The following is a 59,851-nucleotide window of genomic DNA, read 5'->3' as shown; positions in this document are numbered from 1 at the left end:
ACAATACACTTGCTGCACATCTTCTTAAGTTCATTTGCTGACGAAAGCTTTAATACAACATACAGTATAACACTGAACAGCAGCAACAATGATATTTATCAATATGTGCATATATATCGTCTGGACATCGTGTCCGGAACATTACGTATTTCGGAACGGCGTATCATAGAACTATTGATCCAGCTGCTTTTGATTTAAACATATTTTATTGCATATAAATATACATAAAGGATTGGGCACAAGTTTTCCAACTTATACTAACACCGTTCCAAGTAATTAGTATTTAATATAAATGCGTGACCTCGCACCCGGATAATTTTGGTTTCTGTATCATGTCACGTTTCCAGAGAGAATAAAAAAAACATTGATTAAAACCATTCAATTAAAGATATTCTGTATTAATATTTCATGTCAAATTGGTGTATTAACACATCTTACATGTCGAACATCATCCCCAAGATGAAATAACCTTCTAATCCATCCTCGGATGCCAGTGTTTCGTTGTCGTCTGTCAAGTGAATACAAATCGTCCATGATTAATAGGCCTCAACTTCTTGCATTTGTTTGGTTACGAAAGTCAAAGCATGCACGTGTTATATTGGAAAAGTGGTGATTTTTAAATTTTCACATTTGATGACTCATTTCTGATTTTTGTCAACAACCGAATGGTAGACCGATCGATGAAAACCTAACTTTATTTAAATAGTTTGTGTTTACAAAAAAAGTTGTCAAGAAATATGGTTCATTTCAGAAAAAAAAAACTTTACCCTTCAGAAAAAGTGCATGTATCAACACAGATATTCATCATTTTCGGACTATACATATATATATACTTTTTCTGTTTCGCTGTTATGGTAAGCACTAGTTTCCCGATGGCTTTTATCATTTCCTTTTCGTTAAGGTTCTGATTTTTTTTCTTGTATGAAGCTTAAGAATTAGTTTTGCCACTGATTTCCACCAACAAGGTGTCTAAAAACAGCTGATTACCAGTTACAAACTGAATTAAACTACCATGAATAAAGGAGAGAGAATGGCGGTTGTACACAGGAAGGCACTATTGCAATTTAAACATTTCACTAAACTCTTGTTCGTACAATGGAGAATTATCAAATTTCCAAAGACTTTTATCTTTCTAAAAATCATTATGGTTACACCAGAGACTGAATGGTCAGTTATATAGCAAGGTTCAATACTTGATTTTGATGGAAGAAATTAACTTTTCTGAAATAAGAAAACCTGGCTTGTTATCGGGGTTCTTTCTCCGCAAAGTAAATCTTCTATTGTTTGGATGGCGATCTCCAAATTTCGACATGTCTCGCAGTTAGCTCCAAAACTTTGTCTATAACCGCACAACTATTGATGTAATGGGTTGCTTCTTTATAAAATGTTGGAGTGACTCGGTTATCAAATTAAAGTTCGTCTGATAATTTTTTATATGTTTGAAATATATCTAAAGACTGAACAGAAAATAAATAACTACCAAGAATTCATTGACACAGTGACAGACGAAACAGACGGGTGGACTCTATAGACAAACATTATATATCCACTGCAAATGCATACATTTCCTTTTTTCACCTCCTCAATAGGTGTGAGTTCTTAAACGTGATTGTAGGCTGTTTTATCCTTGTCGAGACGACATATAAATATTTTGATTGTATAACTGAATTTTGCTTTTAAGCTTCAATCGGCAGTCATCCATCGACAAACAAACTGGAATCAATAGGTTCTAATATTTAGAAATGGAGTAAATTTTATTGGTATGATTTGTGATATTTACTATTAAAAAAAGAGTTACCTCCCGTGAGACTACTCTTCATCACTGAGGGACAAATGGTACTCGATCAAAACAACCAATTTTGATAAGACAGCTCACCTTGTAGTTAGCATCTTGAAAATCAGTAAGTGTGGAGTTTCAGCTTCAGGTATAGTATTACCGAGTCCCGTAGAAGCGTGCTTTCTTTTTTATGAGTAGTTTGTTTATGTATGTGACTATGCGATTAACTATAACACATTGTGGATAAGAAAGTGGGCGTACTTTAGCAGCGTCTGCCCAGTTTTTCTCGACATAAAGTCCCTCCAGCGTCAGACTTACGATATTTGGACAAGAATATGGCAAACCTGACATCTGCAGCAAAAGTAAAAGCATCATCAATGAAAACGATGGTCTGGCATCTATGATCGCAATTTCATATCTTGGAAAACATATTAGTGGTATCAGAATTAAGATTCCTTTTTAAGATAATATAAGTATATTTCCGGTTCAGGACGTAAAAATTCTTCAATATCGGACTCAATAATGCATGTTAAGTTTCAAGATTCTATAATGAATAAATAAATTATGTTTGTCTCTCATAAAACAATGTTTCTTATACATTTAATTCAATAGTTAAGTTATTTCAGCTCTTTAATTGAAGAAAAGTTCTTGGTTCTTCCAGTAATGGTCTAACTCATTTTTAAACATATTGACAGTTTTTGTGGTAACAGTATGCTTTATCTGGTATGGTGCCGAAACAGAGCTCACATAGGACTGATAAACAAAAATATTTCACATGAAATATTCTGCACGTGATGCGGCTCATATGATATAAACTGATAAGTCATGTACAAACATGAAAACATGGAAAAACGTATTGTCTCGGGTTTCACTGACATTTACTATATGATTCACCAGACTGGATATCCACTTTGACTGACCAATTAGTGACAGTTTTGTAGGTTTCACATCATTGCTGTTGGTTGGAATTACCCCTAACGGGTCTACGGAAGTGGGAAACTGCAGTTTATTACTAGGAAAATATCCAGAGTTGTTAATAAAGAGACAGAGAACCCCAAACTTTAATTTAAATTTCCATAGCATTTGCCAATTAGATATAAACAATATATGGTTGAACTTCGTTAATTCAAACTTGGAAAACTCAAATACCCTGCTTAACTAGAAGTACTTTGTTGGTCCCTGCAAACGTTTCTCTTTACCTTAGTAATTGAGACTTGGAAAACTTTGAATCATCGAAATAAAATTTTGATCCCGGGAATCAAAATCCAAAGTTGAAATTTAAAAGTTCCTCTTTACTCAAAGTGCTAAATTTTTGCCATAAATACCACATTGAACTTCTGATGAAGAGTTGCCACAGACTGGGTCTCAGGACGTTGTTATTATGAGACACCCTATGCCTTAGTATCACTTTAATGTGTGCAGAAAAAACCTGTCTGGCTATTGTTACCATGAAAATTTGTTCATGATTTCAATAATTTTGATTAACATTAAAATTATTCTTATTGAAAGCCATTTATTAATGCTCTAAGATCACGACAATATGACAAAGAAATATGGGTCACAATATGTACAGTCATACAGAACATATATGTACAGCTGAAATCACAGTCTTGGTTGTGTCAAGTGTCTCACTTCTAAGTGTCATATTTAACCAATAATGTTTATTGCTTTGGTATAAGTTTTCTCATGATCTTGATGACTTCAAGTTAACAAAGTTTGACTGTATTTCTAATGAATTTCAAGTATCTCGATAGCTTTTATCATTTCCATTTAAAAATTGTTTAAGTGTTTATCTTGGTTAAAGAAATTCTCCATATCAAAGTCAAGTGAAAAGACAATTTTTTTTCTAAATATACATATATATATGACTGTTTTTGTGAGTCAGCTTACATGTATTTATCAATCAAAATGTTACACGATTTATGACAAAAGAGTTAAATTTTCAAATTATCAGAACATTGTTTGTATAGAATTACATGACAGAATAATAACTATGTGATATCGGTACATTGTTGATGATCAATCACAGCATCTAGGAGGAAAAGTAACCAGAGTTATTCCAATGTTCTGTTAACTTTCTTATCGTTCTGGAATCAAATCTACATTGTTTAAAAAAAATAAGATAAATAGAAATACATGTAGCATAAGTTTCTAAGAGTTCAAACTCACTGATAAAAACAGCTTGAGCCAGGACTAGTCCTTGTACTTATATGTAGCTGAGTGTAATGATGATATTTTAGTTGTGATCAGAAAATCACATATTTATGTATGTAGAAACTAAAGATTTATTTTTCACAAGTCGTCTTGATTTGAAAAAGTTTGTATTTGGTATAGGTAAATCATTTTCAGACTTAGTTCTTTAGCAATAATAGTCATTATTTTTATGCTCCCAATAAAAAAATCGGGAGCATATTGATTTTGTGCTGTCTGTTTGTCTATTGTCAACTCTAACCTTGCCCATAACTATTGCACTATAAGAGGTAGGGCATTATTGGCTTGTGTGTTCCTTGTGGCAAGACCCTTTGGGTGGTACCAGAATTTTTACCATTTGATATTGACATTGACCTTTGACCAATATTTGAAATTAGAAGAAATAAACATTATTTATCACAATGAAGACAAGTGTTTAACAAAGTGTTCATGCAATTAGAAAATGCCTTACTCAATACAGTTTTAATGTTCCACTTCCGAATTTTGTTGTAACATCTTGTTTCATATTGAAACTTCAATTTAATTAATAGAAAATAAAAATTAATAATTATTAGTAATTTTCATTACATTATTTTATGCTAAGTCCAGAGCATCATTTCCAATATTTTGATGAGTCTAGTTTCCAAGAGATTTAGTGGATTATCAAAATTTGAGTGTGTAAAGCAGAAGTTCAGGACTCAAATACTTGAGCCCCTAAAACTCACTGTTGACATGAAGTGTTCTGTTTTATAAGCTTTTAAACAGTATGACAAAATTTCTAACTTACCAATGGAGAGAAAAAAAGAGATGTGACCATCATAAAGTGTACTTTATGATTACACTTGCTCACTATATAATTTTTTTTATTTGCAGATCTGTTTGGTCTGATGTTGACTAAAATGGGATGATTTTCAATGCATTAGTCAGTACAGCTGATAGATCTAAGTGAAAATGACTAGTGCAGTACCTTTTTTAAAGAAGGGACATGGTAGTTCTCAGTCATCACTTGGAGGGGCCACTGCATCCTCACCGGGAAACTCCCCACATACCATCAATGCATTCCAGCCAAACAGCCGTAAAACTGTGGAGGACATCTTAGGTATTATGATTTTCATATATCTCAATTATAACAAAATATTGTTTAGATGATGTGTAGTTTTCCAAAATTGAATGTTTTGGCCAAGGACAGAATTTGCTTTCCTTGTGACTCTATGATGGTGTGGCCTATAATATGTCTTTTTATTACTTTAAGTAAAGCTATGATTTGAGTCTTCAACAAGGTCTCCCCTTATGATATTATTGAAGAATGATTTACATAAGTATATTATTAATCTCTGATGTATATTGATAAGTATCTCCCCAATCTGAGGTCTACTCTCTAGATATATACTAACAAGCCATGATTAAGTTTCTCAAGACCTAGTGCTTGACTATTTAATTTGTTCAAGTCAAAATTTACCATACTCAAAGTTATTGTTAACTATGTGCTGTTATGTGACTCTTTTTTTATTAATCATTGAAATCACAGGTATGCATACTTCAGTATCAGATCCCAGACTAGTCAGTTTATAACCTCTGCTAGTCAGAATGTAGTGATTTTGTCATGATATATGCACCTGGGGAGCAGAACCCTTGGACTTTGAAGATGATCATGGGTAGTCAAAATGTTCAACATACCCACACTGATACTACCCTTAGATATATTTTCATTATACAGTTATACTGATATAATTCATGTAAGTATGTGACTTATTTTATTAACAGAAGTTGGAAAAGAGTGTATCTCTGTATGACTACAAATTGTCTCTCCTAATTTCTGGCAAGGTAAAAACAGTGCACCCTTTAACTTGAAAGTAGAAAATTAATACAGAAAGGATGATATTGTATATATCAGACTTATTGTATATTCAAATTGTATTAAAATTCATCTACATTTACAAATTCTTAGGTCTCATTGATACATTGTACAATATAACAATACGATAGGGTGATATGAGATTTCTTGATTCAGAAGTTTGTTTGTGAGTTTATTGCCAAGTAAAACACATCTGGAGTCATTTTAAGGCAGAGTCTTCTTGTAGTACCTAGTGACTATGTCACTGAACAACATATGGGAGGTCTGACGTATGTCATCCAGAGCAGTTAGGGTAAAGTGTCTTTCCCATATAAAGTCACAACAACATCAGCACAGACCAGACTGTCTTCTCAGCTTCCAGAAATACAGAACTGACACAATTAATGAGTGTCGAAACATGCATCTCCGATCTACAAAGCCTCCTGATTTAGAAGTGATATTTATAGAGTTTAAAGAGGGCTAGACACAACATGTGTAATGTTTATGAAACTTTTTCATCCTAGACTGCCTGAAGGATCTGAAGTCCGACTTTGAAGCCAATAGTCAGCCAATTACAGATGACAACCAGACGCTACATCGGTTTTGTGCTAAACTGGAATACCTTCTACAGGCCAATATGAAAGGTATGAACCATTGCTTTTAATATTTTGTTAATTTTTGTTTATGTTAGGACAAAAATTAACAGTAAAATGTAATTTTTGTGCATCATAAATGAAAACTGATAACGGTTTTCAGCAGATAAGCTTTAAACCGAATTTGGAATATTTCTTTATATCAATGAGATATTAAATGACAGCAATATTTGTAAGAAATATGGGATTCTAGAGATCAAATCCTTAAAATACATATTTGCCAGACTTACGGAACTTAAAAATCCTCAGGATAACTATTTTTTGTTTATGTCAAATGACTATCACATTTGAACAAAATTTTATATGTTGCTATCAGTATCAGTAAGATCTCGGATGACTTTAACATTGGTCAAAATCTATTCTAATTTGCCTGAGCCATGAGGCATTAAGAACCTAAAATTAATAACTGTTTTTGATTCAAGTAACTTTAATTTTCGAATTTGGGTATTACATTATATCAAGATCTGGCAAAAGCTTGATTTTTATCAAAATCTGTCAACATTTGATATGTTGTCAGAGATATTGGACTTTAAAATCCATCAAATAAATGATTTCTTCCTCTTCATCAAATAAATTTTTACATTTTAAAGTTGTACAGTCAAATTGAACCAAGTTTGGTGAAATGTTTCATATTGATAAGATCTGGGATTCCATATTGGTAAAATCTGTCAACATTTGCCAGAGTTACAGGGATTTAAAATCCTTCAGATAGATTATATCTATCAGCCGTCATCTGTCATCTGTCTGTCCATCATCCCTCCATCTGTCCTCCCTCCATCTGTCATCTGTCCTCCCTCCTGTCTGTCATCTGTCCGTTAATCGTCCATCAACTTTTGCTACAAATTGCTACTAGTCATGAATGACTAAGCAGATTTTGACCAAATTTTGTAAGAAGCATCCTAGGGAAAAGGGGGGCACATTTTTCTATAAGTGGTGAGTTTCAGCCCTTAGGGACATAAGGGGTGGGGCTCAAAAGTGGAAATAGAGCAAATGATTTAAAATCCTACTCCTCCTTAGGGATGACTGGATTTTGGCCAAATTGGTGAAAGGGGAATCAGTTTTTATTTGTAAACGATGGCTCTCTGCCCTTTGAGTTTGGAGCAGTTGAGCCAAAGATAACAAATTGAACAAATTCTTTAAAATCCTACTCCTTGTGTAGGAATGATTGAATTTTGGCCAAATTTGTTCTGAATCATTGTTTGGAGAAGGAGAATCAATTTTGTATAATTGTTGTATCTCAGCACCCGGTGGTAAGAGGAGCGGGGTTCAATATTAGAAATAGAGCAAATTCTGTAAAATTCTATATTTCCTCAAAATGTGTATTCATCAAACTTTCTGAGAATGTACTCTGCTAAGCATGGTAAGCAAGGAAACTCTTTAATGTTTGGAGATTGCTTCATATCGCATGCAACTTTTAGTTACTACATGCGCACATTGTACAACCAGAAGTCAACAGGATTGTGTATAAGAAGGAGTGAATGGGTCATTGTTGAGAAAGTCACAAAAAAAAACACCTACCAATGAAGATCCTTAGGATGATTAGATAAACACAAATAATTTTATCAATTGAAAAAATACAGCATTATACTGTTACTGGTTGCAGTATGTGCAGATTCAACATCAATAATGTTATTCAAGTATAAAATCAGGTGTACACCAACTGCATGTATGGCACATGAAAATTAAAAAAGATGTTTATTCATGTGTATTGTTTAAGTAGAAAAAATATGTATGCTATTGTGATGTTAATGGTAACAAGAGTTTGTTGGTTCTTCTGCCTAGTTTAGGATAACAGGCCGTTCGTGGTTATTGTTAGAAATGTCAACAAAATACAGCGGGCCTAATGAAGATCCGTGTAAAATGTGCTGCCCGTCAGCTTAAACACTTGTACACTCACAGGATGTATATATCTAGGCATAAATGTGAACACTGCAACCACTTCAAAGTATGGACATAGCAGTCACATTTTCAACACTAGAAGGACCTAAGAATGTTAGCCCACTCTCCTTCCCGTTACGTTGCTGCAGTTTGTAACCAAGTAGACTACATACGGCGTTTATGGACATGTTCAAATGCAGACCAAACACCTGTATTCCAAGGTGCGTATTTTGTGTCAAATACTGATTAATACAAAGGGGGGGTAACAGTTGATACAAAACTGATTAACTTTCAGTATAAAATATATAGTACACACGATATTGTATACAAAGTTGATCTGATGTGAGCTTGCAAAATCTATGAGATTTAATTTGTGCACACAGGAAAAGCTAACCATTTTTCATTTGTTTTAGGAATGACTACATTCAATGTGGTGTTATTAACACATTTTGACTTTTGTTTATAGAACATGTACACATCATTTTACCTTGACATAAAAAAATCTTTATTTTTGGTGTAATATATATCAAACACATATATGAAATGAATTTGCTTCTTAGATGTAAATTGCACTGTCATTTTTGTTACTGTTTATGGGGTAGGTGTCCAGGAAATGATAGACCTTTTGTTAAAACATAATATTAGCATGTAAGATATCTTCCATAGGAGGAATAGCAAAGCATTGAATTATTTTTTGGTATTTTAGTCTGAAATGTTTTCAATAATTATTATAGCAAATTGATAACACACTGTTGCAAATATTGTTTATTATCATGGAATGTATATTGTAAAATTAACATGCCGGTAAAATTCATCTTGTATTTTTCAGAGGTACAGGCCAGTAGAAGAAATTTAGCATTGGACAAGAAAAGTCTGAGTTTCGAAATATAGCTTAGCTGTCTTGAATAGGACAGCTGAAGTTTAAGAACTGAGAATATCACAAGATTTAGCAACCAATTTCACTCTAATTTTGGAGCTGCAAAGTTGATTCCAATTTGTAATTTATCAACCATTTCTGTAAATAAGTTTTGACACTTATAATTAAATCTTATTATTCTGAAGAAATGTCTCTGTAAATTTCAAGTACATTCTCTAGGTCATGTTGAAGTTGTGTTAGTGTCATGGGTTTAAGTAATCAATGTAAACTGTGAGAAATGTGGATTTTGATATGTTTTTTTACATTTATATGTAGTTGTGGATTTACACCCAGTTAACACTGGATATTTCTGTATTTCAGTGAATTTATTAAACTTAGTTATAAAGATTTTGTCTTTCTTTTCTTTTTTTTAAAACTTAAAACTTAGACTTGATAAAAAGATGTTTAACATTTTGTTTTGTTTGTTAAGTATGTACATCTTCAATATTAAGATACTGTTGAATATTGGATAGATTTCTGAATACATTTGAAAATGTTGTTAAATGCAGTTGTACAAACATGCTAAACAGTATGATATAACAGTTCCATTATAAACATGAAATAGTTAACAATGCAATGGACGGTGTCTTATTTCTGGATTTATTTAAAATACAAGCCTTTCTAGCTACATGTTCTTTATGTCGAGAAAAGGTTTGATATTTGTTGCTTTACATTCTCAAAGCACTGTTATTAGAAATAAACTGCTATGTCCTTTCAGTGGCTTTCAAATCCCTTACAGCAAAAATAACAACATGGCAACATAATTATAATTCAAACTTGAATTCCATAAAACTAGGGCAAAATATGAACAAAAGAAAGGTTTTAACGTTCCAACACTCTCTCTTCTTATGAACTTATCATTGTGCCTCCATGTTGAGAATTCTATCCTGAATATGACTTGAGCATGATAATAAAATAGGAAAGAGCAAAACTTGAATTTTGAGCATGAGAATGGCTTCATAAATACAGGCCCAGATGAGTAATACAGGCCCTATAGGCCTCTCATGACTCAGATTTGAGACAAATTTGGTATGATAATAATATGTGTCAGACTAAGTGAGATCTTGAATGATTTAAAATTGACTGATTTTAATCTGATTGGTGCATTAAGCTTTCCTTGATTTGTAGAGTATGCCCCATGTTATCTCCATACCAATCAGTATATTTTATCCTTGTAGAAAATGCTTTCTTGTTTAGCAAAAATGCATTCTATTGACATTCAAATGATACCACAATGCAAAAATGGTTTTCAATAGAATATTGTAGTATTTCTATGGCTTCCTGTTTAAGGCTTAGTGTTTGTCAAACATATTTTGTTTACCATCAAGACCCAGTTGTCAAAGCCTAATTACTGAATAATTAAAATAATTCCTTTTGAAAAAATTAGGACTTTTAAAGAAAAATTGGCTCTCAAAAATATCAACTCTACAAATCTACAGCTGTGAAATGATAAAGAATTTTTACATCTTTTCTTTAACCACTGGTTAACTCTGAGTAAGCTTTAAACAACTTGGACCAAATTGAAACAAACTTTGATAGATTGCTTTTTATCAATGATATCATGGATAATGGCTTTAGTCTGTCTGAGCAAGAACTATGGGACCGACGCATTTTGCCATAGTTTAGTTGATAAAATATTTGGCAACATCTGGAGTGTTGACCCACACCATTGGTATATATTTGTCTGTTTATATTACAAAAATGCCTTAAAATTGAATGCCCTTGGCTTCTTGTTTTCATAAATGGCTTCCGTATCCTAGTAATTTAATGTTGGAATATATGAAGATGTAGGAAATTTAATGAAATTGATTAACTATTCAAATTATTGTGGATTCTAAATGAAAAGATGATTAACTCAAAAATGAGAAAAATATGTCGGATAGAAAACTTTGCAATTACACTTGATGTCAGAACAGGGACGTATATGACAGTCATATACGTCCCTGGTCAGAAGAAAAACAATATTTTTTTAGTATAAAAGAATTATAAAATCTTACAATATATTAGCATTCTTTGTGAAATAAATTTAATTTAAATTTTAAATATTTGAATTTCAATATATATATATACCAATGCCGTTTTGTTATAAAAATGCAACATCAGTAACAACAAACATCACGTACAGAAAGTTGTATTGTAAGTAGGTCACTTGTTCTAATTTTTTGTGTAAGAGTTATTCCCCTTCGTTATGATGGCCAATTGAAAAATATATTATTTGTTTATTGAAAGCATTCTTCTTTGTGTAATAAATATATTTAAATTCCAAAATATCCAAAACTATGTATCATATAGACAGTGTAGAGTTGTAACATCTAATTAGTTTTAAAATCTTGACATGATCATAGTATAGGGAAAGCACTTAGACACCTGGTAGTAATCTCCTACAATTTATATATAAAGGTAGGCTGTGGTTAGTATTGTCAGCTTTGCGCAGTGGCGGTACCATAGTCGATGAGGATTTTCCGAGACGTGGTTATTGCTAGTTGAAAACTATACCCAATACCCCGCACTGTGGCCTGAAATATGGCCGCAAGTGCAATTTTTGAACGCTCCTACGGGAGCAACACATAATCAAATAAAAAATAGCAATGGTTAAACAGGAAACATAGCAATTATGTTGAAGGTCTCATGAGGTTTGGAAACCTGTTGTGATCCCACTTCGTCCGATTCTGTTTATTGTCCTTCTACTTCCACTAAGAATGCTTAGAAAATTGTCTGTTAGATGATTTGCACATAATGACAGACTTAAAACCCCAATGGATTGAAGAGCAGTGCTAAAAGGGGTAAATTGACTCAAATATTTTTTCAAAAATCTTCTATTTAGACCAAGATATGATAGAATTAAATAATTTGCATAGATGAAAGGGTTGTAGGAAGCTTTGCCAAAAATTTAGATTTCATGATCCATGGGTCTCACATTTCCACCTGGGGAGAGGGTAAATTTTGTAATGATTTTTATAAGGGAACTTACTGTTTTGAGCAATATTTGTTTAATTCCCACGGAAACAATTTATACTTGGTTAGTATGATTAACATGTTTGATGTCATGTACAATGTGGTTCCTATTTGGTTGAAATTCTCCGCTACATTTGTACCCTGACTTTCAGCTCGGAATATAGAGAAAATCATTTATAAATCAATGGCATTGAAAAGCTGAGTAATTCCCCATTTTATTTATATCAATTAGTTCATGCAAATTAAGTGTCTGATATAAACTATAGAAGTAAATGGGGTAAAGGTAGATAAGAATATAGATGTGAGGAGAAGGGACTTCAGTGAATTTGTGGCTCAGTGAACAAACACCAAAGTTAACTCCAGACAAACCTCCAGCTGGGCCTTGTTTTAAGTCCCTGCATTATCCAATGTTATCACAACAAAAACAAGGTAGAAAAAGAGGACGAAAGGTCTTACATTTGAAAAAACAAATGAAGATCCATTGTCAAATTTGATTGAAATAAATTTAATCAAGACTTTCAGTGTTAATGATTGAAGATGTTCATGTTTAATTATCAAAATCTTTGAATGCCAAATAAGCGATTAGACCTCGTCTTTCCTTATCAAGGAGCAAACAGAAAATGAATGCATTCTTAAGCAGTAAATAAACCTGGAAGTGTTTTTGGAGCTAAGGTCGATTTTAAATAACTAAACGTCCAGGATTAGTTAACAATCGCTTCATTTCTTTATAAACAGATAAGCTGACTCTGCTGGGGAGAAAGAAAGACTATTGGGATTATTTCTGTGACAGTATTGGTTCTACAAAGGGGGTCAACGATGGAATCAAGTATGTCAAGACTATCGGAGATGTAAGTATTAAAACAAATCCAATAATTGTCTCTTTTTTACTGTTGATATAAAATGAAGTAAATCTTAGGAAAATAAATGCATTGAAATAGGTAACATTACATATTTAATGATATAGTGTATAACATGTTTTTTTCCTAAGGAAAACAGGATATCAATTTGAGTTCAGTGTACTACATTGTAACGATCACTGTGTATTTTGATGTTTTCACTTTTTGATATCAAGTATGATATTATTTTCAGTACAAAACATCAATTGGTAAGGGTCGAGCCCTCCTGAGGTTTTGTCTCATGCACAGTAGAATGGCAGACAGTATACAACAGTGTACAATGAACGGCAAAGTAACAAGGTAAGGAGCTGGAATTGGTATCATCTGTAAGGAAGATTTAAGGAGGGAGGGGTGGGGGAGGGGGAATGTGTGACCATACAGTCTGACACAAAGTTCTAGGAGTGGGCAAGTTGAAGGTCAATGAAATAACATTTGTTTGTTATTTTTCTGAATAGCAACAGATATCATTGGGCTTATTACCAGACATGGGCTTATTGCTGGGTTAAATATGGTACATGTTGTTTTCAATACATCTACTACTGGTTTTCAGATTTCATGAATATGGACCTGCTATATTCTGTTCATGGAAAAAACGTCCAATCATAAATTCCATAGCATAACAATTTGATTGTTACATTTACATTTCCTAACTTTTGTTTACTGTTTAACATCTTATTTTTATTTGTTCATTACCAATCCTTTGGGTGGTGTATCAGTAACATATATGGTAACATTTCAGACATTGTGATGGTCAAGCTAGAAATTTTTTTTTTTTTTTCTGGCAGGTTTTTACAAAAAAATTGTAAAATGTAAGATAATTTGAGATTGGTTGTGTTTCAGTGACTGGTTCTATCCCAAATCTGTGTGGTTACAACATGATGAACGTAACAAGATTATAAGTGCACTTTATGACCTTAATGATATTCAGTTTGACCTTGCTGCTAGAGGTTATGACCTTGACAATGCCTGGCCTTCTTTTGCAAGGTATGTATGAGACTAGCTTAAGGTAAAATCAGACAGACACTCTTAAGTTATGGTTGGGGTTTTATATGATGTTCATCATCTTGGATCAAACAAAATTATTTCCTCTTTTTCGTTAGGAGTTTTTGAGTTTCGTTGATTCTTTATTTAGTCTACTCTGTTGTGTCTAAATTTAAGTGACTGTCGAAATTGAGACAAATTCTTAAAAAATATTGATGACGGAAATTTTGTTAAATTGGTATTATATGTTATTTTTTATCATAATAGAACATTTAAAATAAAGAGATTAATTTATGGTGACAGCAATACCAGAGATATATTTACTTATTCTTTTTTTACTGAATTTTCAATATTTGACTTGTACAGGAAGAATATCAGTGGGGTCAACAACTGGAATCTGACTAGTAGAACATCCAGCATGTCCAGTCTCCTCAGTATACCTGGGCAGGTAAACATCTCTTTTCATTGCTGAAAACATTGTCTAGCATTTGTGGTAATTAGTGCAAAAAAAGAAAAAAGAAAACCACATAGGATATACATGAACTATCAGTGATGATGGCATTTATTAACCATATGAAATAACATATATAGAGTCACACATATGTACATCTGAATGAACAATGCAGAACCAGGATTCTGAAGTAATTCTCCGTTTTTGCCCTAAAATACATAAAAAAACCCTGTATATTTTAACTTGGACATATAAATTTTTGACACCTTTTGCTTGTACAAAATAGGCAAAATTTCAATTGTGACGAAAGTTTTCTTTTATCCATCATAATAATAGTTTTTGAAATTAACTAAGATTGTTTTCTTACAGGACATGAACTCGTCCAGGCATGTTCTGTCATCTACACCCAATGATTCTGACCTTGATCACTTGACCTCTGACAGCATGCATGCTGATCTGATGGACAAAATGGAGGCTTTGGAACAACAGAAAGCAAGTTTCCAGCAGTCTGTGATCACCTCTCAGGGTGAGCTTGGTATGTTGCAAGACCAGTACAAACGTCTGAAGGATGACCATGAGACTCTGACCACTGACCACAAGAACATACAATATAGGTAAGCAAAAGCGACCACAAGGACTCTGGGGACAAGAAAACTGTTCACTTGATGCCATTTGGCACTAGTTGACTGACCACTTCATTGATGACTTATGGACTCAGCAGATTATTTGAAATCTTGGGTCCATTTATAGTATACATACATAATCTAATGCTGCAGGTTTGATCGACTGAGTCTGGAGTCTGAGACGCATCAGAATGAATGGAAGATGAAGGAGGACATGTATCAGAAACAGCTCGACAGTGCAAGACAGGAAACAGAGACTCTCAGGTCAAAGGTCAACAGTATGGAGGGGAAAGTTCAACAACTTGATACGTCCAGGAAGGATTCTGATGATTCTAACATGGCCAAGATTGCCGAACTAGAACAGATGAAAATGGATCTTACGTTGGAGGTGAAATTAAACGTTCCTTTAAATGTAACAAGGTCTTCCATAGACTATGATACTTCAACTTTCAATTAAAATGTTGATTTTTTAGCCTACCATCTAATAGATGGTGGGTTATTCAAATCGCCCTGCGTCCGTGGTCCGTCGTCCATCCGTCCGTAAACAATTCTTGTTACCGCTATTTCTGGAAAAGTACTGGATGGATCTTTCTCAAATTTCATATGCAGGACCCCCTTGGTCCCTAGTTGTGCATTGTACCTTTTTTGAACTGATTCGCATTCAAGATGGCTGACAGGTGGCCATCTTGGATTTTGGAAGTAAAAGTTTGTTACAGCTATTTCTGGAAAAGTTCCGGATGGATCTTTCTCAAATTTCATATGCAGTTTCCCCTTGGTCCCTAGTTGTGCATTGTACCTTTTTTGGACTGATTCGAATTCAAGATGGCCGACAGGTGGCCATCTTGGATTTTGGAAGTAAAAGTTTGTTACTGCTATTTCTTGGAAAGTACTGGATGGATCTTTCTCAAATTTCATATGCAGTTTCCCCTTGGTCCCTAGTTGTGCATTGTACCTTTTTTGGACTGATTCGAATTCAAGATGGCAGACAGGTGGCCATCTTGGATTTTGAATGTAAAAGTTTGTTACTGCTATTTCTTGGAAAGTACTGGATGGATCTTTCTCAAATTTCATATGCAGGTTCCCTTTGGTTCCTTTTTTGGAAGTTGTGCATTATAATGTAAAAGTTTGTTACCTTTTCTTGGAAAGTACTGGATGGATCTTTCTCAAATTTCATATGCAGGTTCCCTTTGGTTCCAAGTTGTGCATTATACCTTTTTGATGGCTGACAGGCAGCCATCTTGGATTTTGAGATTAAAATCTTGTTACTGCTATATCTGAGGAAGTCCTGGATGGATCCTTCTGATATTTCATAGATATTGGTTTCCCTTGGTCCCTAGTTGTGCATTGTACCTTTTTTGGACTGATTTGAAATCAAGGTGGCCCACAGGCAGCCATCTTGGATGTCGACAGTAATACAGCACAAGCATATTTTCCATTATCCACCTGTAACTGACTGCTATCTAATAATACTTTGGGATCTTTTTCAAATGATATTTGCTAATAGGTGCTTAATAAAAATATCTTGTGCCATCATTGAGTACATTCAATGAAGACCAGTTCATGAACATTTACAACACCTGTAACAAACAAAAAAAAATAAACAAATCTTCAAGAACTGAAAACAGATCCTCAAATGGTGGGCGCCAAGATCCCTCTGGGATCTCATGTTTACATTTGTTGATGTATTGTTTGAACAGATTACAAATTTTGTCAATGTTGTACAATATATAACATATTCATAAATGCTTGAATCTATGATGCTCTATTGATTAAGTTTACATTGGGATTTTTTAATTTGTAGATAAGTTTCTTCGTGAATTATGATGGTATTCATGATTTCTTTTCATTGAAACATGCTAAAGGGAATAACACTAACAAAATTCACACATTCTTGTTGATACTATCTGATCATTACACTCTGTACAGGTTCGTACTTTAAGCCAAGATTTTGAAAACAAGAAAAAGGTTGAGGAAAAACATTTGGATATCATTAAAGAAATGGAATCAAAGCTACAAGATGCAGAATTAAAGACAAACAAACTTTTAGATGAATTGAAATCAGTTGTGAAAAATAAAAATGAGGCAGCCTCTTCAAAAATGGATTCTGTCAGTCAACTTCAAAATTCCTTAGTCAGTTTAAAAGAAGCTGAGGCAGAAAATCTAAAATTGAGAGGAGAAATTCTTGACCTTACAAATCAGTGTAGTCAAAGAGATCAGGATATAGTTGCATTGGAAAGTAAAATGGTTGATTTGAACAGTCATCGCGAAAGTGAACATCACTCTGCCGAACAAAAAATAGAGAAACTGCAGCAAAAACTTGAAATAGAAACTTCTAGAGCAGTGCAAGAACTGAAGAATTTGCAAGATTTGAATTCAGCAATAGAAATGGAAAAATCTGAAACAGTTACAAAGCTGAAAAGTGAAAATAAAATGCTGAGTTTGGAAAATGACACAAGTAAAACTGAAATGGAGAAAGTCAGAGCGCTTGCTAGCGATCTTGAATCAAAACTATCCAAATCAGAGGAAAGTAGAAATTTTGAAAGTGTAAGATTACAAGAAAGTTTAAAACATTTAACTGCTGAAAATTCCAGACTGCAGACAGATGTAGATAGTGTAAATAAACAATTAGCTGAGAGAGAGAGTGTTACGTTGGAACAGACTCATAAGTTAGAGGAATCTCAACGAATATTATGTGAGGAAAAAGTTCGTTGTGAAAGCCTTCATGCACAAATAAAAAGTCTTCAAGGTGATATCAAGGACAAAGAAACGGAAATTCGAAATCTGATTGAACAGCAATCTTTAGAAAAGGGATCTGTTACTGAGGTAAAGACTGTCCTACAGGAGAAGATGGCTGCTAACAGAGAGCTCGAATCTCAAGGGAGACAGTGTGTACAGTCCTTACAATGGCTACAAGGCTGCATAAACACAGGAACATTCAATCAGGTAAAACTATAGAAACAAACATTAATGTCAAACTAGGGAAACTGGAAGTTATGTTAAAAATAATGTCTAACTGTAAGAAACTTACAAGGAGACATACAAAAAACTAAGTGAACTAAGAATTTAGTATACACTCCAAGTGTCATTAGAAGCTTTTAATAAGTTACCTGTTTGACGAGGAAAACTTAACAATGCTTCAAGTTTCAGTTCAGTTTCTACTTAACTACAACCAAATATACAAGGAAATAGAATTGTATAGCATTCTTAATGAGAGTTTCTTTTTCGTGCATTCTGTACTCTATCTATCTTTCAGAATCCTACCAAGCTGGATGATGTGGAATTTTCCAATGTGTTTAGTGGGCTTGTAGAAAAAATGGTTGAAAAGGAAGAACAAATGAAGTGTGTGGTGGCTGAGAAAAAGTCTCTTACGGATCAGTGCAATTCTTTTACTGTTGAGAACACGAAACAAGGGACACAACTCAAGGAGAGAAAGAAAGATATGGAAAGACTGAATAAATCTTTGTCAAATTTACAAGAAAGAGAAAAACTTCTTCTAAAACAAAATTCAGAAATAACTGAAAATGTTTGTAACCTAACTGAAGCAAAAGATGAATTAACTGAATGTTTGAAAAAGAGAGAAACAATTATTTCTGAAAGTGAATTGGAAGTGAAACACCTCCGAGCAGAAGTTGTTAATCTAAGAAAAGAATTGAATGAAAAGTCAGCAACGTTGTGTGAACTACAAAATTCTGTATCAGTTTCTGAGGAAAAGTTGCGACAGAGTTCTGAGACGCAGAAACAAGCACATCGGCATCAGACTGATTTAACTGAACAGATTAGATCTCTTAAGAGTCAGCTGGACAAACAAATGGAAGAGAACAAAAAACAAGACATTGACTTAACTAAATCTAGAACAAAACTCTCAGAAACTGAAACAAACTTGAGTAACCTTGTTGAAGAAAAGTCCAAGTTATGTAAAAAATATGATGATTTGTGTAAAAGTTTAAATGATCTGACAGCTGACAATACTCAATTAAAGAAGGATGTTGCAAATCTTAATGAAGAAAAGAAACAGGTTGAACAGAAATTAAAAGCTGTGAAGAAAAGTTTATTTGACTCTGAGCAGAAATTGTCTGAAGTAAGGCAGGAAAAGGAGGAGAGAGAAAAAGGGCATCAGGAGGTTCTTGAGGTAAGTTAAGTGAGGTTTAATTAAATCTACAGGAACAGGTGTGGGATGTGATTGGTTAAAAATGAATAAAGCTTATAAATGAATAAAAAATTAATTTTCCTACACTTGGTCAGTACACGAATGTAATCTTTCATATGAATTCTAATTTTCTGTGTCATCAGACAACCTGTTCTATCCAGATTATGTTTTTGATTCCACAGGTCTTTTCTGTCATGTAATGAACTGCTTCTGTGGTAAAAATATTACATACCCAGGTATACTTTTATTGAGTTTGAAGGGATTGATGTACATAATCTTTTCATGATAAGATGATGGTTAAGGTACTTGAGTAAAATAGGATGATATCATTTCTAAAAACTTAAATACAAAAGTAGTTGTTTAGCTATGAATCGTTTCATCCATGAAATCCAATGCTACATATCCTGAACTGAATAGGGAGAGGGGGTAATTATTATTATGTTTATAGAGATTACAGGGTGAGAGACAGGACCTGACAGAAAACCTAGAGGAGGCTATGTCAGACCTGGGTAGCATAAAACATCAGTTAGAGCAGACATCTCGTGAACTAGAGAACATGTATCACCTCAAGGTCAGTATCAGATTTAATTTGTTTGAATGTTTCTCTTTATCTCATGAGAGAAGATGTATTACCTCCAGGTCAGTATAGTAAGAGACGTAGATGAAATTTGAATTTATCTGACTGTTTGTGATCTTCATCGCACAAGCTAAAGAACATGCATCACCTTAAGTTCAGTGTAGTGGATACAATTTTAATTTGTTTCAATGTTAAGTTTCCCTTTACGAAAAGATTTTCACCTCAAGGTATAATGGAGGTTTGGATGATACATGAGACTGTTTCTTTTCATGCTCGTAAAATATTTTAGAACATTATATATTTTGTCATAGGATCAACTGGAAGCAGAACGAAATGATGTTATGTCAGACAAAATTAATATGGAGGAAAAGATATTGCAGCTACAAACTCAGTGTCAAGGTCTTGATGAGGAGGTCAAAGGACAAAACCTCAAGGTCAGTGAAATGACCAGCATATTCAATGGATTGAAAGCAGAGAAAGCTGGCCTGATGTCAGAAAAACAGGAAGTTGAGATAGAAATCAAAACACTTCAGAATGAATTAAAAAACATCAAATCAGAGAGAGATGAAGCAATGGCAAAAATTAATGATTTGGAAGCAGAAGGGAAGGCAAGTTCAGAACGGTGGAAAGAAAGCGAAAAAGATTTGGAGAACAAGCTGCAACAAACAGAGCAAGAAATGAGGAGTTTAAGAGATGAAAAGAGTGAGTTAGATTCTACTCTAACAGAATTACAAAATAGACTCGAAGATAAAAGCAGTCGTACTGAAGAACTAGAAATATGCTTGCAAAAAAGATCAGTGTCTTTAGAAGATCTGAAGAAATCAGCATCAGAAAAGGACCATTGTATCGCTCAACTTGAAGAAAACTTGAGATCCATGGAGGAAAGTTATGAGCAAGAGAAAGACACTCTAAAGCAAGAGTTGACAGCATTACAGTTCCAGCATAGTGCTGAACAGATTCAACATGAACAGGCACTGAAGGTAAGGATAAAGTTGAAAGGTCACCAGTCCTAACATATATTCTTTAGTTCTGAGGTCAAAAAACTATGATCTCTTTAATGAATTGTTGTTTTGGGGTGATTGTGCCAAAATTTGGTTGAAGAGAGAAACATGAGATTAATTCAGAGGCTAGCAAGTCAAAGGTCACATAATTTACTTAACCTGTAATAATTTGATATTGAAATCAGAAACCATGCCAAGTGTTCTCTATTGTTTGAATATTCATGTATGCATGTCGTATAAGTAACAGGGATGTTTATTAGAACATGTGATCATGATCTAAAAATAGAATTTTGGTTCCTGTACATCATCTTATTTGTAATCAAAAGGTGACAATGACTGTAAAGATTTCCTTAATTCATTTTGTTTTTCTTTTATTTATTATTTAAAAAGTCTTATGTAATAATATATAAATATAAGTAGCATAAATAAGTATAAATCAATTCACAGCGTATTTTCTTGAATAAGTAATTCCTTTGGTCAGTAAAAAAGGAATTTGAAATGATAGTACCTGTTGCTCACCTTTACTGATATGTAACATTTGAAATCCTCAGTGCAGTAGAACTTTTCTGAAATAATCCCTGAGAATATAGACCTTCTTACTTATCCAAGGTAAACCTGTGATAACATTTATATTAAAATACAAATAAAACTTATGTCTAATGTTATGTACAACAGGGTGTCAGATTAGACAGGTTTATCTGACACATCGTGTTCTGTGCAGCAAGGTGACAGATTTGGCAGGTTAATTGGTCTAATCTGAAATCAGATCGGACCGGTAATGATGTGTCCCACAGTGGATCAGAGTAGGCAGTTTTATGTTATCATTCTACCTTTGATTTGGTATGTGGTATTTCTGTGTTCTTAGTCCTACAATTCACAAGAGACAAACATCAGCGAGCTGAAGGAAAAGCTGATGGAGCAGGAGAGCCTGATAGAACAGCTGGAACAGGAGATGGTGGAGATCAAGTCTGCCAGGGAACGAGAGAAGGACAGACAAGGTCATGAGGTGTGTAGGATGTTACCACCATAAATTCTGGTTATTAGTCAATAATTTTCACATAAAAGGGAAATGTTAGACAAATTGCACTTAATATAAAAATATGATGGATGGATGTAAGTATTCAGTGTGGTTGATTTCTCTATTCAACAGATGGATGATTTACGATCAATGCTTCACTCTAGAGGGAATGACAAGGAGGAACTCCAGGAAAAACTCATGATGGTAGGATCTACATAGGGGAGAAACATTTACTTTATCTCTGACTTACTGTGATAGGCTCTACATAGGGGAGAAACATTCACTTTATCTCTGACTTACTGTGATAGGCTCTACATAGGGGAGAAACATTCACTTTATCTCTGACTTACTGTGATAGGCTCTACATAGGGGAGAAACATTCACTTTATCTCTGACTTACTGTGATAGGCTCTACATAGGGGAGAAACATTCACTTTATCACTGACTTACTGTGATAGACTGTACATAGGGGAGAAACATTCACTTTATCTCTGACTTACTGTGATAGGCTCTACATAGGGGAGAAACATTCACTTTATCTCTGACTTACTGTGATAGGCTCTACATAGGGGAGAAACATTCACTTTATCTCTGACTTACTGTGATAGGCTCTACATAGGGGAGAAACATTCACTTTATCTCTGACTTACTGTGATAGGCTCTACATAGGGGAGAAACATTCACTTTATCTCTGGCTCAGTGTGGTAGACTCTACATAAGGGAGAAACATCCTAAACTTAATATGGTGAAGTGTTTGTGTTGACATCCATTTAATGTTTTATCATTGACATGTGTGGAGCTGCAAGCACTGCTGTGTTTTAAACCATGGCCTGCATTACTGTGTATACACCACACTGTGTATTGGTATGTCAGAGTTCTTGTAGTCTATTTGTTCCTTGTTTAATGTATTGATGCTTATTGGTTTTTTTGTTTACATCATCAAATATCACAGAAAATAAACTCCAAATTACACTCAAACAGATAGTTGTACATATTGATACTGGTATTTGAGAGTTTTATCTGTGAACAAACAATATACAGAGTGAAAGTCTGTAAGAATACATGTATACTAAAAATTCATACATGTACCTCATTGTCTCTCTGCTTGATTTATTTGTGGTTAGAAATGTATATTGTGGTATAAAATAGTTATGATAAAGTAGTTAATTTGTGCTATCTTATATCATTTACATTTTATCTACACTTAATGTTAGGAAACAATGCTTCGTTTTGTTGATCACTTAAATTTGCATTTCACTAGAAATATTCTAAAAAAGTCCTTATCAACATTGAATTGAAAATTGTATCTCAGTTGTCTCTCGGCATGAATTTTTCCAAACTAGTGATTATCTGAAATCTTAGTATTTTATCAGTAATAAAGATACGATTTCTCTTTGTGTGCCACTGCCTCTTATGATTTGTAGCCTTTTGATGTCTACTTTATACAAAATATAACCAGAAAGCAATTGAGCTTTTTCAATCAACACAACATAATGTTATGTCTCATATTCAAGTATCAGTGTGTCCTAGATTGTAGTCTATATTAGAACTAGCCTGAAAAGTTAGGGTTTTACATTTGTTTTTATTTTAACTAAGTGATAAAGAGAATCTTACTGTGCTTAGCTTGCTTTCAAATTCGGTCATTTTCATTGGCTGGCTTCTAGTTAATTCTCACTGAAAATGCATTCTTGGGATGGTGTTATTTAATTTTCATGGAAAAATTTGAATTGCTTTTTCTCACTTTTGTTCCTTAATTATAGCTATATCTTGTCAGATTTTCTTGTTCAAGAAAACTTCACTGTACACTGCTATAGTGTATAGTTATCTCCCCTGTTATGAAGAACTGGGGAAGTTAACTGCTACTGTTTCATATGCACTGTTGGAGGACCAGTTGATTTCATGGTGGGAAAAGGGATTGGGCAAGTTTTTGATGTGTAACAGGGAAACATTTCTCAATTTTTCAGTCTTTCAGTGGTTTTTTTTGAGTAAAGTTTTCTTGATGATCAGTAGATGCAAAACTTATAGTCACATAATTTAGTTTTTTACAAATAGATTATTCCTACTTAGGGACAATTTCTACATTTCATGGAATGAAATTTTGCAATGAGTTAATTTCTGTTTCAAGACTCTATGTAGTATTCTTTATTTTCATTTTGGATGCCTATATGTATGAGTTTCACTTTCCCCTCGTATATGATGCATGTCGTACTTTGTTTCAGACCAGAAAAGATTTGGAGACAGAGAAATCAGTTGTTTTATCTCTTAAGGTATGGCCCACTGAGAGAATTTACAGAATTACACCATTTAATATATTCATAATTTTATATCAAAAGTCTTTTGATAGGAATGGGCTGGTAAACCAATACATAGCTACAATATTGTGACAGAGTGTTAGACATACACATGTACCAGGTAAAAGTCCTGACAAATTGATGATAAAATTAACATGGGAAGCATGAATCACTTCCATTTTCATTATTTTTGTAAAGTAAAATGAAAATATTTAAAATCTTTCATAATTCCATTATATCTTTAATATATCAATTAAAAAAAATCGATATTGCAATTATCAGGTTCGTTTACATTTGCATTAATAAAATGACATTAAATTCCTTTGATGATTTACAAATTATGAATGACCACTTAAATATTGTATAAAAAACCACACCCCATATTTATCCTGCAGTAGGTGGAGGGGGGCAACACATTACTGTCACTTAAGTCAGTGGACACCAGGCTTATTTCAAGGCACTAACATGTTATCTACTGACAAATGATTAAGATATAAATGGGCTTATTACCAGACAATGCCTTAAAGTTGGATAATTACAGAAATTTCGGAAGATTTACAGAATGATGAAGCCATACCTTATTGGTATTAGTTATTATAGATGTTATCCTTGCACCAACCTTTTTCAGGTATCTTTTCTATCTTTAAACAATCAATGTGATTACTTTTTTATGGTAGATAAGTAAACTTTATGGAACTTTTAACTGGTATCCTTTGTATTATTACTGAGGGTATATTTCTTACAGCTCTCTATATTTTTCATGCCATTGTTTTGTTACAAATGGCATATTTTGTTACCCATTTGCATCCCACTCCTTTCTATCCTAATGCATCTTACAATATTTCAACTTTAAATTAAAAGAAAATCAACAGAAAATGATTATTTGGGGACTAGGGTCAGTAGGACTGCAGGGCTGACTGCTCTTTTATATAACGTTCTGCATGAATGATTTCATTTTCCAATTATTGCATGCTTCCATCCTTACACATTAGATACAGAGTAGTCCTGTTTTATGGGTGATAACATTTTGCGATTACACTTTCCATGTCAGTTCTTTATTTGTGGTTCAATGTCCCATCAGCCAAAACATGAAATGTTCAACATTTTTGATGTCTTGTCTTTGGGCCATAGGAATCTGTGGCAATTCTTTTCCAGTGCTTGAAATTGATCACTATATCACTGGAAGTAGTATCAGTGTATTTGTACTGGATTATAGACTATAATAATGCACTCTCTTTGCTCTGCAATATCACAGCTTTAACATTTTAATGTTTCACCAATGATGGAATTTGCATAAATTTGATATCAAGATAGTGTAATCAATTTTCTCAATGATAGATAAGAATGCAGTTAGTGGAATTTTTTGTAGGATTTGATTTGGAGATATTTGAATCTCTCTGTTAGTGCTTAAAACTCGCTGAATCTTTAATTATTTTTTTTTTAACTTCTAAAGCTTTTTTTTATGAAATATAATGTTACATCTTCAGTCACTGTCTTAACTAAATAAATATGATTGATTTATAAATTGAATCCTGTTCCTTGATGAGTTGCAAGCTTGGTAATTACAATATGTAAGTCAGAGAGGCATGGAGAGAGAGTTGGTTTTTAGGAAGAATGTGATATCTTTTCTATTGCAGAGCCAGCTGGAGGATGCTGAGCGGCGACTGAAGGACACAGGAATGGAGAGTCAGAGCGAGATATCGGAACTTAAAAAAGATACTGAACAACTGAAGAAAAAACTCATCACACTCATACGGTGACTATTGTTTTGTGATAAAATCATAGAGCGACTGATATCTTGTGATAAAATCATAGAGCGACTGATATCTTGTGATAAAATCATAGAGCGACTGATATCTTGTGATAAAATCATAGAGCGACTGATATCTTGTGATAAAATCATAGAGCGACTGATATCTTGTGATAAAATCATAGAGTGACTGTTGTGTTGTGATAAAATCATAGAGTGACTGATATCTTGTGATAAAATCATAGAGTGACTGATATCTTGTGATAAAATTATAGAGCGACTGATATCTTGTGATAAAATCATAGAGCGACTGATATCTTGTGATAAAATCATAGATAAAATCATAGAGCGACTGATATCTTGTGATAAAATCATAGAGTGACTGTTGTGTTGTGATAAAATCATAGAGTGACTGATATCTTGTGATAAAATCATAGAGTGACTGATATCTTGTGATAAAATTATAGAGCGACTGATATCTTGTGATAAAATCATAGAGGGACTGATATCTTGTGATAAAATCATAGAGCGACTGATATCTTGTGATAAAATCATAGAGTGACTGTTATGTTGTGATAAAATCATAGAGCGACTGATATCTTGTGATAAAATCATAGAGCGACTGTTATGTTGCTACAACTTTTGTTTCGTGCTTCTAATCAAATTATGATCATTACATTGGTAATAAGTATAAATATTCAAGTTAATGTAAATATTATTTCTATGGGGAAGTGTGGATATGTTTTTGACCACAGGATATAGTGTAATAAAAAACTTGTCAACACTGAACTACATTTATTTCACTAATTGTTGTTCAGAGTAAACAGGTTATTTGATTAACCAGCTTGTAGTTGTAGACATAGATATACTTGGTTACAAGTATCATATGTTTGTATCAATGACTCCCCAATATCTATTTTGGTTTTAAAAGCAGGAGCCTGTTTTTATGCGCACAGATTTTTATTTGGCAATATTAAGGAAATCTGAAAATCTAGAATTATAGTAATTAATGTCATTACTTTGGTTGTCATGGTAATAGAGAAAAGGATTCACTCTGGCAAAAGTCCGACCAGCTAGCTTATCAACAGAAAGAGAAAGTCAAGGAGAAATGGATGGATGACAAAACAGTACTCAACTGTCTTGGCTGCAAAACTGAGTTCTCATTCACAGTCAGAAAGGTCAGTGTGAAGATCATTAATGGTCACTTATAATGATAATATTCAGGCCACTTTCTGATAAACATTGCTGTTGATTGATATTTTTGAAAGTCGTGGCTGTGTAACTTCAGGAATTCAATGAAGATTTTAACAGTTAGACCATCATTTGAGAGCCTTGTCAAACTCTAATTTGAATTTTAAATTACCAGTTAATTTCAAAACATTAACAAAACATTTTCAAAATCATTAACAATGAGAAGGTACTCACTTCTCCTTGATTACCAGCAAGGGCAATAGTGTCACGCCAACACAGTTAGTTGTAAAAGAAGATACAGGTTGTGTGAGACAATTCTTATTAAACTTTTTCTTTAACAAGAAGCTGTATCAGCATTAAACATTCAGTTTTTAACCTGTTTCATCAAAGATTTCTGTTCTGTTGACAGCACCATTGTCGTATGTGTGGAAAGATCTTTTGTTTCAACTGTAGTAACAACTGGATCTTAACAGCTCATAGCAGGTCAGTAGGAGAGTTCCATATATTGTGTACATTATACGTGGATACAGGTCATTTATTCCATTCAGATGACTTATTTCTGATGTATTTCTTACAGTAAAAAGTCTCGTGCCTGTAACCAGTGCTACCGATGGTACAGTCAGATGGAGTCTGGTCAAGCTGAATCACCCGACACAGAAAAGAATGATTTCGAGGACACTGTAGAATTGCCGCATTGTAAGTTCCGCAGGAGTCGTGGCCATTCACTGGAGCAAGGGACAGATGGTCAATTTGGTGACAAGGAGCCAAATATGATGGTTGGCCAGATGGATGAAAGCACTTCCACAGTAGAGTCTTCAGGTAACAGCTTTTGTGTAATGTCAATGCTTCACGATATTAGAAAGGTTATGAAAGGGTTTTGTAACTTTATAGATAAAAATATTTCGATTTTGTTAAGCTCTCAGTCATTATCATTGTTTCTTACTATATGGAAACATTTCAAAATGGTTTCATTAAATTCAGGTTCCTACCCTATGCTTTATTGTGTTGTGTTATTTGTTAAATCCATGTTAATCAAATGCAGAGATATTCTATACCTTTGTCTCCAATCTTTACATTTCTACTTTCTACACATCGATGTGATGTTAACGTATGCTTCTATATATTGTGTCATTTTTATGGAAAGGAAATGTAAAACTTTCTTTCTTATGCTAAGGCATCTGAATTGTTACAAATGTTATGATCTTTCATGTTCTAAATATAGACATTTCTTTAGCTTAAAATTAACTCCAGACTCCTTCCACTACTTTGTATGGTGACAGGTGAAAAGTTTTATGTTTGTGTGATTTTAGAAGTGACCGATCAGTCATCCATGGAAGGGTCCAGAACTGATAAAGATGAGGAAATAACTTATGCAGTCCCTGGTCAGGTTGCCACGGATATTTCTATAGCATTGGTTGGTGAAAATGAGACAGATGAAACCAAGGTGAAGAAAACAGCAACAGGGTAGGTTTTTAGTTATTTATAGAGATCAGACTACATTTTACCTGGGTGGGAAGTGTCGTGAGTGTTGGATGGAAGGAATAACTTTGGTTTGTGAGCAAGGTTAGATTTAGAGTGGCAAGTCCTTACACCAACATGGTGTGTTGAAACGTCTCTATACTTCAGACTTTCTCAGCATTCTTCTATAGAACAATGACACCTAATACAATTAGCATTTCTTATAGGGATGAAGAAGATGGTGCTTCTGCACCTTCAAAAGACGATGTCTTCCACATGATCAGTGACGAGGAAATCACCAAATCTCTAACGATGAGCGAAGAATCACAGTCTATCAACGTGGATCCAACGTAATGTCATTAATTCTATTATTTTTCTCTGCCTTAGTCTATAACGTAGACATGGTTATAACTCAATAGTGATAATAAAGAGTTTGTTTGTCTATAAATGAGGCATGGCTATAACTTAATAGTGATAATAAAGAGTTTGTTTGTCTATAACTTAGACATGGTTATAACTCAATAGTGATAATAAAGAGTTTGTTTGTCTATAACTTAGACATGGTTATAACTCAATAGTGATAATAAAGAGTTTGTTTGTCTATAACGTAGACATGGTTATAACTCAATAGTGATAATAAAGAGTTTGTTTGTCTATAACGTAGACATGGTTATAACTCAATAGTGATAATAAAGAGTTTGTTTGTCTATAACTTAGACATGGTTATAACTCAATAGTGATAATAAAGAGTTTGTTTGTCTATAAATGAGGCATGGCTATAACTTAATAGTGATAATAAAGAGTTTGTTTGTCTATAACGTAGACATGGTTATGACTCAATAGTGATAATAAAGAGTTTGTCTATAAATGAGGCATGGTTATAACTCAATAGTGATAATAAAGAGTTTGTTTGTCTATAACTTAGACATGGTTATAACTCAATAGTGATAATAAAGAGTTTGTTTGTCTATAAATGAGGCATGGCTATAACTTAATAGTGATAATAAAGAGTTTGTTTGTCTATAACGTAGACATGGTTATAACTCAATAGTGATAATAAAGAGTTTGTTTGTCTATAACTGAGGCATGGCTATAACTCAATAGTGATAATAAAGAGTTTGTTTGTCTATAACGTAGACATGGTTATAACTCAATAGTGATAATAAAGAGTTTGTTTGTCTATAACGTAGACATGGTTATAACTCAATAGTGATAATAAAGAGTTTGTTTGTCTATAACGTAGACATGGTTATAACTCAATAGTGATAATAAAGAGTTTGTTTGTCTATAACTTAGACATGGTTATAACTCAATAGTGATAATAAAGAGTTTGTTTGTCTATAACTTAGACATGGTTATAACTCAATAGTGATAATAAAGAGTTTGTTTGTCTATAACTTAGACATGGTTATAACTCAATAGTGATAAGAAAGAGTTTGTTTGTCTATAACTTAGACATGGTTATAACTCAATAGTGATAATAAAGAGTTTGTTTGTCTATAACTTAGACATGGCTATAACTCAATAGTGATAAGAAAGAGTTTGTTTGTTTGTTTGTCTATAACTGTAGACATGGTTATAACTCAATAGTGATAATAAAGAGTTTGTTTGTCTATAACTTAGACATGGTTATAACTCAATAGTGATAATAAAGAGTTTGTTTGTCTATAACGTAGACATGGTTATAACTCAATAGTGATAAGAAAGAGTTTGTTTGTCTATAACTATGGTTATAACTCAATAGTGATAATAAAGAGTTTGTTTGTCATGGTTATAACTCAATAGTGATAATAAAGAGTTTGTTTGTCTATAACGTAGACATGGTTATAACTCAATAGTGATAATAAAGAGTTTGTTTGTCTATAACTGAGGCATGGTTATAACTCAATAGTGATAAGAAAGAGTTTGTTTGTCTATAACTTAGACATGGTTATAACTCAATAGTGATAATAAAGAGTTTGTTTGTCTATAACTTAGACATGGTTATAACTCAATAGTGATAATAAAGAGTTTGTTTGTCTATAACTTAGACATGATAAGAAAGAGTTTGTTTGTCTATAACTGAGGCATGGTTATAACTCAATAGTGATAAGAAAGAGTTTGTTTGTCTCTAATTTAGACATGGTTATAACTCAATAGTGATAAGAAAGAGTTTGTTTGTCTATAACGTAGACATGGTTATAACTCAATAGTGATAATAAAGAGTTTGTTTGTCTATAACTTAGACATGGTTATAACTCAATAGTGATAATAAAGAGTTTGTTTGTCTATAACTTAGACATGGTTATAACTCAATAGATAATAAAGAGTTTGTTTGTCTATGGTTATAACTCAATAGTGTTATAACTCATGGTTATAACTCAATAGTGATAATAAAGAGTTTGTTTGTCTATAACTTAGACATGGTTATAACTCAATAGTGATAATAAAGAGTTTGTTTGTCTATAACTTAGACATGGTTATAACTCAATAGTGATAATAAAGAGTTTGTTTGTCTATAACTTAGACATGGTTATAACTCAATAGTGATAATAAAGAGTTTGTTTGTCTATAACTTAGACATGGTTATAACTCAATAGTGATAATAAAGAGTTTGTTTGTCTATAACGTAGACATGGCTATAACTCAATAGTGATAATAAAGAGTTTGTTTGTCTATAACTTAGACATGGTTATAACTCAATAGTGATAATAAAGAGTTTGTTTGTCTATAACTTAGACATGGTTATAACTCAATAGTGATAATAAAGAGTTTGTTTGTCTATAACTTAGACATGGTTATAACTCAATATGGTTATAACTCAATAGTGATAATAAAGAGTTTGTTTGTCTATAACTTAGACATGGTTATAACTCAATAGTGATAATAAAGAGTTTGTTTGTCTATAACGTAGACATGGTTATAACTCAATAGTGATAATAAAGAGTTTGTTTGTCTATAACTGAGGCATGGTTATAACTCAATAGTGATAATAAAGAGTTTGTTTGTCTATAACTGAGGCATGGTTATAACTCAATAGTGATAATAAAGAGTTTGTTTGTCTATAACTTAGACATGGTTATAACTCAATAGTGATAATAAAGAGTTTGTTTGTCTATAATGTAGACATGGTTATAACTCAATAGTGATAAGAAAGAGTTTGTTTGTCTCTAATTTAGACATGGTTATAACTCAATAGTGATAAGAAAGAGTTTGTTTGTCTATAACTGAGGCATGGCTATAACTCAATAGTGATAATAAAGAGTTTGTTTGTCTATAACGTAGACATGGTTATAACTCAATAGTGATAATAAAGAGTTTGTTTGTCTATAACTTAGACATGGTTATAACTCAATAGTGATAATAAAGAGTTTGTTTGTCTATAACTTAGACATGGTTATAACTCAATAGTGATAATAAAGAGTTTGTTTGTCTCTAATTTAGACATGGTTATAACTCAATAGTGATAAGAAAGAGTTTGTTTGTCTATAACTTAGACATGGTTATAACTCAATAGTGATAATAAAGAGTTTGTTTGTCTATAACTTAGACATGGTTATAACTCAATAGTGATAATAAAGAGTTTGTTTGTCTATAACTTAGACATGGTTATAACTCAATAGTGATAATAAAGAGTTTGTTTGTCTATAACTTAGACATGGTTATAACTCAATAGTGATAATAAAGAGTTTGTTTGTCTATAACTTAGACATGGTTATAACTCAATAGTGATAATAAAGAGTTTGTTTGTCTATAACTTAGACATGGTTATAACTCAATAGTGATAATAAAGAGTTTGTTTGTCTATAACTAGTGGTTATAACTCAATAGTGATAATAAAGAGTTTGTTTGTCTATAACTTAGACATGGTTATAACTCAATAGTGATAATAAAGAGTTTGTTTGTCTATAACTTAGTGGTTATAACTCAATAGTGATAATAAAGAGTTTGTTTGTCTATAATTTAGACATGGTTATAACTCAATAGTGATAATAAAGAGTTTGTTTGTCTATAACGTAGACATGGTTATAACTCAATAGTGATAATAAAGAGTTTGTTTGTCTATAACTTAGACATGGTTATAACTCAATAGTGATAATAAAGAGTTTGTTTGTCTATAACGTAGAGGTTATAACTTTAGTGATAATAAAGAGTTTGTTTGTCTATAACTTAACATGGTTATAACTCAATAGTGATAATAAAGAGTTTGTTTGTCTATAACTTAGACATGGTTATAACTCAATAGTGATAATAAAGAGTTTGTTTGTCTATAACTTAGACATGGTTATAACTCAATAGTGATAATAAAGAGTTTGTTTGTCTATAACTTAGACATGGTTATAACTCAATAGTGATAATAAAGAGTTTGTTTGTCTATAACTTAGACATGGTTATAACTCAATAGTGATAATAAAGAGTTTGTTTGTCTATAACTTAGACATGGTTATAACTCAATAGTGATAATAAAGAGTTTGTTTGTCTATAACTTAGACATGGTTATAACTCAATAGTGATAATAAAGAGTTTGTTTGTCTATAACTTAGACATGGTTATAACTTAATAGTGATAATAAAGAGTTTGTTTGTCTATAACTTAGACATGGTTATAACTCAATAGTGATAATAAAGAGTTTGTTTGTCTATAACTTAGACATGGTTATAACTCAATAGTGATAATAAAGAGTTTGTTTGTCTATAACTTAGACATGGTTATAACTCAATAGTGATAATAAAGAGTTTGTTTGTCTATAACTTAGACATGGTTATAACTCAATAGTGATAATAAAGAGTTTGTTTGTCTATAACTTAGACATGGTTTTAACTCAATAGTGATAATAAAGAGTTTGTTTGTCTATAACTTAGACATGGTTATAACTTAATAGTGATAATAAAGAGTTTGTTTGTCTATAACTTAGACATGGTTATAACTCAATAGTGATAATAAAGAGTTTGTTTGTCTATAACTTAGACATGGCTATAACTCAATAGTGATAAGAAAGAGTTTGTTTGTCTATAACTTAGACATGGTTATAACTCAATAGTGATAATAAAGAGTTTGTTTGTCTATAACTGAGGCATGGCTATAACTCAATAGTGATAATAAAGAGTTTGTTTGTCTATAACTTAGACATGTTATAACTCAATAGTGATAATAAAGAGTTTGTTTGTCTATAACTTAGACATGGTTATAACTCAATAGTGATAATAAAGAGTTTGTTTGTCTATAACTGAGGCATGGTTATAACTCAATAGTGATAATAAAGAGTTTGTTTGTCTATAACTGAGGCATGGTTATAACTTAATAGTGATAAGAAAGAGTTTGTTTGTCTATAACAAAGAGTTTGTTTGTCTATAACTTAGACATGGTTTTAACTCAGTAGTGATTATAAAGTGTTTGTTTGTCTATAACTTAGACATGGTTATAACTCAATAGTGATAATAAAGAGTTTGTTTGTCTATAACGTAGACATGGTTATAACTCAATAGTGATAATAAAGAGTTTGTTTGTCTATAACTTAGACATGGTTATAACTCAATAGTGATAATAAAGAGTTTGTTTGTCTATAACTTAGACATGGTTATAACTCAATAGTGATAATAAAGAGTTTGTTTGTCTATAAATGAGGCATGGTTATAACTCAATAGTGATAATAAAGAGTTTGTTTGTCTATAACTTAGACATGGTTATAACTCAATAGTGATAATAAAGAGTTTGTTTGTCTATAACTTAGACATGGTTATAACTCAATAGTGATAATAAAGAGTTTGTTTGTCTATAACTTAGACATGGTTATAACTCAATAGTGATAATAAAGAGTTTGTTTGTCTATAACTATAACTTAGGCATGGTTATAACTCAATAGTGATAATAAAGAGTTTGTTTGTCTATAACTTAGACATGGTTTTAACTCAATAGTGATAATAAAGAGTTTGTTTGTCTATAACTTAGACATGGTTATAACTCAATAGTGATAATAAAGAGTTTGTTTGTCTATAACTTAGACATGGTTATAACTCAATAGTGATAATAAAGAGTTTGTTTGTCTATAACTTAGACATGGTTATAACTCAATAGTGATAATAAAGAGTTTGTTTGTCTATAACTGAGGCATGGCTATAACTCAATAGTGATAATAAAGAGTTTGTTTGTCTATAACGTAGACATGGTTATAACTCAATAGTGATAATAAAGAGTTTGTTTGTCTATAACTTAGACATGGTTATAACTCAATAGTGATAATAAAGAGTTTGTTTGTCTATAACTTAGACATGGTTATAACTCAATAGTGATAATATAGAGTTTGTTTGTCTATAACGTAGACATGGTTATAACTCAATAGTGATAATAAAGAGTTTGTTTGTCTATAACTTAGACATGGTTATAACTCAATAGTGATAATAAAGAGGTTGTTTGTCTATAACTTAGACATGGTTATAACTCAATAGTGATAATAAAGAGTTTGTTTGTCTATAACTTAGACATGGTTATAACTCAATAGTGATAATAAAGAGTTTGTTTGTCTATAACTTAGACATGGTTATAACTCAATAGTGATAATAAAGAGTTTGTTTGTCTATAACTTAGACATGGTTATAACTCAATAGTGATAATAAAGAGTTTGTTTGTCTATAACTTAGACATGGCTATAACTCAATAGTGATAAGAAAGAGTTTGTTTGTCTATAAATGAGGCATGGCTATAACTCAATAGTGATAAGAAAGAGTTTGTTTGTCTCTAATTTAGACATGGTTATAACTCAATAGTGATAAGAAAGAGTTTGTTTGTCTCTAATTTAGACATGGTTATAACTCAATAGTGATAAGAAAGAGTTTGTTTGTCTATAACTTAGACATGGTTATAACTCAATAGTGATAATAAAGAGTTTGTTTGTCTATAACTTAGACATGGTTATAACTCAATAGTGATAATAAAGAGTTTGTTTGTCTATAACTTAGACATGGTTATAACTCAATAGTGATAATAAAGAGTTTGTTTGTCTATAACTTAGACATGGTTATAACTCAATAGTGATAATAAAGAGTTTGTTTGTCTATAACTTAGACATGGTTATAACTCAATAGTGATAATAAAGAGTTTGTTTGTCTATAACTTAGACATGGTTATAACTCAATAGTGATAATAAAGAGTTTGTTTGTCTATAATTTAGACATGGTTATAACTCAATAGTGATAATAAAGAGTTTGTTTGTCTATAACGTAGACATGGTTATAACTCAATAGTGATAATAAAGAGTTTGTTTGCCTAAATCAGTCAAAGCCAGTCAGTGTTGATTGCTAAAGAAAATTATCTTTTGATGAATTTTGTTTTTATCTTTTGTGATTTAGATGTATCCTTTCTGTCAGTTTGTTGCACCTTTCATATTGATAACAAACATGATACAACTCTGAGCATGGCATTACCATTTTAAGGGAAGTTTTTGTGTATCTTTTCATGTTGATGTACATGTATACCTTCTGATTCTACATGTACAGACTCACGACCAGTCTAACGGTTTCCACAGAGGAATTAGAGAAAGGTATTATCAACAGTACGAATGAGGTCACCATTAGGGCTGGACGTCGGTTTGCTGTTCCTGTCATGGTGGACAAGGTTAACACTATTCTGTGTTGGGAGTTCACCTCCCAGCCCAAGGTAAGCTTCACTGTTCATGTATGTAGATAAACATTGGTAGGAGGGGCAGGGGGGACATTCCAGGCTATGTATCACCATAGTATATTGGTGCTAACCCAATAGTAGTTTGATTAAAGTGTTGAAAAATGATGACTTTGTGTTTGAACTACAAAGTAAGTAGTACTGTATATTTCATATATCCCAAGGCTTGCTCAGTCTCAGGTGGTGCAATGGTAATGCACTCGCCTTTCACGTAGATGTCTGGGGTTCAGTTCTCCAACTGGAAAAGATTTCTCGTCAGATCACCTGGGTTTTCCCCAGGTACTCTGGTTTCCTCTTATAGTAAGATCTCTAGTGCTCATCAATCTGGGCCAACTAAAAGGATTAATTTAAGCTGAGTTTGTTTCTCGATTGTTATAAAGTTATAGATATTGTCCTTGTCAATAAAAAAGTAAGGAATGTTATGTTTTTTTCATATCAAATTTATAAGGATTGAACAAGATTATAAAATTAGTCTTTTGATATGTAGACAAATTACCGAAGTACTTACATAAAACATCTTACCAGAGCGAGCTTCAGATATTGGTCAAGGTCACATCCACTTGTGAAATTATGTTAACCTAGATATTCCTGTTATTTCACAGGACATTGTGTTTAGTGTTACCTACCAGACTCGGAGTGATCTCCCCCTGACAGCATCCCAGACTTTGGTGCCACCGTGTAAATGTGATTCCCATAAACAGGCAGTGAAAGGAGAGCTTACTGCTAAACAACTAGGGATCTACACCCTTACCTTCGACAACTCCTACTCAAGGTAAACACACTCAGACACATACTGTTAATTACACAATTTGACTCTGCAAGCTAGTTCTTCTTATTGCAGTGTACTCCTTGAGTTTCATGCCAATGTTTTGTTTTTTTTAATTTGTTTAGTTACTTGTAGATACATATATTGTTAGCAAGAAATTTGATGAACTTCAAAAATTATGGACAGTTTGATGGCAGTTTTATTGAAATCATTTGTCTGGTTTCAAATTCATTCTCATACTATGTTGTACCTTAAAATATATGACTGAATAGCTGATTGTATTTAGAAATTTTCCCTGCATCTGTTAATCTATTTATTTTTTCTTTCAGAATGACATCAAAGAAAATTTCTTATTATCTGTGGACACGTTAGCATTGACATTTACAAACAACAGAGGGTATATTGTACCTGTTAATACTTAAGTGAAACAGAATCTATCATGATCTTTTAAAAATGGCACTTTATAAATATGAAATATTTTTTATCATATTCTTTGTCATCGTGAATTTATCGACACTTCTATAATTCTTATTCTTATAATCACATGAAACCTTTTTTACTACTACATGTACAAAATTTGATGTATTAAATACACATAAATTGGACTCTCCAATCCATCTATTTTCTCTTAATAGAATGAATAATTTTGTTTGAACAATTACAATGTAGACCCCTATATTGAGAATTTTTTGAAAACAAAGTTATTTGGTCCCATGGACAAAGGCATAGTTAAGACAGATGAAGTGGTGGAAAATAATCTTTATTCAGTATGGTATGTTATCTGTGATGAACTGGTAATGTCAAATGATATATAACATTTATGTTTTGGTGCAGAAAATTGTATGAGACCAGTTTAAGGTATCTAAGTTATCTGTGTTGTGATCTATTTATGTACATATAAAAGTCAGTGGTGGTTGACCATGGAATATTTATTCTAAATATTTTATTTGTTTTTATAATTGTTGTTTTGTATTAAGCTTTCTCTATTATATGCTCAAAAAGTCGCTTTTTAAAATTTTTTTAAAAATTATTGCAAGTTTTATTTTACGCAAGAGAATGGAATTTTTGCCCGATACTTTTGATTGTCAATGATAATATTTGTGTATTTGGTGAAATAACAGTAAAAAATTAAAAAAAACCCAAAAAAACCCAGCTCATATTGATATAGAATGTGAATCTTATAGTGGTTGGAGGTTATAGGTATAGTAAATAATAATTATAGTAGTGAGTTTAAACGGACCCTTTAGAGTGGTAGTAGGCTGTATAGTCTCACAGAGAAGTTTTACAAAACTCGCAGCAATTGTTTACCAGTAATTGAGATTGTTACCATGACAACAATGTTTTTCATTATTTAATTTTCCTCAATATTATTGTCATTAATGTAACAGATGTCATTATTTATGTCATTGAACCCTCCCGGATTCGAACCCGTGACCTCTGGCTTACTAGTCTGATGCTCAACCGATGAAGCTACAGAGAGGTTCTCTCTAGCCAAGCGGTATATGGTGGCAAGTATGTTACCAGGGTTACATTGATATAACTATATCTATCCAATAAAATGGAGCTGAATTTTTACCTTAACAATATGTTATTCTACATGAAAGTACACAGTATTATGTGGTTATTTTTTGGTCAGACGATCATGAAGAGTTACGCTTAGTGTGAGTGTTATGTAATGACCATTTCTGAAATCTATGCAAATATTGATTTGATTCTATCAAATTAGCTTAAAAGATATTTTCTTTAACCCAGTAGGTAATGACAAGGAATGTATTTTTAGAATTTGTACATCTATTACCTAGAATAACTTTGCTCCTAAACAAGACATATATATTTGACCTTTGTCGTGATTCTCCTTAGATAAAAATCCACTCCGTACCCATATGTCCTCTCCATATCAAAATACTGAAATTCCTCTTTTGAAAATTTGCCAGGTCCCTCCAATGTAGAAAGCATTTTAAGGTTTCAAACAATATTTTGAAATTTACTGAAAAGAAACTTAATTAAGATAAAGCTGTGAAAAATCTTCATCATAAAAGCAAGAAAAGTACTAGGAAAGTACGTAAAGCTGTTTTCTGGTTCTTGTAGTTCAATAGTGTTTTGTGTGTTCAACCCAGATGTTCTCTGTTCATGTAAATTTCAGTGTGTACCACTTAATGTTTTATATAGTTAATCACATAATCAGAAAGTTTTAATATGATGCATCATATCTTATTTTAGTATGTATGGGCGAGTTATGGCCCCTTTTTTTACTTATATATTTACATCAATGAATGCATTTCCTCCCAACCTGTTAGGGATGTTATAATGAAATATGTATCATTGTAAATCACATAAGACTGAGTTCCTTGTAAATATCTGAGGAGAGTCAATCATGAATTCAAATTACGTGTGATTTGTTGTAGGAAAATACATTAACAACATTAAGATTGTGTCCATGTTGATCTCACAATAGATTCCATATATATTCACAAACCGAACAAATAGATACATATTACATTACCATTCAGATATTGTCAGGTGTAGTCTTTTGAATTCACAAAATCATGTATTAGCAAATATGTCTGAAGAGATAATAATGTTCCTTTACAACAAAATCATCTGTTTACTTGAATGTAAATCCACAATCTTCCTACTTTTAAGTCACACAACAACGAAATTGTCATCCCCCAGACAAAAAATGAAGATATGAAATAAAGATTTTGCACCTTTAATTGGTTATCATTACCTTTTCCTCATTTATGCCAAATCAAACTCATCATGGTACAAATCCTGTACTATGTCTGACATCCACTAGGAGCCTTTTATAGTATTACTCCCAGAGAGCATATTATTTTAACTTTCTCTTTATGTAGACAGTTTTTATTAGTTAAAGCACTTGATCACAATGGTTGAGCAGTGGTATCTGAGAGTCCTGTCATAAGTTTATCTCATGTACTACACTGGAAGATTTAGGTGTACTAGTCTAATGGGATTGAATCTTTCCTCCAGATTTTACAAGTCAAGTTTTATATGTTGTAAAATTACCCCACAACCCAGCCATCACCTAATAAATAGTTTCAATATAAACACCCTGGCCTCATATTTTGTATCAGTGCCAGTTAATTACTTCATGCTACTTAAACCATTTTATGAAAAATTTTTAGTGAGAGTTTTGGTTTTAGATTCTACAACTTGACAAATTAAATTGATGATTTTAATAATGTGTGAATTATGATTTATCGTAGCTCTAATAATTTGCTGTTGAATTTGCAATACAATTTTATATTCTGATATATCATCACGATGTAAGATAACTTAATGTATTATTTTTATACATAAACATTATGTATGCCTTTTACCTATAAAACTATAAGCATGCAGTGGAACTTCCTGAGCTACCTTAATGTACCATTTTTCAAGGTCTTGAATGAAATATCCGTTTCGGAAGAGGGTGATTTGTTACTTTTGATCAAAATAAATAATATTTTGAATTTTGTTTTAGTTATGTATCTGATAATTCATTGGTTTACAAGTATAGACTTTCATCATCACTACATTTAGATATGAACATTTGGTGTGTATTATTGGTTTACCAAGCAGTGTGGTAATTACTTTATGCTCAGAATGTGTCCATGGTTACTGACACATAAAGTGTTAGGTTGAATCTTTTGCTCAAATTTCCTTTAAACTTCTTATCTATTATCACTTGCCTTTGACCTAATGGCTCCATCAAGCCAACAAAGGTTATTAATATAAGCCAATAGCTTGTTGTTAAAATTCAAACATGACGTTTGAGTACAAACTTATTACGTTAAGTGGTCATGTATTACAATTTTATGAATGTTTGTGATATTTTTCTAGCAGTTCCATTTTGTTATCATTATTTAGGATGAAGGAAAAGTTTTTCAAACAGAAGAGAAAACCTTGGTCTCATGATTTCTATGAAAAAATGCATCCTTTTAGCTTTAAAAAATCTAAATTGGCAAGGCTGCAAACAAATGAAACCATAAAAAAAAAATAATCAAAAACCTGAGGCCTAGTGTCCTTGACGGTCACCTGAGATAAGCAATAATGAAAATAAAGGTTAAAGGATAGTTATTAAGTGTCATGAAACAGAAATTGTGACATTGAATATAGTAAGCCAGTGTCAATACATGCATATCACCAAAACTGACATCCTGTGCTGATAATTCTTATAAAGTTATATCCAGTGGAAAATAACCAATGTTATGCTCAAAAATGCAATTTTTCTATACAGTAAAGACTAAAAAATATTCTTCCCAAGAAAGAAAAGTGTGTCTCATTTTCGTAATTAAAACACCTTAAGATGCTTCCATTCTTGAAGAGCATTTGATCAAACCATATCTGGGTGTTGAGAAGAAGATTTCAGAAATTTAAGTCGGTCAGCCCCTTTTGGCCCTGCCCAATTGCCCTTGGGGGTCAGTCAGGATCAAAATGGCTATACCATCAATCCGTCATCCTTCACTCATAATTCTAACTAAATTTGAACTATTTCCAATGGAAATTAAACAAATTATGCTAAAAAATCTAGTTTTCCATATGAACTATAGTAAACTTTACCCCCTCCCCATGGAGAAATGTGAGACCAGGGGTTTTTGAGAAATCTAAAGTGTTGAATTGTTTACAGATGCATGACACACAACAGCAGATGCATGACACACAACAGCAGATGTATAGTACTTCATTCTACCATATCTGGATCTTAAGATTTTTGAAATTCGAGTCAATTTGACCCCTTTTGACCACATCCCTCAGGCCCCTGGTGGATGGTGACTGTATAATTTTGGTTCATCTTAGGCCAGGAAAGGTTTCTGCACAATTTCACTGGTCAGATCAGGGTTTCTTGAGAAGTTGAAAGTGTTAAATTGTTCATGGACACATGACATAACACCAGAGGAAGGGTATAAGAAGAGGTCACCATGAGATTTTGGCCATGAAATTCACAATTTTGGTAAAGCACCTTTAGATGCTTCCATTCATAAAGAGTATTTGATTCTACCATATCTATGTCTTGAGAAGAAGACTTTTTTACCCTTTTGGCCCCGCCCCTCAGGCCGCCCTGATATATAAATATTTCACAATTTTGGTTCATCTTATGCCGGAGAAGGTTTCTGCAAAGAAAAAATCATTGAAATTGGATCAGGGATTTTCGGGAAGTTGAAAATGTTAAATTGTTTACAGATGCACGATGCCAAATGAAGATGATTGCAATAGGTCACCATAAGATTTTGTCTCCAGTGACCTAAAAATCTGACATTGGAAACATTGACAGTTTTCAAGTAGTAAGATCAGAAAATCATTTTTGATAGCCATTGTCAATGGTTCAGAATCAAACATGATTGGAAATAAGAGATCATAGAAGCAAATAAGCTTAAAAGTATTTATTTCTGAACAAGGCAATACTTACTTCTACTTTACTACAAAACAACACATTGTACAAACAATCCAACTGACACATTGACTAAGAAGGAAATGGGTGTATACAAAGATGAGACTTACATCAGCTACCAAGTGAAGAACAAGATGAGATTGATATAAACAAGAGGTCAAACAGCCTGTATCATTTATTGGTTAATGTCTCCCCATTGCAGTGGGTATTGCAGTAAGTTTCTTTCAAAGATATTTCACAATATAAAGACATACAAATGAATAGCACCTTTCAATACAAATATTGATTAGCTACATCATAGCCAAAATTCATTCAAACAAACAATCATGCATATACACTGGAAATTCACATAACTACTAGATATATATTCACCCATAAAATCTTTGTTGAATTCAAACTAATAGGACCTTTACAATTTGTGGAGTTTTTCATCTGAATATCATGTTATGACTTTCTATTGTCTAAGGCTCTTTAAAGACTTCAAATGGTAATTCCTGTGATCTTGAAAGTATGTCAAAGTCATTCATCCATGCAATGCTACAGGCCTAATATCACGATATGAGGCCACTTCATGCATTCCAAATATACTTTAACACCTTTGATTACTCTTACCTTGAAAGTAGGTCAAGGTCATCCATTTGAACAATGAGAAGATTTGAAAGTAAAAATGAATGACAAACACCACACAACAGTGTTATTTATAAACTCTAATGCCTCCGACTTGTTCATCAAAAACAACCACATGGTTTCAAAACCCTGCAGAAAGTGTTTCTCACCCCCCAGTTTTTGGATTATCTCGAAGTAAGGCAAATGTTTACAGTCAAGCAGATCAGTTAGAGGTAGATATTGTATATATTGTTCCCAATGATTCATATGGACGTTTTAAATTCCCTTCCAAACAAAATTAAAAAAGGCCACCTAAGGTTTCATAATCTCATTATTTTACAAAACTGTAAGAATGAGAGTATACATTCAAGTATAATATTTTATATAACCCTGGCCTAGTATGCAATAAAAGGTTATCTCTTGTAATTACCATGACCTGTACTTGTGAATCATGCATGGCTCAATCAATCCCTATTGTGTTTTACATCTCTATCAGGGTAGCTTTGCATGACAAAATGTAGAACATGTCTTAAACAAGCTTCTTTGTTTGAGTGCTATGTTTTTTTCCCCAAGAAAATGACAATTAATGTACCATGAAAAAAACAATTCTTTAAAATGAGAAATTAACAGAAAAAAAACTTTGTAATAAAACGACTAATGTATCTGATATAGAAATGCATCAGGAGAGGACAGATATAAAACAGCTAATGTAAATAATAAAACTATCAAAATCTTGATGAAATACTAAAATGGTTCATCAATATTATCGGTAACACTGTAAACATAATTATAACAAATATTCCAAAATGTACAATAATATATATTTAAAAAACACTTTAGTGATAGTAACCAAATACTAGATATTAATTCTATATTTAACAAAAGATATGGCTTAACCTGGGAAAAACCCCAACAAACATATTTACAGTATATCACATGAGATATTGGCAAACTAACTGTAAAGGGGGACTGTCTACTTCTATACAAAACAACATGATCTACATGCATTCTGATAGATTTAGATAAATTATGTAAATTTACTTATCTTTAATTTTCAACACAATCAGTTTAGTTTGTAACTGTGGAATAACCAAGACTTGATCATGGATGGTATATCAAAACCACCGGTAAGATTAGGGCAATTCCACTCAGTACATCTACTAAACCTCATTACTCAAGAAAACAGTCACTTCTATTGATTGTTTGGTTTCCTGCCTACTAATTCGGAGCAAATTATCAATTAAAACCTAGGTCCTGATATGGGATAGAACTTTTACTGGAATTGATAATGCAGAACTATTGGCAAGAAACCTCTCATTCTTTTAGCAAAGTATTTAAGAAATGTGTGCCCACTGTACATATGTGTGTGCACTGTACATGTGTGTGCATTGTACATGTATGTGCCCACTTTACATGTGTGTGCCCACTGTACATGTGTGTGCCCACTGTACATGTGTGTGCCAACTGTATATGTGTGACCACTGTACATGTGTGTGCCCACTGTACATGTGTGTGTGTGTGCACTGTACATGCGTGCCCACTTTACATGTGTGTACCCACTGTATATGTGTGCCCACTGTACATGTGTGTGCCCACTGTACATGTTTGTGCCCACTGTACATGTGTGTGTGTGTACTGTACATGTGTGCCCACTGCATATGTGTGTGCCCACTGTACATGTGTGCCCACTGCATATGTGTGTGCCTACTGTACATGTGTGACCACTGTACATGTGTGCCCACTGTACATGTGTGTGCACTGTACATGTGTGCCCACTTTACATGTGTGTGCAAACTGTACATGTGTGCCCACTGTATATGTGTGTGCCCACTGTATATGTGTGTGCCTACTGTACATGTGTGCCCACTGTATATGTGTGTGCCCACTGTACATGTGTGCCCACTGTATATGTGTGTGCCTACTGTACATGTGTGCCCACGGTATATGTGTGCCCTCGTACAAATGTAACCAAATATATGCTACTTCCTCATACAATTATGTCATCATGCACACACTACTCACAGTTATGCACCTAAATACATGTGTACAATTGAAATATCAAATCTGAGACTTCATCTTAAATGCAATGCTAATGACTGTTTATTGGGTCTTTGATAAAAATTCTAAATGCAGGATATCTACTATGTTTCCACAGTGAATGCATCTCGAAATACTTCAACAACTTACGCAGGTTAAACAAATTTCCTACACCTGCAATTTATCAAAAACATAATTTGACAAGAAATTTCACATCAAATCACAGAATTTCAGAGTCTGGGGCCTGGAGAGGTCCACTCTACTGGGAACTGAGTGACAAATTTGACAGAGCTGTAGTCCCTCACTTGCCAGGCTTGTAAGGGTTGTAGTCGTCCTCTTTGAGTGATGCTAACGTATGGTTGACCACACGATGATGGGCCTCGTCTGCTCTTATAGCCAAAATCACATCGAGCATTGTAGCATTTTTCTGTAAGTACAACACATATGATTTCCTATATTCTAGTTTCAATTTTAACTCTTATGACTGGTTATAAGATTTTATACTCCATTCTTTTATAATACAATAAGCTTTTTGTCAAAGAGATTTATGTACACAATATCAATTACACAATCCACCTTGTTCAAATCATGTGATTTGGAAATGAAAATGAAGAATGACTGCTGTGAATTTCAACCACAGGAGAAGATAACTAGCAGAATGGTCATCTTATAACTTACGTCAAGTTTCCAGTAACGGATTGCAAGTTCCGGTGCCTCTTGGGTTTGCCAATGTTTCATAGGTCCATCTTGGATATCCTGCCACACAAACACAAATATATATATATTTACAACAGTGATCTAAATCGTCTTGTTACCAAAAAGTTTCTATATCATTTGTCTATTCTTGAATTGACTATAATTACTTTAATGACCTTTAAAACTCTCACTGACCTTGAGACACTTTGAGTAAGTGACTACCGCTTCCTCTTCGAGGTAGCCTACAAATCTGTGACAAAACCGGGGACTCAGCAGGTATGCAAAGCTGAAGAACGTCACAAATATACCTGTAACAGGAAAGTGTGGTTGACTGTAAGATCATCCATCCTCCCTACAAACTTAAGTTGGTGGAATCTTTATTAATGAACAAGTGATCCTATCAATCTTCCCACGTTTCCACAGATTCATTAGCTGTTTTATGAAGTATTGATGCTGCCCTTGGACTGACCTCCAATCTTAACAATGACATTGATCATTTGCTGTCTATATAATTCCATTGCAATTTTATTTTCTCCATCTTTTACAAAACCTTGACCTCTCACTACTTTAAAAGGACATCCCCCACATCCATTCTGATATCTTTACTCTCTCACTTTTGAACTATTTGCTGCCTTTATTTAATTCTGCACTATGATTTTCTGTCAGGCTATCTATATATATATACATATACCATGTATACAGAGTAATATATATATACTATGTACTGTGAAACTGTCAATGACATTCATATCATCGCTTTCTTACCTTGAGCTCCTATAACACAACCCCGAAACATCCAGGTAGGTTGTCGCAGCTGTAAAGCTGTCATCAGATGCATTCTTTCATTCTCTGCTTCCTCTGTGTAATTCAATCAAACAAAAAAACATATGTTTTAATGTATGTAAAGCAATTTCAAAGCTGCATTAAAATATACAATGTATGACAAATTTCAATAAGAAGTTGGACAATAATCTGATATCACGGTCAAATGCACATTAATGTATAATGGGATTATCTTTGTGTAGAGGTCAACAGAAAGTTTGAAAATTTATTTACATCTAATATAATGGGATTATCTTTGTGTAGAGGTCAACAGAAAGTTTGAAAATTTATTTACATCTAATATAATGGGATTATCTTTGTGTAAAGTCAACATAAAGTTTGAAGATTCATTTACATATTACATCTACCTAAGAAGATTCCTATTACTTCCTACCTAAAAGTGTATGGATCCAGCCGTGATCCCTCTCCAGTCTCCTTAGTGAGTGAAGATGACGTGTCATGGCAGCCACCATACCTGGAACCCCTGCAACTGTTTCTAAGAAACAGATTCGCCTACAAAAAAGGAAAATTAAAATATACCAACATGATTTCATTAATAAGAATGCATGGTAACTTTTATCCATAAGTTCTAAGGAGATAGAGTTCTATAGAAATGTTTCACTGCATGTTCAGTTTTGTTTGGTTGATAACATATTAAACTATTTTGGTGAATAAAAATTAAAATTGGGATAAAAAAATACATCAAGAATTCCAGTTAACTGTGCAGATCTCAAATATAAATTAAATTAACTGTACAGATATCATACACAAATTAAATTAACTGTGCAGATATCATACATAAATTAATTTAACTGTGCAGATATCATACATAAATTAATTTAACTGTGCAGATCTCATATATAAATTAAATTAACTGTACAGATATCATACACAAATTAAATTAACTGTGCAGATATCATACATAAATTAATTTAACTGTGCAGATATCATACATAAATTAATTTAACTGTACAGATCTCATACACCAATTAAATCAGCTGTACAGATATCATACACAAATTAAATTAACTGTGCAGATATCATACACAAATTAAATTAACTGTACAGATATCATACACAAATTAAATTAACTGTGCAGATATCATACTCAAATTAAATTAACTGTACAGATATCATACACAAATTAAATTAACTGTGCAGATATCATACACAAATTAAATTAACTGTGCAGATATCATACACAAATTAATTTAACTGTACAGATCTCATACACCAATTAAATCAGCTGTACAGATATCATACACCAATCAAATTAACTGTACAGATATCATACACAAATTAAATTAACTGTACAGATATCATACACCAATTAAATCAGCTGTACAGATATCATACACAAATTAAATTAACTGTGCAGATATCATACACAAATTAAATTAACTGTACAGATATCATACACAAATTAAATTAACTGTACAGATCTCATACACCAATTAAATCAGCTGTACAGATATCATACACAAATTAAATCAGCTGTACAGATATCATACACAAATTAAATTAACTGTACAGATATCATACACCAATTAAATCAGCTGTACAGATATCATACACAAATTAAATAACTGTACAGATATCATACACAAATTAAATCAGCTGTACAGATATCATACACAAATTAAATTAACTGTACAGATATCATACACAAATTAAATCAGCTGTACAGATATCATACACAAATTAAATTAACTGTACAGATATCATACACAAATTAAATAACTGTACAGATATCATACACAAATTAAATCAGCTGTACAGATATCATACACAAATTAAATTAACTGTACAGATATCATACACAAATTAAATAACTGTACAGATATCATACACAAATTAAATCAGCTGTACAGATATCATACACAAATTAAATTAACTGTACAGATATCATACACAAATTAAATTAACTGTACAGATATCATACACAAATTAAATAACTGTACAGATATCATACACAAATTAAATAACTGTGCAGATATCATACACAAATTAAATTAACTGTACAGATATCATACACAAATTAAATTAACTGTACAGATATCATACACAAATTAAATAACTGTACAGATATCATACACAAATTAAATAACTGTACAGATATCATACACAAATTAAATCAGCTGTACAGATATCATACACAAATTAAATTAACTGTACAGATATCATACACAAATTAAATTAACTGTACAGATATCATACACAAATTAAATTAACTGTACAGATATCATACACAAATTAAATAACTGTGCAGATATCATACACAAATTAAATTAACTGTACAGATATCATACACAAATTAAATTAACTGTACAGATATCATACACAAATTAAATAACTGTACAGATATCATACACAAATTAAATAACTGTACAGATATCATACACAAATTAAATCATCTGTTCAGATATCATACACAAATTAAATTAACTGTACAGATATCATACACAAATTAAATCAGCTGTACAGATATCATACACAAATTAAATTAACTGTACAGATATCATACACAAATTAAATTAACTGTACAGATATCATACACAAATTAAATCAGCTGTACAGATATCATACACAAATTAAATTAACTGTACAGATATCATACACAAATTAAATCAGCTGTACAGATATCATACACAAATTAAATTAACTGTACAGATATCATACACAAATTAAATAACTGTACAGATATCATACACAAATTAAATCAGCTGTACAGATATCATACACAAATTAAATTAACTGTACAGATATCATACACAAATTAAATAACTGTACAGATATCATACACAAATTAAATCAGCTGTACAGATATCATACACCAATTAAATTAACTGTACAGATATCATACACAAATTAAATTAACTGTACAGATATCATACACAAATTAAATAACTGTACAGATATCATACACAAATTAAATAACTGTGCAGATATCATACACAAATTAAATTAACTGTACAGATATCATACACAAATTAAATAACTGTACAGATATCATACACAAATTAAATAACTGTGCAGATATCATACACAAATTAAATTAACTGTGCAGATATCATACACAAATTAAATTAACTGTACAGATATCATACACAAATTAAATAACTGTACAGATATCATACACAAATTAAATTAACTGTACAGATATCATACACAAATTAAATAACTGTGCAGATATCATACACAAATTAAATTAACTGTGCAGATATCATACACAAATTAAATAACTGTACAGATATCATACACAAATTAAATAACTGTGCAGATATCATACACAAATTAAATTAACTGTACAGATATCATACACAAATTAAATAACTGTGCAGATATCATACACAAATTAAATTAACTGTACAGATATCATACACAAATTAAATAACTGTACAGATATCATACACAAATTAAATCAGCTGTACAGATATCATACACAAATTAAATAACTGTGCAGATATCATACACAAATTAAATTAACTGTGCAGATATCATACACAAATTAAATTAACTGTGCAGATATCATACACAAATTAAATAACTGTGCAGATATCATACACAAATTAAATAACTGTACAGATATCATACACAAATTAAATAACTGTGCAGATATCATACACAAATTAAATTAACTGTACAGATATCATACACAAATTAAATAACTGTACAGATATCATACACAAATTAAATAACTGTACAGATATCATACACAAATTAAATCAGCTGTACAGATATCATACACAAATTAAATAACTGTGCAGATATCATACACAAATTAAATTAACTGTACAGATATCATACACAAATTAAATAACTGTACAGATATCATACACAAATTAAATCAGCTGTACAGATATCATACACAAATTAAATAACTGTACAGATATCATACACAAATTAAATCAGCTGTACAGATATCATACACAAATTAAATAACTGTGCAGATATCATACACAAATTAAATTAACTGTGCAGATATCATACACAAATTAAATAACTGTACAGATATCATACACAAATTAAATAACTGTACAGATATCATACACAAATTAAATTAACTGTACAGATATCATACACAAATTAAATAACTGTGCAGATATCATACACAAATTAAATTAACTGTACAGATATCATACACAAATTAAATTAACTGTACAGATATCATACACAAATTAAATAACTGTGCAGATATCATACACAAATTAAATTAACTGTACAGATATCATACACAAATTAAATAACTGTGCAGATATCATACACAAATTAAATTAACTGTACAGATATCATACACAAATTAAATAACTGTACAGATATCATACACAAATTAAATCAGCTGTACAGATATCATACACAAATTAAATTAACTGTACAGATATCATACACAAATTAAATAACTGTACAGATATCATACACAAATTAAATAACTGTACAGATATCATACACAAATTAAATAACTGTACAGATATCATACACAAATTAAATAACTGTACAGATATCATACACAAATTAAATTAACTGTGCAGATATCATACACAAATTAAATTAACTGTGCAGATATCATACACAAATTAAATTAACTGTACAGATATCATACACAAATTAAATTAACTGTGCAGATATCATACACAAATTAAATTAACTGTACAGATATCATACACAAATTAATTTAACTGTACAGATCTCATACATAAATTAAATCAGCTGTACAGATATCATACACCAATTAAATCAGCTGTACAGATATCATACACAAATTAAATTAACTTTGCATATACCAAACACAAATTAAATTAACTATGCAGATACCATACACAAATTAAATTTGATTATTTTTCATATCTTTTTAAATTATTTGTTTCTCTGTTCATCTTGTAAATGAGAGATGAAAACTAACAGATTGACCAGTTTTTTTAAAACAACAAAGCTGAAATAGATTCATCTCAATTTTAAACATAACTATGAGGTTATACTTACAAAACCCATTTTCTTTCTGTTCTTTCACCAAAGTTGAACAAAGTCAAAAGGTCAAAAGATTTCCTCATCAGTTTAACACTGTAGAATGCCATCTACAAGATATATATAGACTGTCTATATTATCAATTATTTCCAAGCCATCAAATTTAATCAAAGGCAAATAGGACCTGTACATTTTAGACAAATAGGACCTATACATTGTGGACATAAGTTGAGTTTTCTAAGTACCGGTATATAACAATTTTACCAGCAATGTTGGCATACATAAGGTAAACTGCCATATTTAAACCATTGGTCAGTCTCTTATCTTCATGTAATTATTCTAATGTAAAAGTCTTTTGGTCATATCAACACAGAGGTATATTTCTTACCTTATCAACAAAGCCCTCTGGAGGTTTATGAGTGATTTCTACATTATTAAGTTCATCCTTTGACCTATAAACATAAAGACAAAAGGACACTTTATCACCAAACAAAAAGGACATTTGATAAATAAATACCACATTTACTTATTCATTTAACACATACATCATAAAAACATCATTCCACACAAAGTCACATCACAATATAGAAGTATCACATTGAATGTAATAACTGCTCAAATATATTTGCACTCATATATATCCTGTCAGTTCTGGTAATTAACATATAGGGTGTGGTAGCGCATGGGTACCAACTGGTCAGTTCTAGTAATTAACATATAGGGTGTGGTAGCGCATGGGTACCAACTGGTCAGTTCTAGTAATTAACATATAGGGTGTGGTAGCGCATGGGTACCAACTGGTCAGTTCTAGTAATTAACATATAGGGTGTGGTAGCGCATGGGTACCAACTGGTCAGTTCTGGTAATTAACATATAGGGTGTGGTAGTGCATGGGTACCAACTGGTCAGTTCTAGTAATTAACATATAGGGTGTGGTAGCGCATGGGTACCAACTGGTCAGTTCTGGTAATTAACATATAGGGTGTGGTAGTGCATGGTTACCAACTGGTCAGTTCTAGTAATTAACTTACCATATAGGGTGTGGTAGTGCATGGTTACCAGCTGGTCAGTTCCAGTAATTAACTTACCATATAGGGTGTGGTAGTGCATGGTTACCAACTGGTCAGTTCCAGTAATTAACTTACCATATAGGGTGTGGTAGTGCATGGTTACCAACTGGTCAGTTCTAGTAATTAACTTACCATATAGGATGTGGTAGTGCATGGTTACCAACTGGTCAGTTCCAGTAATTAACTTACCATATAGGGTGTGGTAGTGCATGGTTACCAACTGGTCAGTTCTAGTAATTAACTTACCATACAGGGTGTGGTAGTGCATGGTTACCAACTGGTCAGTTCCAGTAATTAACTTACCATATAGGGTGTGGTAGTGCATGGGTACCAACGGGTGGATGATAACCTGTAGATACGTCCGCTGTACTTCCCGCAACTTTCACTTTGGTAGTTGCTGTAGCTACAGTTGTGGAAGATACCGACTTCAATGCTTCTGATGTTCTGATGACAAAAAAATCAGTGAACCGTAAACAGATGATTAACACTAAAGATTGGGAATTTTAAACCTTTGTTTAATCTCAACAATATTTATGCTAGTTATTTACAAGACAGAAAAAACAAATAGACGATCATTAATACATCTATTCAACACCCATTGTGATATATCAAGTTGTTTCTAGTATAGTAATAGCAATATTTTCATTACTTCTAGTACCAGTGGATAGTTAAGTTGAAGGAATAATCTTCTTACTTCTACACAAGCAGCTATTGTGACATTGATGGGATAAAGAAAGCTTGGTTTTGTTTGAAGGATATGGTTTATTATAAAGTGATCTAAGTTTGTAAGGCAATCCAACTTTGTTACTTAATCAACTTAATCTTACATTCTTTGTAGATTTCTTCCCCCTCTTCCAACAATTAACATGATAATTCTGCTTTCATATTTTAAATATACTATAAGTCCAATTAATCAGGCAGTTGACCCCAATACTTTTTATGTCTGATCAGGGAGTTGGTTGAGTATTTCATACATATAATTATGGAAACTTTTTTGAAGTACAGTTACTTAGTAGACAGGTGACAGATAGTACATTATAATAATCTGTAAATTAATATATAAACTTACTTGAAATGTTCTAAGTGTCCAGGATCTGGTATTTTCCCAAATTTCCCTTCTTTGTATTGTTTAACATGCTCTTCTACTTCCTCTTTAGTGGCAACATAATTTCTTACCTGGTAGAAAAATACAATTTTAATCATTTTGATTCTACACGAGACAACATGTTAAATAATGATGAATAGTTATGCAATATAATCACAATGGACTTTGTCGATCCTTGGTATATAACGTCTTTTCCAGTAACAAAATGCTTTCGTCTCTCTTTCTTAAAGGCGAAATCAATTTGTGATTTTATTCATATCATTATATTGTTTATGCAATTCACCAGACAGCAATAATTTCATCAGATATTATATTCTGCAATGACTCCTAGTCCCCATCCCCACTTCCCCATTAACTCCTGTTTTATTGAACTGGCATAGTTAATGAGATAATATGAAAATAATGACAATGACAAAAAGTTTATTCTCGTTAACAAAGTAGTGTAGAGAATTTAAATACAAGTAGGACATATGCAATACCACAAATATATCACAATAGTACAAATGACATTAGTTTCCCAGTTTAGCCGATCATTAATTATCTTAATAAATTATACATGTGATATCAATTCATCATTAGCAACATAACTGCATAAAGTGTTTAATTCAAATGTACTGGGTCTTTCGAAATAATATCTGGATATTAATTTCTTTCGATTAACTAATATTTGTTAGTCACTACAATAAAATAAATAATGGAACGCAGCTCCAATTTCGTGAATATTACAAAGGTTACAAATTCTATTCTCTTTCGGTATATTATTCCATCTGCCGATTTCAACAGCTAATTTTACATAACAAGTTCTAAATTTACAATAAACTTCAGACAATCTGTGAGGGAGAGCCAGCAAATATTTCACTAGAACCAGTTCATGTTTGTTAATACTATACATTGTCCCTAGAATTGAAACCCGTGACATGTGTTTTTATCAAGACCTCTATCACGATGTATACAGTATTTGTGCAAACATGAGATATGTCGACCAAACAGAGATTTGTGTGGTCTACTTACAGAGTAAAGGTTAGGCCGAACAGGTGCTTGGTAAAGGTGATTTACAACAAATCCTGGTTTCACTTTCACGGTAGGAGTAGCGATGTTCTTCAACGCGTTCTCTGTCCCACACCGAACAAGCATGCGAGTTGTAAGCATTGTCAATCCGATAAGTACTTGTCAGTTTTGTAATGTCTCTGATAGTATGCCGTGTTGTGTAACGAATGCAAGATGCAAGCTGCAGACAGCTTTATATAATCGAACATCAACTCGTCAACCGGTGGGTCATTCAGTTGACGCATGCTCATTGGTCATATTTCGTCATGTTCTGTCAATATTTTATCTAAAAATAGACTTCATTTTGATTTTAGGGAACCCCTCCGTGGCTAAATGTCGATAACGACTCAGTTCTGATTTTTTATTTGGGTTCTCTTATATAGTTAGCTACCTCCTCTTTTTGATGGTAAATCATTTAAAATATCAAAATGGATATAGGAGTGATTTCCCCCATCACAACTTTGATGACGTCACACCCACAGGAATTCCTTTCAGGAAGTCCCCCTCGACCTTGACGCAAAGGCGTCACTGGTTTCATCAGGTTTACTTGTAACAAGGGGTGTTATATCCGCAAGTTGTTCATGTGAAACGAAACGTCACTGGTTTCATCAGGTTTACTTGTAACAAGGGGTGTTATATCCGCAAATTGACGTAACTTCTGACATTTCAGATTTAAAGTTGTTCATGTGAAACGAAACACTGAGTAGTCAACAGGATCTTATCTTGTATTTCGAACTGATATGTTACCGGATCTGAAATGTAACAGATAAAATTATTCGAGCCAGGAACCTCAGGTTAACCTGTCTAACGCTCAACCGATCGAGGTAATGAAAATATCTTTCTATCCAAGCAGTATCATGGACGTATAATACAGTAGTATACGTCTCTGGCAGTATATTGTGGCTACTATTTACCACGGTTACACTCTTCCCCTCCAGGACAGCGGCTAAGTCCACGAGTTTACAGGAGTTACAGCGATGTCTGTGAGAAAATGCTAAGTATTTTCCCCGAGTCCCTACATGGGCGCCAATGCGTTAATTATATGTTTCAGTGCTAGGATTCGAACCCGGAACCACAAGTTTACTTGTCTGACGCTCAATCGATCGAGCTAAAGAGAAGATATCTCGAACCGTGTAATATAATTGCGGCGAGTTTTAAACAGGGTTAAACTTATAATTGATAAATGGATTCTATCATTAGCTATAAGATGTTCTGACGTTACTTTTGTCCAGTCTCTTAATTTGTGTCTTTACCATCACAGTTATGAGTGCACGCATGCATGCCCGTGGCGAAATTATCCATTCGATGCTAGATGAATCCAAGCGGGATTTTCACGCGAAGATTTACTGCTGAATGTTATTGACCGGTGTGTAGTTTAGAATTGTCCAGCACCATCCATTAATAGTTTGGTGTCTTCTTCATTTGTAAATATGCATATAGATTACCACGTGATTTCGGCCGCCATTCTGGTCCCACTGGGACGTGACACGAATTCCCAATATCCGTTCCATATATATATTATATATAAATCATTGTGACATATATATTGATCGTTGGTTAGGAATTTATGTTAAGTCCTTGTGACTGGTCCCATTGTTACAGTGACGTTAGAGTACATGCTCATACCGATACAAGTTGGAAATGGAACATGTGTCCAATATTCGACGTGGAAAATGAAACAAAGAAATCGTCGAAAACGGAACCCAGAGAAAATGGAACCTTAAATTTTGCCACATGTTGAAATTGGACCGTGTGAAGTACCAAATATCTGTGCGACTTGGTAGAATTAAGATGGAGACCAAAATCATATCATTATTATATTCAAGTGAAGAGAGATGAATACGACGAGAACTGACACCGGGTTCCTTCCTGGTCCCAAAGATCGGATTCCAGGGATCAAATAAATAAGGAATACGATGCCCAGTGGGACACACCCTATTAATTTTCTCATTATATCCTCATTAAAGAAGATGATGTAAAAAGAATAGCATATATGCAGTTTAGATAGTTATAAATTGTCATGTTTAATTGTGCGTGCTTCTTAGTACATCATTTAATAGTAGTGATAATTAAGTATTAGATGAACATATATACATTTTATGGAGCAATTGAATTTCTAACCGTAGTATATTTTAATCATTTTGCAATTCATATAAGACCGCAGGTACGTAAAATTCAGTTTTTTCTGATTGGCTCGATTTATAAATTATTTTTCTACCAATGAATGAGGGTGTGAATGTACATTTGATATATACTGAAATGATAAAGAAACGTAACGTCTTCAATATGTAGCAGAATAAAAAGGGTAAGAGGAATATAAGGGCACCTTACCTAATCTCCCAGTTAAAAATCAGTCATCCGTGACAAAAACTTATCCACATCTGATGCACCGAAAATGCATGTGTTCTTTTCCGTTCAAACAAGTGTCAGTTTCTGACAATCACCAAGACGCGTGAATCAACAAGGGTCAGTGACAGGAGGTTAACGGTAGCCGAAACGACATGAAACACAAATGGTACTGGAAGCCGTAGAATCCACCCTAACACTGTGAGAAATAGACTGCGAGAAGCAAAGTTACGCCTATATCACCAGTACGTTGGGACGTTGGAGGGTCATGCTCTAAATGGACGGATCACTGAGACCGAACATAACATATACATTGGCGTAATATGAACGGTGGTTTCAATCCCGTCACTGTGCAAGAATGGATCCGACTGTTCTGTTGAGGCTGGGAAATACAGTCGCTCTCTCTCATCGTAAACAAACATGAATAACGAGTACTTGGATGGTACACATAAAAGATTAGAAATATATAACGTAATACTTAAATATCTTTGTAGGAGTTATCTTTCTTTGTATACCTGTTTTAAATTATTGTACAGATTAAATGAAAAGTTTGTACAGAAAACAAGCACGTGAATGGTAACTTTTGTTACAAATTTTGAATTAGATACAGTGGAGCAAAACAATTATATATACTGAGTCATACAGGTGTTTCGTCCTTTAAGGACTCGTCAGTGGTGCTAGGAATCGACAGAGGAAAATCCAAAGTGATTGAAAGAAAAGTCCAAACGTAGCTTGGGAGATGTACTAGCCCCATGGCTAAATATGTTTCGTTATTTTCATATATCTGATACTTTTAGAACAACGTCAAGTGCATGTGTATATTCTGAACAGGTTTTAAGGAGTGCAATTTGTTATTGGTATATGTATTCCATCCCCCCTGTCACTGAGCTTTTAAAATTTGTTTAATAAATGGTTAAGAATCGGTAAAATGAAGTTTAAAAACAACAGGTGGTAGCGATAAAGCTTCCTTTGCGGCACGATCTGCTTTTCCATTGCCTGGTATTCCCATGTGCCCAGGAACCCAGCAAAAAGCAAGTTCATGATACAGTATTAACGTATTACGAATGAAAATATTTTCGATATTTCTATTACAAAGACTTTGTAGCACAGAAAGAGAGTTTGTATGGTTAACAGCTCTCAATTCTTTGTTTGTTTGAATATATTCAAGGGCGAGGTAGATAGCTCGCGTATCTGCCGAGATTATTGAGGCGTTGTTTGGTAGCCGGCATCCATAGGTTTCATCATGTGTAACCATGGCCGCAGCAACCTTATCATTATCTTTTGAACCATCAGTACATAAATGTAGAAATGTTTTATATTTTCACTGCAATTTTGAGAAGGATGAACGAAAGGTATAACTGCCTGTGTCTGATTTAACCATTTCATGAAGTGAAAAGTCAACTTCAGGTGAATTCAAGAGCCAGGGTGGAATTTCTATCATTCCAAATGACTGAATTTGGTCAATATCAATATTTGTGTTTTGTAAAAGAGCGGAAATTCGAATACCGAATGATGGAATGGTTTTTGGTTTGTTTTGAAACAAGGTTTTATATTTTGGATCAAATACAAGGGAAAACGCAGGATTTGAAGGATTTGACTTAAGCTGAATGGTGTATTGCAAAGCCAATTTTTTTCGACGGCTATATAGTGATAGTTCGTTAGCCTCTACATAGAGGCCTGCTGTAAGTGTAGTCTGAAAAGTTCCGAGAGCGAGCCTGAGCCTTGGTGATGAAGTGTCTAATAATTTTAAATATGACGGTCTATCAGATCCATACACGATGGAACCGTAGTCAAAGTTAGATCTAATAAGAGCTCTATAGAGTCTTGGCACAACTTTTCTATCAGCTCCCCAATCAATGTAGGACACAACCTTTAGAATATTCAGCGCTTTAAGGCATTTGGCTTGAAGGTATTTTATATGTGGAAGGAACGACAATTTCCAGTCGAATATTACACCTAAGAATTTGGTTTGCTCAACAACCAAAAGTATAAGCGTCTTGTGTACGTGCAATAGAAATTGGCATTGTGCCATTAAATGCATCATTACTTTCGTCTGTAAGTGGCGCGTGTAACTATAGCCCGAACATTAACAGGAATAGCGACAAACGACCAAACTATAGACGAAATAGTACTATATTTTGGGACAGTGGGCTAACTTGGTACATCGACTTTGTTCTTCCCAGTATGTGCTATTACGTATGAAGGTCAACTGGCGTATGCAGTGTTTCTGGGATTGTGTGCTGGTTGTTGTTTTTCCATCCTGAATACACTGATAATACAACTTGTTGGTACGGAAGAACTGGTTCCTGGCTTCGGAATATGTATGTTTTTATTCAGTACAGGTACATTGACTGGCCCTCCTGCCACTGGTAAGTATGTCTCAAAATACTTTCAATTTAGAACGCAAATTCCAACACAATGTAGCTACTCCTATACATGGCTTTTCCTAAATCATTCGATATTGATAATTTGCTCATTTGAATTATAATGTTTCTGCCCATCTTCACAATAGCATTATCTTTATTTGACCTATTTCGTTTTTCAAACACGCTTATTTGATCTTTACACTCCAGATTCTTTTAAGGATAACACAGTAGTATGATGTAAGTTATCAAATGACATAATTTGGAATCGTTTTATTTCATTGATAATATTTGGAGACAGTTGTATAGAATAACATGCAAAGCATGTATGAATTTAAAAATGAGAAATTGACAAATAATTGATTAGTTTGACATTAAATGCGAGACAATTTTGAAAA

General features: G+C 32.7%; 2 protein-coding genes and 1 non-coding gene across 3 annotated transcripts; 2 read left to right on the top strand and 1 right to left on the bottom strand.

Annotated features, from left to right (window-relative positions):
- Positions 1 to 4,915: 4,915 nt before the first annotated feature.
- Positions 4,916 to 40,479, top strand: LOC132557578 (FYVE and coiled-coil domain-containing protein 1-like). Its single transcript, XM_060222080.1, has 23 exons — positions 4,916 to 5,066; positions 6,326 to 6,445; positions 12,939 to 13,051; positions 13,293 to 13,399; positions 13,940 to 14,083; positions 14,447 to 14,528; positions 14,901 to 15,145; positions 15,308 to 15,542; positions 17,081 to 18,097; positions 18,408 to 19,283; positions 19,750 to 19,872; positions 20,190 to 20,858; positions 21,745 to 21,885; positions 22,030 to 22,101; positions 25,826 to 25,944; positions 26,978 to 27,116; positions 27,539 to 27,612; positions 27,707 to 27,948; positions 28,440 to 28,593; positions 28,815 to 28,937; positions 36,060 to 36,219; positions 36,843 to 37,012; positions 37,336 to 40,479. The coding sequence occupies exons 1-23, from the start codon at positions 4,919 to 4,921 to the stop codon at positions 37,376 to 37,378; spliced, it is 5,316 nt and encodes a 1,771-aa protein (XP_060078063.1). The 5' UTR covers positions 4,916 to 4,918; the 3' UTR covers positions 37,379 to 40,479.
- Positions 11,671 to 11,809, top strand: LOC132557619 (U4 spliceosomal RNA). The gene has a single exon (XR_009554519.1). It is a non-coding gene; the product is annotated as a U4 spliceosomal RNA (small nuclear RNA).
- A 3,211-nt stretch (positions 40,480 to 43,690) lies between the features above and the next one.
- Positions 43,691 to 54,925, bottom strand: LOC132557584 (alternative oxidase, mitochondrial-like). Its single transcript, XM_060222090.1, has 10 exons — positions 54,709 to 54,925; positions 53,662 to 53,768; positions 52,896 to 53,036; positions 51,911 to 51,974; positions 51,540 to 51,631; positions 46,954 to 47,072; positions 46,503 to 46,595; positions 45,933 to 46,045; positions 45,720 to 45,797; positions 43,691 to 45,468 (listed from the first exon to the last, which is right to left on the bottom strand). The coding sequence occupies exons 1-10, from the start codon at positions 54,844 to 54,846 to the stop codon at positions 45,343 to 45,345; spliced, it is 1,071 nt and encodes a 356-aa protein (XP_060078073.1). The 5' UTR covers positions 54,847 to 54,925; the 3' UTR covers positions 43,691 to 45,342.
- Between the last annotated feature and the right edge of the window lie 4,926 nt (positions 54,926 to 59,851).

The sequence above is a fragment of the Ylistrum balloti genome, unplaced genomic scaffold (assembly GCF_031769215.1).
Source record: "Ylistrum balloti isolate Yb309-2 unplaced genomic scaffold, AGI_CSIRO_Ybal_v1 Utg370700, whole genome shotgun sequence".
Taxonomy (NCBI): domain Eukaryota; kingdom Metazoa; phylum Mollusca; class Bivalvia; order Pectinida; family Pectinidae; genus Ylistrum; species Ylistrum balloti.
Note: the sequence above shows the minus strand (reverse complement) of the source record. Positions and strands in the feature narration are given on the sequence as shown.

Coding starts and splice junctions, on each gene's coding strand:
- LOC132557578 (XM_060222080.1), top strand. CDS start 4,919: ATGACTAGTGCAGTACCTTTTTTAAAGAAGGGACATGGTAGTTCTCAG. Junction 21,886..22,029: donor AGGACAGACAAGGTCATGAG/GTGTGTAGGATG, acceptor TCTATTCAACAG/ATGGATGATTTACGATCAAT. Junction 27,117..27,538: donor TCTCATTCACAGTCAGAAAG/GTCAGTGTGAAG, acceptor TTCTGTTGACAG/CACCATTGTCGTATGTGTGG.
- LOC132557584 (XM_060222090.1), bottom strand. CDS start 54,846: ATGCTTACAACTCGCATGCTTGTTCGGTGTGGGACAGAGAACGCGTTG. Junction 51,632..51,910: donor CAGAGGGCTTTGTTGATAAG/GTAAGAAATATA, acceptor TATATCTTGTAG/ATGGCATTCTACAGTGTTAA. Junction 45,798..45,932: donor CTTACTCAAAGTGTCTCAAG/GTCAGTGAGAGT, acceptor TTTGTGTGGCAG/GATATCCAAGATGGACCTAT.